Source organism: Eptesicus fuscus, chromosome 13 (genome assembly GCF_027574615.1).
Source record: "Eptesicus fuscus isolate TK198812 chromosome 13, DD_ASM_mEF_20220401, whole genome shotgun sequence".
Lineage (NCBI taxonomy): Eukaryota > Metazoa > Chordata > Mammalia > Chiroptera > Vespertilionidae > Eptesicus > Eptesicus fuscus.
In genome coordinates this window covers 43,577,207-43,648,971 of record NC_072485.1, presented here as the reverse complement: position 1 = coordinate 43,648,971, position 71,765 = coordinate 43,577,207, and the positions used below count along the sequence as shown (strand labels likewise).

General features: G+C 38.4%; 6 protein-coding genes and 1 pseudogene across 6 annotated transcripts; 6 read left to right on the top strand and 1 right to left on the bottom strand.

Moving 5' to 3' along the window:
• Window positions 1-6,747: 6,747 nt before the first annotated feature.
• On the bottom strand, window positions 6,748-7,452 carry LOC103303484 (nascent polypeptide-associated complex subunit alpha-like; annotated as a pseudogene).
• Window positions 7,453-19,775: 12,323 nt separating this feature from the next.
• Window positions 19,776-21,003, top strand: LOC103303459 (hemoglobin subunit epsilon). The gene is made up of 3 exons (XM_008160461.3): window positions 19,776-19,867; window positions 19,990-20,212; window positions 20,875-21,003. The coding sequence occupies exons 1-3, from the start codon at window positions 19,776-19,778 to the stop codon at window positions 21,001-21,003; spliced, it is 444 nt and encodes a 147-aa protein (XP_008158683.2).
• A 6,417-nt stretch (window positions 21,004-27,420) lies between these two features.
• Window positions 27,421-28,850, top strand: LOC103303460 (hemoglobin subunit epsilon-2). Its single transcript, XM_008160462.3, has 3 exons — window positions 27,421-27,512; window positions 27,625-27,847; window positions 28,722-28,850. Exons 1-3 carry the CDS (start codon window positions 27,421-27,423, stop codon window positions 28,848-28,850), a joined length of 444 nt encoding a protein of 147 aa, XP_008158684.1.
• A 5,423-nt stretch (window positions 28,851-34,273) lies between these two features.
• Window positions 34,274-35,727, top strand: LOC103303461 (hemoglobin subunit beta-2). The gene is made up of 3 exons (XM_008160463.3): window positions 34,274-34,399; window positions 34,499-34,721; window positions 35,473-35,727. Exons 1-3 carry the CDS (start codon window positions 34,308-34,310, stop codon window positions 35,599-35,601), a joined length of 444 nt encoding a protein of 147 aa, XP_008158685.2. The 5' UTR covers window positions 34,274-34,307; the 3' UTR covers window positions 35,602-35,727.
• Window positions 35,728-39,527: 3,800 nt separating this feature from the next.
• LOC103303462 (hemoglobin subunit beta-2) lies at window positions 39,528-40,957 on the top strand. Its single transcript, XM_008160464.3, has 3 exons — window positions 39,528-39,653; window positions 39,753-39,975; window positions 40,708-40,957. Exons 1-3 carry the CDS (start codon window positions 39,562-39,564, stop codon window positions 40,834-40,836), a joined length of 444 nt encoding a protein of 147 aa, XP_008158686.2. The 5' UTR covers window positions 39,528-39,561; the 3' UTR covers window positions 40,837-40,957.
• Window positions 40,958-46,342: 5,385 nt separating this feature from the next.
• LOC103303485 (olfactory receptor 51V1) lies at window positions 46,343-53,245 on the top strand. Its single transcript, XM_054725665.1, is given in 3 exon segments — window positions 46,343-46,444; window positions 52,284-52,311; window positions 52,314-53,245. Coding segments are annotated over 3 exon segments (1,062 nt in total).
• Window positions 53,246-64,951: 11,706 nt separating this feature from the next.
• On the top strand, window positions 64,952-65,926 carry LOC103303463 (olfactory receptor 52Z1P). The gene has a single exon (XM_008160465.3). It carries the CDS (start codon window positions 64,955-64,957, stop codon window positions 65,924-65,926), a length of 972 nt encoding a protein of 323 aa, XP_008158687.2. The 5' UTR covers window positions 64,952-64,954.
• Window positions 65,927-71,765: the final 5,839 nt, after the last annotated feature.

Here is a 71,765-nt window from a genome sequence, read left to right as displayed (position 1 = left end):
AAAGTCTATTTCTGCTTCTCCCAATAGATGGCATAGAATTATCAGTCAATGTTCATCAGATATTCACCTTGCAGGTTGTATCATATGCATAGAAGCAGAAAAACCTCTCTTGTCAGTACATGTGCATGGATCTTTAGTTCATAATCTAACGCTATCAAAATAACTTGAAACATAAGACCCTTGCCAGTGAGCTCCCTGACCCTTTCTCATATACCAGGGCAGAACCTAGTTCCTTCTTGTATATAAAGATGTGGCAGGACTGGGTGGCTAAATGTATTTCCCAGCTCTCACCTTTCTAATAGCGCACATACTGAACAGCCACTTTGTACAGAATTTCGTAGATGTGGACAGAGATATGAGTATAAAAGAGAAAGGCATGAAACAGAAAAAAAGGACATCATTATTTGCCATTTCAGTGTACTTCCAGACATCCAGGTGACAAAGACCCTGAGCTCTGAGAGGGCACAGGCTCACATGCTGGGTCAGCTCTGTCTGGGGAGGTCACTTAGAAGTCCTCAATTTTAAAAAGTCTCAGGATAGTCTTGGTGCTACCTATCTGATTGGGAAAATGCAGACAACTCAAATCCTATAGAAAAGAAACATTCCCTGGATGGAGCCAACAGTGTTCCCATGTGTCAGGAACTGCCTAGGACTACAAAGGGCTAAATACCATGACACAGTGCCAAGCGGGTGGGGGGAAACCAGGAGGTTGAGGGATCAGAGAAGGACTCCAGAAGAACTACATTGAAGTAGGCTTTGCTAGAAGTTAATGTTGGCAAAAGATGTTTCAGAAATGTGAAATGACTTAAGGAATTATACATTTAAGAAAAATAAATAAAAAGAGGTTGGGTGAAGGTGGTAGAGGGCAAAGGCGAGATGAATGGTGATGGAAGGAGACTTGAATTTGTTTGGTGAACATAAAATACTATAGACTGATGATGTATTATAGAATTGTACACCTGAAACCTATATAATTTTATTAACAAATATCAACCCAATATTTCAATACATTTTTAATTTAAAAAGAAAAGAGGGGAAGATAGACTAGTTCAACTGAACCACAAGGAATTTTGAAATGGATGTTCATTAGATTCATTTACTGAATTAAACTTCTTATGTTGGCATATACATATTATCCTATATAATAAAGAGCTAATATGCTAATCAGACTGAACAGCAGAACGACTATTCAGACGACCATCGGACGACCTTCCGGACAAAGCCAGGGCTGCGAGGGCCGAGCCCCTTGCATGAATTTTGTGCATCGGGACTCTAGTGTATATATAACATACATATATATGTATGTATATATGCAGATACAAGTATATGTATGTTATATATGCATACATCTATGTGTCTAAGTATATATATAGAGAGAGAGAGAGAGAGAGAAAGAGACATATATGTATATGTGAGTGTTTTCTTACAACTCTATGATATAGGTATTATTATTGTTCCACATTTTAGAGATTAGCACTTCTAGGATCACATCTTCTGCTCTCTCCATCACTTAATCTGCTTCTACATTGAGCTTATTGTGCTTCCTTGAAAATTCTAAGCATCCTCTTTAGGAGATAAAAAAGGAGACAACAAACTCAGACCCAAACACACATTTTGGTTTCACTCTCATTTTAGGATATTTATATTTGAAATTTCCCATGCCTTTTACACTTAACCTCAGTTCTGTGTGAATTGGTTCATCATCTATCAGTAGCTTCTCAAGTGTCCCATTATAGTGAGGAAATCCCTGCCACACTATTCAATGCAGCAATACCCTTTCACAGTTGTCTCGTCACACTCTGCCCTCAATCTAATGTCTTCCTTCATAGGCCTTAACATCATTTGGCATATACCATATACATACTTGCTTGTTTACTTTTTGTCTGATTCCTCCCACTATCAACTCCATGAAAACAGGGGCTTTGTTTTTTCACTTTTGTATTCTTAGTACTTTTGCAGTGTTGAATGAATGAATGAATAGCTAAACATAAACAGACACAACTGTAAATAAAAAAAAAACATATATACATACATTCAACTGTTAAATACATAGAAAGAAATCTGTGGAGTAATGTTGGAAGAGGTAAGGCCAACTAGAGCTAGTTAGATCTCAATTAGCAAGGCTTTTGATCAAATTATTGAGTTACAGGATGTGTTCCGTTTGTTTTGTAGGTGAATTGGCTCTTGAAGGCTTATTTTGGCCAAAAGAAAGGCACTCAAGACCAAAATGGAAACCAGAATACTTATTAATTTACATGGAGATTTATAACTGGACTATTCATGTCTATGTGAGCAATAAATTATTTCCTTACATCAATCAGGTAAAAGTAGAGGAAATAAACTGTGAAGGCAGGGAGCTGGATGCAAACATGCTAAGTAATCATCTTGCCAAGGGGGTCAGATATGGCCTATTCATTCATCTTCAAGGATAACCTTGGCCTGGATGTAAGTGCTATGTGAGGTTCAAAACATATCTAGACTCTAAGCCAACAGAGCAACTTTTTTTTTCTATACTCTCCTTGATTTTTCCCTTTATACAATACTTTTTTGTTGACTGACTCTCTAAAGATTATAACACTTCTCTTTATATATCAGAACATACCATAAGGTTATAATTAAGAGCTTCTGGCCTGGGATTCATTCTGTCTCTTTCAGGAAACTGAGTCTCTCTCATTTGTCACTTAATTTATTTTTAATTTCAACTAAATTTAAAGAATGCAGTTTATTCTACTGGCTTCCTGAGCCTTGCCTGTTAACTAGTCACTGTAGCCTTCATCTTTTGACAATACTCACATACTTATAAACACACACTGATATATTACACAGCATATTTACTAGGCATTTCTGATAGTTAATCATGCAGGACCCTCAAGTACTCCCATTATCTACTTGATAGGAACTATGGATGGAGTCTTTGAAAGTAGGAAGAGAAACTCTCTCACTGTCGCTGTCTTTAGCTAGTCCCCTCCCTTGCCACATCTCTGTGTATTCCTGAGCCCTTATCTGTGCCCACAGTTTCTGACCTCACCCACCTATCACCAGCCCAAGTCCCCAGAAGGAGAAAAACACTAAATCTGCCTGCCTCTGTTAAATAAAAACAAAACAAAATAAATGCCTCTGAAACTTCAGAAAACAAGTGAGTAAATAAACTAAAGAAGAAGAAACAAAACAAACAAAGAAAGAAAAACAAAAAATAACATGTACAGGAAAAAACTAGTGACATTGGAGCCTGAATGGGGCTCCTGTACAGAGAAGAGCTACAGTAGCTTGTTAGTCTAGAAAACTAAGAGGTATTCCTTTCCTTCCCATATGCCTCAAACTCAAGAAGGCAGGAATTGTGGGAATTTGATTTCAGGAACCCTTTTAGGGCTAGAATTAGCAAGGGCTGAAGGGGGTTTGTGGGTGGAGCAATCATTAACTGCCCCACTAGGTCATATAAACCAAGGGTTCTGGTTTCTCATAATTCCTCTTAGTGAATTATCTCGTTAATGGATGGGGTCTAACCATAGTCATTGCTGCTTCCATCTGTATCTGGCTTACTTACCACATCTCAAGTTTACCCTTTTCCAGGGAGATTACAGATTTTTTTGGGGGGGAAACATGTTATGCTATAGCTTCAATACTGAAAGCCCAAATAAAGTACTAAAATAGCATGCTGGGGTTAGAAAAATGTTAACATCTTTGAGAATTTTAAAGTCACCAAGTCAAAGACTTCTAAATCTCCAGAAGTGAGATGGGATCTTAGCATAGAATTAATCTTTTTCTTTCATTTCTGGATACAGAATTCTAAACCCTATTCCTACAAGAGTCCTCTTGAATCAACCCTAAATAGAAATTTAAATAGTGAATTTATGTACAATTCATAGGTACTACATTTGAACAAAGTTTATAAATTTCCACTTAACTTGGGTCTTGGATAAGAGCCGTAAGATATGGACTAATGACCTATGCTTGTGCAATAAACTTAGCAATAGAAAAATTAGAAAGCACTGGTTCTAATGCTGACTCTTCCAGAGACATTTTTTTCTATATTGTTCTTAATTCATAGAATACATTAGCAATACTATTTAAAATAAACAGAAATATCACTATTTCCCAGAATCTTAATCATGAAAATAAGTGAAGATAATTTTACTTAAGGTCAAAAAGCATCAAGGAAACCAAAAGAGTAAAGCTACATTTCAGGGGGAAATGAGAAATGTATAACTTTCTAAGTTGCTAGGTTCAAGATTTACACTTCAAGGTCCATCATAGAGAAAGTGTTAAATAACTGGTTTGTTCTGGACTTTATTTCCTCACCTCCCAGTGAAGATTCCTTCTATTTAATTAACATGTATATATGACTGGCTACAGCATGTCACAGTGTACACAGAGAGCAGTTAAACTGTCAATGTCCATGATGTAAGGCACCAACCAAAAGATGCCACTCAGAATGAGACCCAGTTCTGGTTCAAAGTCACCTACAACCTTTGTGAGAGAAGATGCAGACACAGTGTTTATTTATTTTTTTTTTCATTTTAAAATTATTTTTATTTTTCAATCACAGTTTACATACATTATTTTATTAATTTTAGGTGTGCATCTCAGTGATGGGACTGTGATTAGAAAGCAGTAGTGTTGCCTAACCACAGGTTGTTGTCTATATTCTCATTCTGTACAATCATACTAGAAAATGTTCCTTGGTTCCTGCATGGCAACTACAAGATTTTTTTTCTGATTTATTTTGGGCTAATGCAACACCTAATAGGACCTTTGATCCCACCTATTTCTATTGTAAGAACATAAATTCAGATGCATAATGGAAGCAGAGGAACCAATATTCGTTCTAATCAAGGCATCACAATACCAGATATCAAGCTATACTACAAAGCCACTGTTCTCAAAACTGCCTGGTTCTGGCACAAGAACAGACACATAGTCCAATGGAACAGAACAGAGAACCCAGAAATCAAACCAAGCCATTATGCTCAATTAATATTTGACAAAGGAGGCAAGAGCATATAATGGAGTCAAGATAGTCTCTTCAATAAATGGTGTTGGAAAAATTGGACAGATACATGAAAAGAAAATGAAACTAGACCACCAACTTACACCATACACAAAAACAAACTCAAAATGGCTAAAGGACTTAAATGTAAGACAGGAAACCATAAAAATATTTGAAGAAGCTACAGGCAGCAAAATAGCAGACATTTGTTGTAGCAATATCTTTACTGATACAGCTCCTAGGGCAATAGAAACTAAGGAGAAAATAAACAAATGGAACTACATCAAAATAAAAAGTTTCTGAACAATAAAAGAAACCATCAACAAAACAACAAGAAAGCCCACTGCATGGGAGAACATATTTGCCAATGTTATCTCTTATAAGGGTTTAATCTCTAAAATTTTTAGGGAACTCATACAATTTAACAAAAGGAAGATAAACAATCCAATAAAAAAAAATGGGCAGAGGACCTAAATAGACAGTTTTTAGAAGAGGGCATTCAAAAGTCCAAGAGACATATGAAAACATGCTCAAAGTCACTGATCATCTGAGAGAGGCAAATAAAATCAACAATGAGATACCATCTCACACCTGTCAGAATAGTTATCATCAACAAAAGACAAGTGCTGGAGAGGATGCGAAGAAAAAGGAACCCTCGTGCACTGCTGGTGGGAATGCAGACTGGTGCAGCCATTGTGGAGAACAGTATGGCATTTCCTCAAAAAAATTAAAAATGGAACTTCCATTTGACCCAGTAATCCCACTTCTAGGAATATATCCCAAGAAAACAGAAACACTAATTAGAAAGGATATATGCACCCTTATGTTCATAGCAGCACAATTTACAATAACTAAGATTTGGAAACAGCCTAATTGCCCATCAGCTGGTGAGTGGATTAAAAAACTGTGATACATCTACACAATGGAATAGTACGTTGCTTAAAAAAGAAGGAATTCTTATCATTTGCAACAACATGGATGGAACTGGAGAGCATTATGCTAAGTGAAATAAGCCAGTCAGAGAAAGATAAATATCACATGATCTCACTCATTTGTGGAATATAATGAACAACATAAACTGATGAACAAAAATAGAACCAGAGTCATAGAAGCATTGAACAGACTGTATAACCTATGAGGGAAGGTGAGGGGTGAGGGGTAAGAGATCAACCAAAGGACTTGTATGCATGCATATGAGCATAACCAATGAACACAGACAGTAGGGGGTGAGGGCATGTGCTGGTCGGGGAGGGGGGAGGAGATGGGGGCAGTCAACAATAAAGAATTTTTTAAAATCTAAGCAGCTCTTTTGTAGTTTCAGTGATTTATAAACCCTGTCTATAATTTTTTGATTTTAAAAATTAAAAATAAAAGAACTCTTTTGTGGTGAAGAATAACATTTGAAGTATTTTTCTTAGATAATAGTATGAAATGTGCAGTAGGATTAAAGACCTGTTTTACCTAACAACAATGTTATACAATTCTCAACATTAAGAGCACCTGAAGATAATACAATATTTGACTCCTAGGATTAGTACACATGTCATAAATTAGCTAGCAAGATTTAAGAAAATACTTGATTTATTCCTGCTAAAAACAGGTATCTTACATTTATTAAAATCCTGCACAGCACTTACAAACATATAAATGCTACTACTGGATACCCTAAGAGGTAGGAATTAATCTTTAATAAATTTCAGAGTTTGTTTTTTCATCCACAAGAAGCCATAACTTTACTAATGATAGAAACAGTACAAATTTCAAGCCAAGCTGCAGTTACTCTTTAGAAATACCAACAAAAGTTTCTCATTTTTAGACGATTGCGTCGTTAATTCCCTAACAGCACTTACAGTATCATTACTGTTTTTCTTCAGGGCTTTGACTGTCTTTGCTCTCCATACATTTGCCTGTGACATGACCAGTTCTATGTCCTTAACTTCTACACCTGTTTCATCAGCCTCTTCCTCCTCATTCTCCTCTTGTACAGTTCAAGTCTGTGTGTTTTCTTGAATGCTTGAGACAGCTTCACCTTGAACTTTGAATGTCTCAGCAGCTGCTACCTGTGCTTGCTGAGATCAATCCTTGATCTTGGTTGGCTTCCCCCAAACTACCTATATATCTGAAAGTGGGCTCTTGCAGACCTCTGGTTTTGTGATGACAAAGATAACATTCTCAGATGTCTGGATAGTGACCCTAGAGCCCTGGGAACCTGTCCAAGACCCAGTTTGGACATAGCCTTCTGTGCCTTCTCTTCACTCTGGCTCTATTTTGCTTTACTGACTGGTTCTTCATTGATTTCAGCCGCTGCCGCTGGGCTTGTTGTGGATTGCCTGTGTGGAATCTTGTTCCCTGAGCTCTGGTACTGATGCATCACTGTCAGATTCTCTTCCACACCATGTCCCAGCCTGGGGCTGTGGCACCTCCTGCTCTGTAGCAGGGACAATCTCTGTGGCTTCACTGAGCATTTTGTGTGGGGAACGTGGGACCAAAATGGAGGCAGAAAGAGAGCGAGTGTGAGCCTGACTTACCCAGAGTTTCTTTTCATTTTATTTTTTTTTAAGGCTGTAAACATTTTCCAGGTAATTTAATAGTCACCCATATAATTTTACATAGCTGAAGCATATTCAAATTCATGTTTATCATAATTTAACTAATATTCTATTGTTGAACAAAAAAGTTGTTTCCAATTTTACATCATAATAAGTAATGGTGTAAGTGAATATCCTGTTTATAAATAATACAATTTCCTCCTGATAATTTCCTCCTGATAACCTATAATTTTCTTCCGATAAAAATAATAAATAAAATTGCTATTCAAAATGTCTGAATACTTAAAAGTTTGTGTTACACACTTGTCAAATTTGTCTCCAGAAGGATCATGGACCAATTTATATTCTCACCAGTGAAGTCTGAGTTTCACTGAAGTAATATCAACAAAAGATGAAATTGATTTTATTATTTGTCATACATAATTGGCATTTGCTATTCTTTTGTTTCCTTTACTTGCTAATATGCAAAAAGTGTATTCTTATGTTCATTTGAAATTTTTAGATATTACCAGTATTTGTGACTTTTTGATTAAACTATTTCTAACTTTTGAAAATACTGTGATCATTTCTTACCATATTTATATTGTGCTACATAATGTGAATACTAAACCTTAGTACATATTGAGTATTTTAAAATTATTTTTATTAATATAATTTTATTTGTGTCACTTTCTGGTATTTGGAATTGCATAATTTATGAAGTCCAATTTCCTCATGTCCTCTTTTGTTTTATTTATCCCCTTGCTGCTATGGTTAGAAAGAATATATGGTTGACCTAAGTTTTCTAGTTATTGTATGAATTGCTATGTTATATCTTTGTCTTTAACTTATCTAAATTTAATTTTGGTTGTGAAATAATTATATTATTAAATTTATTTCATATAGAGAACACATTTTATTCAGAATTATTGTTCAATAATTCATCTTTATAAACTAAGGTTTTAATTTCTATTGTTATATTTATAATGTATATTTCTAGATTTCTGGTATTTGTTTTAAAGTCTTGAATTCTATTGATCCATATTTATACATGTAAAAACCATCCTATCTAATAAAAGAGTAATATGCAAATTGACCATCACTCCAACACACAAGATGGCCGCCTCCATGTGGTCAAAGATGGCTGCCCCCATGTGGACACAAGATGGCCACCACAAGATGGCCTTCACAGGAGGGCAGTTGTGGGAAATAAGGCCAGCAGAGGAGGGCAGTTGGGAGGGACCAGGCCTGCAGGTGAGGGCAGTTGGGGGTGACCAGGCCTGCAGGGGAGGACAATTAGGGGTGACCAGGCTGGCAGGGGACAGTAGTTAGGGGAAATCGGGCCGGCAGGGGAGGGCAGTTAGGGGTGACCAGGTTGGCAAGGGAGGGAAGTTAGGGGTGACTTGGCGAGCAGGGGAGGGCAGTTGGGGCAACCAGGCCTGCAGGGGAGGACAGTTAGGGGCAACCAGGCCTGCAGGGGAGGACAGTTAGGGGAAACCAGGCCTGTAGGGGAGGGCAGTTAAGGGCAATTGGGCTGGCAGGAGAGCAGTTAGGCAGCAATCAGGCTGGAAGGGGAGTGGTTAGGGGGTGATCAGGCTGACAGGCAGAAGCAGTTAGGGGCAATCAGGCAGGCGGGCAGGCAGGTGAGCAGTTTGAAGTCAGCAGTCCTGGATTTTGAGAGGGCAGTCAGACATCCCTCGAGGGTTCCCAGATTGGAGAGGGTGCAGGCTGGGCTAAGGGACACCCCTGTCCCCCATGCATGAATTTCGTGCACCTGGCCTCTAGTGAAATAATCAATATGTAAGAATTACTAATTAAATTAACAAAGAGGAATATAGAATATACAAAAACATACACATATAAACTTATTATAAAACTAGAGGCTTGGTGCACAAAATTTGTGCATGGGGGGGGGTGTCCCTCAGCCCAGCCTGCACCCTATTTAATCTGGGACCTCTCAAGTGATGTCAGACTGCCCCTTTAGGCCTGATCAGGCCTAAAGGGTCAGTCTGACATCCCTCTCAAAATCCAGGACTGCTGGCTTCAAACCGCTCACCTGCCTGTCTGCCTGCCTGCCTGATTGCCCCTAACTGCTACTGCCTGCCAGCCTGATAACCCCCTAACCACTCCCCTGCCAGCCTCTTTGCCCCTAACTGCCCTCCCCTGCAGGCCTGGTCATCCCAACTGCTCTCCCCTGCAGGCCTGAGTCCCCCTCAACTGCCCTTCCCTGCAGGCCTGGTTGCCCCCAACTTCCCTCCTCTGCTGGCCTGGTCACCCCTAACTGCCATCCTCTGCAGGCTTGATTGCCCCCAACTGCCCTCCCTTGCAGGCCATCTTGTGGTGGTCATCTTGTGTCCACATGGGGGCAATCATCTTTGACCACATGGGGGCAGCCATCTTGTGTGTTGGAATGGCAGTCAGTTTGCATACCATTCTTTTATTAGATAGGATTAGATAGGATAGAGGCTTAGTGCATGGGTGGGGGCCAGCTGGTTTGCCCTGAAGGGTGTCCCAGATCAGGGTGGGGGTTTCCTTGGGGCATGAGGTGGCCTGGGCAAGGAGCCTATGGTGGTTTGCAGGCTGGCCACACCCACCGACAACCCAAGAGGAGGCTCTGGTATCTGGGATTTATTTATCTTCTACAATTGAAACTTTGTAGCCTTGAGTGGAGCCAAGCCTCCTGCTTGCTCTGTGGCTGCAGCCATTTTTTCTAGGATTTATTTATCTTCTATAATTGAAACTTTGTAGCCTGGAGTGGAGGCCTGGGCCAGCCAGGGCAGGCAAAAAGCTTGGCTTCCTCCATCTCCAGGGGCAACTCAAGCCTCCTGCTCTCTCCAGCTCTGTGGCTGCCGTCATTTTTGTTGGGATTTATTTATCTTCTATCATTGAAACTTTGTAGCCTGGAGTGGAGGCCTGGGCCGGCCAGGGCAGGCGAAAAGCGTGGCTTCCTCCATTGCCGGGGAAACCCAAGCCTCCCTCCTGCTCTCTCCATGGCCACAGCCATTTTGGTTGGGTTTATTTACATATTTGCTCCTGATTGGCTGGTGGGTGTGACTTGTGGGTGTAGCAGAGGTACGGTCAATTTGCATATTGCTATTTTATTAGATAGGATTTACTTGGGTTAGCATTATTTAGTACTAGTAGGTCATTGCTTTTTTAAATATATTTTTATTGTTGATAGTATTACAGATTATCTCCTATCAGTTTCTTTTTAAAAGTCTTTTTGTTTAAGTACCTTGAGATTTTATGATACTATTTTATTAATTTTCCACTTTATAAGTAATAAATTACTATTTTTTCTGACATTTAATCTTTCTGATTTATCCTGGATAACAATGTCACTTATCTCTTTAAACTTTGGGTATTTCATTCAAGAAAGGAAGAAAATAATCATTATATTCCATAGGAGAAATACATAAAATACTTCAAAAAGAGCATCTGAGATAATTTAGTTTGAATCCACAAACCCCTAATGAAATTACACTCAGCTGACTTCAGAATCAGAATCCATAAGCTTCATACTGAGCTACAGATATGCTGTCATTCAACCTTATAACATTTTCTTAAAGTCTTTTCCTACAACCTTTAGTGATAAGAGAGCAAAGGATGAGCCAGATCCCTGGAGGCAAACCAACTCTGATCCCTAAAGCCTCTAGTAGAGGAGTTATGGGCTTTGCAATGGGTGTGAAGGTGGAGGAAGAGGATCAATACCATATGCGGAAGCCAAGAGAAGACTGGTGCCCACACTCTGAATTGGAAGGAGAATTGGACATACTCATAGGATCTGCTTCAGAGAGAGACTTGTTTCCCAAGCTCTTGGTTTTGAGAGACTTGGTTCTTGTTCACTGGGCTTTAGCAATGTCTGACCCTCATGCCCAAGGTCTAAGGAAAAGTCACTTTCCTCACACTGGATCTATAGGAAAGTTTCTTTTGAAACCTAGAGCTCTATCTCTATGGATTAAAAAACACACAAAACTTGTATTAAACTAAAGGTTATTATTTACCAAGTAGCCAACTGTTTTTTGTTTATTCATTGTTCTTCTACTTCAGTAGTCAAATATCTTCTTCTTCACCCAAGAATCCTGTCATGCTAGGCTATGTGGTCTAATCCAGGGAGTCTTCCCTAAATTTATTAAGGGAGAAAAAACTAAATAACACATGTGAAGGTGACAGCCCAGGAAAATTGGTCCATAAAGGACTGAAATTTAATTATACACATAGGATGCTTCTCCACCTTTCCTCACCACCATATCAACCAGACTTGAGTATAATAGCAGTGAATGGTAATTGAGAAAGTGACAGGTCCAGACAATGTTTCATGATGAATTCTTAGGGAAGCCCAAAGACAACAAGAGCATCAAAACAAACCAAAACAACAACAAGGACACTAGAAATTTAAAGTCTCTGGCATCTATGGCTACAGCAAACATTAAAGCATTCTCCAACTCCTAGCCTGATTAACATTGATTAATCTATTCCTTAGTTTGATCACAAATCCTGGTTTAAAATAAGTTATAAAAAGAGTATAAGTAGGACAGAAAATCAAGAAGAGCGCTCAGATTAACATCAGAGAGGAACATTGATCCCTTGCCTTCCATACATGCCCTGGCTGGGGATTGAACCCAAAACCCAGTTTTAGGCAATGAAACATCCTATTAAAAATGTAAGGACCAAGCTGTCCCTGTGGAGTAGATAAAGTATCTGTGGCCTCAAGGAATAAAGAGAGTTGAAATCCCTGTATTCAGATCCAGCCATAAACGTTGGATAATACAAGAAAGAAACCTCAAATAAGTGCAGTTTTTTTGGGTCACCACAAGTCACCCAAGCAGGGATGTAAAGAGGATTTAACTTTCTGCTGGTAGAGATTCCTGGTTTCTGAGCACTTTGTGGAGGTAGATGCAACAGGGGCCACTTCAGATGCTAGACCCCTGCAGGGGTGCACAACCAGTCTGTCCTAGGACCAAGCTTCCAAGGTGCTGTCGCTGATTGGGCAAAAGACTAAGCAGAGAAGTGGGAGCAGAGCTGCCTGAGACTCGGATCCTGGCTTCTGACACAAACCAGGACCCTGCAGCCACTGGGGACAGAGAACTGCTATCACAGCTTCAGACCAACAAACAACAAGAATCCAGACGTCCCGGCAGAATTCCGTGAGTCAAAGAGCCTACCCCCTCCCCGCAGGCGCGCAGACAGCGCCATTTTAACTGATAGATCCGCCTCTCGCCCAAGCCGCAGAGCTTTGCGCAGGGACTCACTCCCCCTCAGGGAATTTGGCGCACGCGTGCAAGCGCACAGGAGAGAATCAGCTCCCTGTTGGGGAAATCTGTCAGTGCGCACAGAGGGCACCCCTTCGGAGAATTTGGGGGAATTTGGCTTGCGGGTCACAGCTCTCCCTTCGGGGAATCTTAGTGCTTGCACGGAGGGGCTTTCCCTTTGGGGAATTTGGCGCGCAGGACAGACTCCGCCCCCCTTCCGGGACTCCGGTAGAGTGCACGGAGCCAGCTCACCTTCAGGAAATCAAGAGTGTGCGCCCTAGCCGGTTTGGCTCAGTAGAGAGAGCACACACAGGTCGCAGCTCCACTTCAGGGAATTTGGCACGCCGGACACAGCTGCCTGGGATCCCTGACTCACAGCGCATTCACACTAAGAGCCAGCGACCCCAATTGTTGGTGCATGCACACATAGGGACCCTGAGTCTCAACGAGAAACCGCACAAGGCAACAGAGACTCTGACACTCTAGTCTTGGTGCAGACACAGGGAAACTCTGACTCCTGGCACTTGCTAAGGATCTCATTTTCGGCACATACCAACAGTGTGGTGCAGACAGGGCCCCTGAATCTAAGTGTGCACACGAGACCACACGGAACACTGGGGACACTGACCCTGGGCAAGTCTGGTTTCCACCAACCAAAGGCAGCCACACGTCCTAGTGTCAGAGCACTTCAGTGAAACTCGGGTGGAGCGAAGTCCCCACAGCACACGGCCCAGGTCCACGCAAACGGAAGCTTGAGCTTTCTGGTGATAGCCAGAATGGGGAAACGAAATAACTCACAGAGGAAAGAAAATGTGGAGTCGCCAAGAAAGGAAATCAGTGAAGCTGAAGCTTGCAACATGACCGAAAAGGAGTTTAGAGTAATGGTCGTGGAATTTATACATCGGATGGATGAGAAAATCAACAACTTATGCAAGAATCAGGAAGAAATGAAAAGTGATATAGCTACAATCAAAAACACCATGGAAAGTTTCAACAGTAGACTACAAGAAGCAGAGGACCGAATTAGTGAGTTAGAAGATCAGGTACAGAAACAAGCTCAATCTCAACAGCAATTGGAGAAAAAAATTAAAAAGCAGGAGGAAAGCCTAAGGGAGCTTCGGGACAACATGAAACGAAGTAACATGCGTATAATAGGGCTGCCAGAAGGACAAGAAGAGCAGCAGGGATTAGAAAATCTATTTGAAGAAATAATGACAGAAAACTTCCCGGATATGGGAAAGATAAAAGTTACGCAAGTACAGAGAGTCCCAAGCAGGATCAACCCCAAAAGACACACACCAAGACATGTCATAATTTCAATGGCAAATATAAATGATAAAGAGAGAATCTTAAAGGCGGCAAGAGAGAGACAGAGAGTTACCTACAAAGGAACACCCATCAGATTGTCAAATGATTACTCAACAGAAACACAACAAGCTAGAAGGGAATGGACGGAGGTATACAAAGTGTTGCAAAGCAAAGGACTGAATCCAAGAATACTATATCCAGCAAGACTATCAATCAAAATTGAAGGGGAAATCAGGAGCTTTGCAGATAAAAAAAGGCTTAAGGAGTTTATTACCACCAAACCAGCAATGCAAGAATTGCTAAAGGGAATACTGTAAAAAGAAGAAATAAACAGGTAAGAAGGAATATAGACACAAAAATAGATATGACCACAAACAAATACCTTTCAGTAATATCTTTAAATGTAAATGGACTAAATGCTCCAATCAAAAGATATCGAGTAGCTGAATGGATAAAAAAACACGACCCATATATATGCTGTCTACAAGAGACCCACCTCAGAACAAGAGACTCACACAGATTGAAAGTGAAGGGATGGAAAAATATCTTTCAGGCAAATGGAAATGAAAAAAAAGCTGGGGTAGCAATACTTATATCTGACAAAATAGACCTCAAAGTAAATGCCATAACAAGAGATAAAGAAGGCCACTTCATAATACTAAAGGGAGAAATCCAACAAGAAGAAATAATTCTGGTAAACATATATGCTCCCAATATAGGAGCACCCAAATACATAAAAAAACTCCTGGAAGATTTCAAGGGAGAGATTAATAGTAATACAATCATAGTAGGAGACTTTAATACCCCACTATCACCACTGGACAAATCCTCTAAACAAAAAATCAGCAAAGAAACAGCAATCCTAAATGAATCACTAGACCAGATGGAATTAATTGACATCTTTAGAACATTTCACCCCAAAGCCACAGAATATACATTCTTCTCAAGTGCACATGGGTCATTTTCAAAGATAGACCATATGCTGGGTCACAGGCAAAGTCTCTTCAAATTCAAGAAGATAGAAATTATATCAAGCGTCTTCTCAGATCACAGTGGCATAAAACTGGAAATCAACTACAATAAATACAATCCAAAGAAATCAAACACTTGGAGACTAAACAGCATGCTATTAAACCATGACTGGGTCACCAGAGAGATCAAGGAAGAAATGAAAAACATCATGGCAACAAATGACAATGAAAACACAACAATCCAAAATCTTTGGGACACAACGAAAGCAGTCTTGAGAGGGAAGTTCATAGCTCTACAAGCCTATTGCAAAAAACAAGAATCAATGGTAATAAATTACTTAACCCTACAACTCAAAGAGCTAGAAAAAGAGCAGCAAGAAAAGCCCAGTGTAACCAGAAGGAAGGAAATAACAAAGATCAGAGCGGAGATAAATGACATAGAGACCAAAGAAACAATACGAAAGATCAACAAAACCAAGAGCTGGTTCTTTGAAAAGATAAACAAGATTGATGGACCTCTAGCCAGGCTCACCAAGAAGCAAAGAGAGAGGACCCAAATAAACAAAATCAGAAATGAAAGAGGTGAAATAACAACAGACCCCGCTGAGATACAAAGGATTGTTACAAAATACTACGAACAACTCTATTCCAACAAACTGGACAACCTGGAGGAAATGGACATATTCCTAGAAAAATATAACCTTCCTAAAATCAATCAAGAAGAATCTAAAGAGCTCAATAGGCCAATAACTATGGACGAAATTGAAGCAGTCATCAAGAAGCTTCCGGCAAACAAAAGCCCGGGGCCTGATGGCTTCACAGGAGAGTTTTACCAAACATTCAAGGAAGAACTAAAACCTATCCTCCTCAGACTATTTCAAAAAATTCAAGAGGAAGGAACACTTCCAAGCTCCTTCTATGAAGCCAGCATCACCCTAATACCAAAACCAGATAAAGACAACACAATGAAAGAGAATTACAGGCCAATATCCCTCATGAACATAGATGCCAAAATCCTCAACAAAATTCTAGCAAATCGGCTCCAGCAGTACATCAGAAAGATCATACACCATGACCAAGTAGGATTTATCCCAGGAATGCAAGGATGGTATAATATCCGCAAATCAATAAACGTGATACATCACATAAACAAATTGAGAGATAAAAATCACATAGTCATATCAATTGATGCAGAAAAAGCATTTGACAAAATCCAACACCCTTTCTTGATAAAAACTCTCAACAAGGTGGGAATAGAAGGCTCATACCTCAACATAATAAAAGCTATATATGATAAACCCACAGCAAACATCATACTCAATGGACAAAAACTAAAAACATTTCCCCTAAGAACAGGAACAAGACAGGGATGCCCACTCTCACCACTCCTGTTTGACATAGTACTGGAAGTATTAGCCATTGCAATTAGACAAGAAGAAGAAATAAAAGGCATCCAAATTGGAAAAGAACAAGTAAAGCTGTCTTTATTTGCAGACGACATGATATTGTACATAAAAAATCCGAAAGACTCCGTCAAAAAACTAATAGACTTAATAAATGAATTTGGCAATGTAGCAGGATACAAAATTAACGCCAAGAAATCTATGGCCTTTCTATACACCAATAGTGAACTTACAGACAGAGAGACTAAAAAGGCAATTCCATTTACCATCGCACCAAAAAAATTAAGATACCTAGGAATAAACTTAACTAAGGAGGTAAAAGACCTATACACGGAAAACTACAGGACACTGAAAAAAGAGATAGAGGAAGACGTAAACAGATGGAAGAACATACCATGTTCATGGATTGGTAGAATCAACATCATTAAAATGTCCATACTACCCAAAGCAATCTATAGATTCAATGCACTCCCCATTAAAATACCAATGGCATATTTCACCGACCTTGAAAGAACTCTCCAAAAATTCATCTGGAATAAAAAAAGACCCCGCATAGCCACAGCAATCCTGCGAAAGAAGAATAAAGTAGGAGGGATCTCAATACCAGATTTCAAGCTGTATTACAAAGCCACTGTTCTCAAAACAGCCTGGTACTGGCACAAGAACAGACATATAGATCAGTGGAACAGAATAGAGAATCCAGATATTGACCCAAACCACTATGCTCAATTAATATTTGACAAAGGAGGCATGAACATACAATGGAGTCAAGACAGTCTCTTCAATAAATGGTGTTGGGAAAATTGGACAGATACATGCAAAAAAATGAAGCTTGATCACCAACTTACGCCATACACAAAAATAAACTCAAAATGGATACAGGACTTAAACATAAGACGGGAAACCATAAAAATACTAGAGCAATCCACAGGTAGCAAAATCTCAGACATATGCCAAAAGAAATTCTTCACTGACACTGCCCCTAGGGCAATGGAAGCTAAAGAGAAAATTAACAAATGGGACTACATCAAAATAAAAAGCTTTTTCACAGCAAAAGAAACCATTAACAAAACAACAAGAAGGCCTACTGCATGGGAGAACATATTTGCAAATGGCATCACTGATAAAGGTTTGATCTCCAACATCTACATGCAACTTATACAACTTAATAAAAGGAAGATAAATGATCCAATAAAGAAATGGGCAACAGACCTAAATAGAAGCTTTTCAAAAGAAGACAGAAGGAAGGCCAAGAGACACATGAAAACATGCTCAACATCACTAATTATCCGAGAGATGCAAATCAAAACAACAATGCGGTACCATCTCACACCTGTCAGAATGGCTATCATCAACAAATCAACAAACGACAAGTGTTGGCGAGGATGCGGAGAAAAAGGAACCCTCGTGCACTGCTGGTGGGAATGCAGACTGGTGCAGCCACTGTGGAGAACAGTATGGAGCTTCCTCAAAAAACTGAAAATGGAACTCCCATTTGACCCAGTAATCCCACTCCTGGGAATATATCCGAAGAAACTAGAAACACCAATCAGAAAGGATATATGCACCCCTATGTTCATAGCAGCACAATTCACCATAGCTAAGATTTGGAAACAGCCTAGGTGCCCGTCAGCAGATGACTGGATCAGAAAACTGTGGTACATCTACACAATGGAATACTATGCTGCCATAAAAAAGAAGGAATTCTCATCTTTTGCAGCAACCTGGATGGAATTGGAGAACATTATGCTAAGTGAAATAAGCCAGTCAATGAAAGAAAAATACCACATGATCCCACTCATTTAGGGATAGTAAAGATCAGTATAAAGTGATGAACAAAAGATAGATACAGAGACAGTAAAGCATCAAACAGACTTTCAAATTACAGAGGGAAAGTTAGGGAGAGGTGGGGGAGTTATGAAATCAAACGAAGGACTTGTATGCATGCATATAAGCATAAACAATGGACGCAAAACTCTGGGGGGGAGGGCATGTGTGGGTGTGGGGTGGGGGGGTAATGGTAAGATATGTACACATATAATACCTCAATAAAAAATATTAAAAAAAAAAAAAAATTAAAAAAAAAAAAAAAAAAAAAAGAAGAGCGCTCAGAGCAATATCCCCAAAGTAGCCAGTTTCTTCTACAGTCACAGAGAAATAGACAGAGAGAAGGTTCCTGGGAAGCATGGAATATAAGTTTATATTGTCATTCTTCTCTGTGAAATCACCCTCAGGTATTGTACTTTGGTATTAAGGTCATAGTCCTATTGTGGATCCCTTACTACTCTCTTCAGGTTCTTGAAGTTACCATATATGTGTTTTGTCTCTCTTGGAAAACTAAGATGCAGAGAGTTTTAAATTACTTCTTAAGGGAGATAGAACTGGCTGAGATTCTATGTCAATTATATTTTTTAATCCTTACCTGAGAATATGTTTTTATTGATTTTTGAGACAGAGAGTGAGAAAAACTGATTGGTTGCTTCCTGCAAGTGCCCAATGCAGGAACAAACTAAAAACATGACCTGGAATCAAACCCACAACGTTTTGATGTGGGTTTGGTTCCTGAGACATCCTTCTTTTGTGAGGAGGAGGAGGCTATCACTAATGCGTGGAGCAAAGTAAATGTGGAAGAAGCTGAAGGTGAAGTGCTGGGAAGGTAGGAACTGGGATTCAATGCATGAGTGAGGATGATGAATATGAACCTTGACATTTGATCAGGAAAGTTGTTTAAGATTTTTGAGTCTTTGATTTCCCGTCTGCTAATAGTTCCATAACATGTTCCCTGACCTAGAATCAAACCCACAACCTTTTGATCTCTGGGACGATGCTCCAATGAACTGAGCTACCCAGTCACGGCTGTATTTTTTTTTTTTTTTTGAGACCCTGTATTTGTCCTTGTCACTATCCTTAACACAAATATTGAGCTGTTTTGGCTGGAACTCTCTCCCTATCTTGGGTTTAGTGCCTCTCTATGGATCTTACTTGGAGAAGGAGACGGGGAGAGATAAACGCCATCCTGGAAAATGACATGGGGAGACAAAAGGGGGAATGGATAAAAAATTGTGCTGAGAATGAAAAGGGAGACAACAAAAAAAGACTGTCCCAAGAACCACGTTATAAACCAGAGTGCACTCTGCATTGCTGACCCTTTTCTGGCCTGACTCCACCCCCAAGTAACAGCTCAGCCTTAACCAATGAGTTCCAAGTAGTAGGGGAAACAAGGGGCCAGAGGGTGAGCAGTAAAGAATAAAAGGCTACCCCTTCCAGCAGCAGACATATGTGCTTTTGACACCTCTGTGATCTCCATAAGCTCTCAGACCGGCATCATGGTGCATTTTACTGGTGAGGAGAAGACTGCAGTCACTAATGTGTGGAGCAAAGTAAATGTGGAAGAGATTGGAGGCGAAGTGCTGGGCAGGTAGGAACTGGGATTCAATGCATGGGTGAGGATGGTGAATATGAGCCTTGAAAATTGATCAGGAAAGTTGTTTAAGATTTTTGAGTCTTTGATTTCCCATATGCTATGGTTCCATTCTTTAGGCTCCTGGTTGTCTACCCCTGGACCCAGAGGTTCTTTGACAACTTTGGCAACCTGTCCTCTTCTTCTGCCATAATGGGCAACCCCAAGGTCAAAGCTCATGGCAAGAAGGTGTTGACTTCCTTTGGAGATGCTATTAAGAACATGGACAACCTCAAGAGTGCCTTTGCTAAGCTGAGTGAGCTGCATTGCGACAAACTGCATGTGGATCCTGAGAATTTCAGGGTGAGTTCAGAGAATGTTCATGTGCTTTATTTTCTTATTTAACTTTTGGGATTATAATGGAAATTGAGTCTTTGGGAAAACTAACAAAGATCTCATAAATTATGGGTCACAGGGTCAGGAGGGCAGGGCTCCAGTGGGCATAACCAGGGCCACCTTGATTCAGAACTAGTGACATTAAAGAGTGATGAATAGCCTGAGTTTGCTTTAATCTTTTCAGAAACTCTTGTCAGAACTGTGTTTATCTTAGGGAATAATATTAGAGAATAGCAAACTTGTTTAAGGAGGAAAGGAATTTGGCTTTTGGTAGGTAAAGTTCTACCTCAGGGAAGGAGAAATGCATTAATTTATGTGGTCCCTGATGATTGACATTTAGGAAGAGATTTTGGAGAAAGATTTTTAGACAGAACGTTTCAAAAATACAAGTTGTCTAAATATGTTCAGTTACTTGTTAGTATTGTGACCAAGTGGAGGCTTGTTTTGGCAGTTTCTGGAGACTTGAACTAAACTCACTTTGAGAACCCATGCACAAGCACAACCCATAAGGAGTTTAATGTTCAGTGTTGGAAGGGAGTTTTGGTTTTAAGCCATTCTTTTTTTCTACAATTTGTGTTGGAAATTTCTGCTCAACATGCTTCTTTGTCATTTTGTCTTTTACCTAACAGCTCCTGGGCAATGTGATGGTGATTATTCTGGCTTCTCATTTTGGCAAGGAATTTACCCCTGATGTGCAGGCTGCTTGGCAGAAACTGGTGGCTGGTGTTGCCAATGCCATGGCCCACAAGTACCACTGAGTCCTCTTTCCAGTTCACCAGTGCCCATTTGTGTCCCCATTACCTTTCTTCTGCAAATGGGAACTGAGGTTTTGTCTTGACAGCACAAATTCTGTTTAATAAAGTACATTCTATTCCATAATCAGAATTTATATTGTATCTTTTACTCTTGTGTTAAAGGAGCAAAGGTTCATTGGCTAAGGGGTGGGGAGAGACATAATAAGAAACAGCTCTTTTGAGAAGTGTGCATTGTGGGAGGATTCTAGAGTGTCTGTGAGGATGGCAAGATGGGTAAAAGTTTTCTGGGGTTGGGAAATGGTTAATTACGTGAGCATGCACTTACAGTGCAGTGTGACAAAATCTTACATATAGGGGAAAGAAGGAGGTTTAAGCAGTGCCTAAAAAAAAAACAAAGTAGACTTGTGATACATGTCAGAGTTCAGACTTTGGATGGTGGGCACACAGTACAATATGCAGATGATGTATTATAGAATTGTGTACTTGGAACATATATAATCTTATCAACTAATGTCATTCCAATACATTTAATAAAAATTAAAAAGACAAAAAAAGAAACAAAGAAAAAAATGTTGTAGGGATCCAGGTCTAGGCTTGGGTTACTATTTCAATTCACTCTAACATGAATTTTGAGTCACCTAACTTGTCATATGTCTGTTGAGATAGAATTGGAGATAAAAGGTGGGTTGAGGAAGGGCTGGGAACTTTCCAGAAAAAGTCTCTATTAATCAACAATAGCCTTCACTTTCTTGAAGGGTTTCACTTTCTCACTGGGGAGCCAACGCTAAGACACATGAAATCATTGTGCATTATCTTCTGGTTGAATGTAACATACACAAAAATAAAGTTAGAATTAGGATATTGTGTAAATTTTAAGGGGAAATAATGCCCAAAACTTCATGTAGGATATACAATAATAACAAAGACTCAGAGTCTAAACCAGTAAGCTAGGGCTTGGTGACTTGCATGAAAATGTCTATCTGGAACTAGAGGAGAGAGTACACATAGGTAGAGTATTAGGAAAGACTAAGTAATGGGAGGCCATAAATAAATAAATAAATAAATAAATAAATAAAGTTATTAGCTTTTCTTTTCTTTTTTTTACTATTGCTATAGCAAGAGTAAACAATAAATATTCTTAGAATTTTAAATGACTCAAGTAATAATATTGGGAGGGGAGATGCTTAATGCACACAAATATAAATTCACAATTGCAGGGACTAGACATGGATTATAATTCAGGGGACTTGACATAATGGGCTAAACCCAAGAAGAGCAGTGAGGTCTGCAAAAAGTAAAGAATGAGCAAAGATAGAGTAAGAAGACATGGTACCTGATTGACTCGGGTAGATGGGAAGGAAGGAGGTAATGGTAGATGACTGAAAGCTCTCAGCCCCGTAAATCTAACAAGAAGAGGCCATGCACTCACCTGTGGATCCTAGGGTAGGAGTGGCATTAATGAAATCACTTTTGGAGGAGTTACTGCTAGTTTGCTCAAGAAGACTTGACCTTCAGTCCTTGAGTCAAATTCTCACTTAAAGGCTTGAGAACCTTCACACTCTATAAGTTTGAGTGTCATTTCTTGGTAAATTTAACTCTTGTGGGCATTTCATTGCCTCCACACAGTGATCAGAACTTACCCTATGAATTACCTTCTAATTTCACCTTATGTCTCCACAATAAGGATGAGAGACCCTCAGGGATTTATAGTAGTTATAGGCTGTCAACAGCACTGGTCTTTCTAAGCCCTATGGCCTCTCATTATGCCCCTAAACAGAGTAAACAGAGGCTACTCATGGCACTAGACATTTTTACCCAGTCAACTAATGAAAGCTACGTACACTTTTAATCAACCAACCTCTTATCTTTCTTACCCCTCATCTATTATTCTGAATCTGAATAATAGGGGTCAAGGATGTTGATGATGGAGTGGTGGGTTGAAGATACATTCTTTATCCCTTAGGGTCCTGAATTTAGATCTAGATTTTGTCAGTTTAACATAATTGAAAACAGCTTTATAATTAACACATAGGGACACACACAGCTGCATACTGGCAGGGCTGGATGACTCAGCTCTTTAATAGATGAAAGGATAACTACTCATTGTTGGTAGGCAATAAATACACCTGAGCAAAATAAATTTGTGGTGAACAGAATAGTCTTGTAATAATAAACTAGCAAAGAATACAAAGGGTTTTCAGAATATGTCATTATCAGGATTAAAATTCCATAATGGCTTTTCACTCCTTACCACTGAAGACAAGTTCTACATTATTTGGTTTATGCTTTCTCTGTGACAATACTTCAGGCCATTCTCACCTTTACTATGCACATATCTACCACATTTGCCTATTATTTATATTTCTTGCATATCACATGTTTGCTTACCTTCCTCAGAGGTTTGGATTTACTATTACAACTTTCAGACTTTCTATCCCAATATTTTTCCATGGCAGATTCCTTTTTTTTTTTTTTTTTAATATTCTGGCCCCAGTTCAAATACTACCTCCTTAGAGAGACTATTCCTGATGTAATTATGCCCCTCTCTCATTAAATCCAATATCAATTTTCTTCAGACAAATAATCTTTGAAATTATTTTGTTGATGGCTTATTTATCCATTTTCTATATCTTCCATCTATAAATTATTAATCTTAAAGAAAAAGTTATTTTCTCTTCCTCATTTATCTTAAGTCCCCTGTATTTGGAACAATTATGATGTGCACTTATTCAACAAATATTGAATAAATGCTTGAGAACACATGAGAATGAATGTTTTAAAAAACATGGATGTCTCTTGTAAAGAAATAACTTATAAGGTGAGGATTTATGCAATGTCAGAAGCAATGACATGGAGGAAATGGAAAGATCAGACAGCTATAGACAAGAAAACATTTTGGAAGGTATTGCCTCAAAAGTATAAGATAAAAGCAAGAGTTATAGATGATTTTTGATTCATTGGGTTTCTGGAAAAATGGGAAGATTGTTTGCAGACATGAGGGTTCTTAAAAATTCATTAGTCTGAGGAGGAGTAAGATTCACACTACCTGACAAGTTAGAGGATTTGAAGATAGAGGTACCCTGCAATAAAAATTCACAGGTAACTGTTTAATCTGCTCTTTCATATTATTATGAGGTCTGGCCGCAGGGGCAAATAATCAAGCCAGATTTCCAAAGCTTCAGGCACCATGCTTTAGCAAGGGATGGATGGATTTCCTCACTGTGCTCCAGATTGTCTCTTTTTTTCCTCCACTTCACTGATCTCTGATCTTAAAGAGAAGCCTCTCGGTTTTGCCTTAAATTCTTATCTGTCTTTCACATGAAGTCTTCCCCATTTCCCTAAGAACAGATAACAACCTCACAACTATGTCAAGTAGACTGACAGGATTACTTCTCTAATAGCAGAAATTCAGTTCTAATGTATTGGGTTGAGCACTTAAAATTTTAGAGCACTCTGTAAATACACATGGAAGTAGATTTTTAAGGGTTATTTTGTAAAGGATTTATTTCAGAGAAAAACAAACAAAGCAGGGCCATAAAATAAATATACATTTGGGTCATACATTTAGAAGGAACATACACTTGGGAATTCTTCAAGTTAAAGATATAGGAGAGTTCTGATGGGAGAAATGGGTATGATGGGACAAGAACTCCTCAGAACCAAACAATTATGTTGGCCCATGTAAAGACTTCAGGGTAGGCAAGGGATCTGGATATAGGCAGATTACCAATGTGGGGATCTGGCAGAGAAAAATTAACTGAGGTGTTAATATGGTAAGGTCCAGGATACATTTCTAATTCCCTTTTGCTTTTAGAAACACATTTTCTAAAAGCCACTGGTTTGTTACGAGCCCTTATGAGGATAAATTAGAATGGGAGAGGTTGGAGGTCAGAGGAAGGGATGACTCTTTTCAAAGTCAACTCCAAAGAACTGCTCCTGGGCTTTATTAAAAACTTTATGGTGTAAGTGGTGAGATCTGCCTTGATAAACTGATTGCATTGCCACCAGGAGAGAGACAGTGCCCGTGTGTAGATTGATTATAGCATTACGAGGAAGAGAGGTCCTTATAAACTGTTCATAGAGATGGGGATTTATGTGGGGAAATGAAACAGAAGGAGCTCAGAATCCAGCTCAGAGGAACAGATAAGCACTGTGAGAGCAAAAAGAAAAGGAAATAAATTGCACACAATAGTTGGAAAGGACAAATCTCAGGGGTATTTGTATGACTAGATGTTAATACCTGTTTTAGGCAATAGTGCAAAGTGGTGGACAGGAAAGTTAGAAAGATGAGTCTGGCTGTGCTGAGTAGATTAGAGACCATAATAATATCAGGTTTACAAATCTCTACTGATTTCTCATGCCTTAGAGTGTAATATCCACTCTAACCTGTGCCCATCTCTCCATCTTTGCTTCCTCCAACTCTTCCCGTAATGTATTTTACTTCGACCTTGTAATGCCTTTCTCTAAATGAAATTCCAAGTTTTTTTTCTGGTTTTGTTTTTTCTTCCTTCTTTCTTTCATTTTTTTTTTCTCTCCAGCCTCAGAGATTTTCACTTGCTCTTCCTGATGCCAGGAACTTGTTTCTTAAAACTGTTTACACCTGGCTTCATCTTGTCATTAAGGACTCACTTCGGATGTAAGTTTAGGACATCTTTCCTTATATTATGTTTCTGTAGTCACTTGCTACCATGCCATCAGATGCCTTTTTTGCCTGTCATAAAACACCATCTGAAATTTTTTATTCATTTACTTGTTTAATTATTGTGTCAGTCTTCTCTGCCTACTAGAATGTGAGTATCTTGGGACTTGATCAACTGTCTTGTTCTCCCAAGATTTCCAGTGTTGAAAACAATACCTGGCATGATTAAACCTCAATAAATATTTGATTTTTTAAAATAAATGATGAGTGATTGGAAAATATTAGGTGTTTGTGATGATGATATAGCATTGATGTGATAAACATTTAGATGACAGATGGAGCGGGGAGATGGGAATATATTGGAAATGTGGAACAGCAATGAGCAAGAAAGAATAAAAAAATCTGTGCAAGTGATTGTCTAAAGAGGGTGAAAGAAAAGCAGGAGTTAGAAGTAACTGCCAGAATCACTGTCTGGTTTTCTGGAAAGACAGGAGTAGGCTATTCACCAGCATTCAAAGTTGAAGATGCCCCTGAGTCTTAGGGATTTCAGTGCACATACACTGTTGGAGGTGAGCATTGGCCCAAGCCCACAACTAAGTAAAAGTAAGATTTCTTGCAGTGGTCAAAATTTTCATTTCTTTCTTTTATGTCATTGGCCTCTTCTCTTGAAGAAAATCCTTTTGGGATTGATTCAAACTCTTTTCTTTATATCTCTGTTCCAAAGTACTCACATCAATAGAGCTTGGCACTGAGAGATCACATATAATCAAGGTTGTCATGGTAAACTAGCTTTTGTCCCTTAGTAATTCTTTTCCACATTGAAGTCTTTTCCAAGTTGAAGAGATGAAAGTCTATTACTATATCAAGTGGACAGAAAGGATTTCTCTTGTAAAAACAAAACCTCAGCTCTAATATATTGGGTTGAACTCTTTAGATTTTAAAATAACTCTGTAAAAACACATGTATTGATTTTTACATGTGTTTCCAGCATGTGCTAGGGGCAAATCCCTTAAACCATAGCCACTTCCATGGAGTCCTCTAATGCTCTAGTCATTGAACACAGGAGTCCCCATATCCCCCAACACTTGATTGTGTATGTTCTGACACAAATGAGTAGATACATGGTATAGGCCAGATACACTTGTCCATAGAATCAGAGTGAAATAAATTTGCACAGACAATTGCATATATTATTAATAGAACTAAACAACAATAGGGAAATGTTCAATTCTTCTCTAAATTATCCAGTTCTGACCTGTCCTGTTTCTAAGCTGATGCTGGATTAGGGCTGTTCTGTTTATAAGAACTATAAAAGTATGAACCTTATCTAAGCTTTAGAAAAATTGGTAACCTAGTTGAACTGTGGCTTATTCCATACCCTAGGTGGACAACAGAATGATGGCTTGCAAACACCTGACACAATGTCCAACAGATTTCTAATTCTTACCCTTCCTGATTTTAGTCATGCCTCATGGTCAGCCTAGAGGTCACCAGGGATAGTGGTGGTGGGGAGCTTGAGATATGAGTTGCATAGTAGAAGCAGGGGAAAGAACAGCAGAATCCCTCTGATAGAGCCACCTAACACTATCAGTGACACAAATGTCCACCTTTCCTTGTCCCCACCCCTGGTGGTGACAATGCACCCTTGACCAATAGTCTCATTTCATTGGAAGAAACAAGGGGCTGGGAGCCAAAGATGAGGAATAAAAGGCCAGACAGAGAAGCAGCAGTACAGACTTGCTTCTGGCTCATCTGTGATCAACAGAAAGCTCCAAGACACCATGGTGCATTTTACTGCTGAGGAGAAGGCTGCTGTTGCTAGTCTTTGGGCCAAGGTGAATGTAGAGGTGGCTGGAGGTGAGGTCCTGGGAAGGTAAGTACTGGAAATGAGGAAAGAGGCAGAAAGCATTTCTGAAAGAGAAATTGATCAGGTCTCTTAAATATTCTGACTTCCCATCTGGTCTATGACTGTGTTCATCCCATAGGCTTCTAGTTGTCTACCCCTGGACTCAGAGGTTCTTTGACACTTTTGGCAACTTATCCTCTGAAACTGCAATAATGGGCAACCCCAAGGTCAGGGCCCATGGCAAGAAGGTGCTGACCTCCTTTGGAAATGCTGTTAAGCATATGGATGACCTCAAGAGCACCTATTCTCAGCTGAGTGAGCTGCACTGTGACAGACTGCATGTGGATCCTGAGAACTTCAAGGTGAGTTCTGAGCATGCTTGTATTTTGTTCTTTTGTCCTTGTTTTTTGTGTCATGCATACATTAGGAAACATAGGCATTTAAGTCTTATCCTATAGGTAATTGTAGAAATAAATATTTCAGGGAAGAGCAAGATTTTGGTAGTTAAGTAGTTTCAAAAGTAAGACCAAGTAGAGTAATGAGTATGACTAGGAGAGAAACTGGTCTAATATTAAAAAAAAAAAAAAAAAACACCTATATATTGTTGTGAAGAGCATTGGCCAAAACTGAACTAAATGTTTTTGGCTTAGAGAATACAAATTGAGCCAGGTAGAAAGCATCTTGCCTTGGTTAATTTAAATTTTCTATAAAAATGGATGATTATATCATTGCATGGTTCTTGATGATAGAACCAGAACTATGCAGGGCAAAGTAAGAGCAATCTTTTCAATGAATGGCTGTGTCCCTTACCACTCCCTATTAGCAATGATGAAATGCTGTTGTATACACAGCACAGCATTCTTTGTCATATGAGTATGTAAATAATTTACACATATGTAATATCTAGGGACTTAGATTGCTCATATTGCAGCACTATAATCATACTTTAATAAAAAAGAAAGATTCTCTAAAGAAAAGAAGCATTTCATAGCAATATCACAGCAATGCTCTAGGGTGATGAATTGGCAGAACAAATAAGAGAAGCATTGAACTCAATAGCAGTACACCACTGGGAATCATATTGAAGCCAACATCAAGCCCATAATGATGCACTTGTGTGGGATCACAACCCTGAAAGTTGCTCAAACTCTTATCAGAAAGGAAATGGGTATTGTCCATATTGAAGTCTTCTGTTTACTATATGCTAATTTCCTTTTACCTCCAATCTCTCCCCAGCTCCTAGGCAATATGATATTGGTTGTCTTGGCAACACAATTCGGCAGGGAGTTTACCCCCCAGATGCAGGCTGCCTGGCAGAAGCTGACAACTGCTGTGGCTAATGCTCTGGCCTACAAGTACCACTGAGTCACCTGTCCAACTCTGCGAGTGCCTACGGGAGGGTCCTATATTCCAAGAGTTCACCTCCTGAAAAATGGGAGCAATGCTTTTGCCTCTACATTTAACTCCTATATGTTAAAAATAAAATAAAAATTATGCTCTATAAGGAATATCCTTGTTTATTCTTTCTGTTTGTCTTTTATGTTGATTCAGCTAAAATAAAGCACTCTTATGAGAATGAGAGTATTAGATAGGTAGTTGGGGGATGATAGAGAAGAAACTCTTGGAGGCTCTATAAGATAAGAGTGGCTCCAATGGAGCAGTTACTTCTAGGAAGAGAAAGTAGGTTCTTGAATTGGACAATGTCTTTAGAAAAAGGGATAGAATAGAGGTACTCTTAAGCATAGAATGCAATGATTGATTGTGAGTAGGGCATGCTAGGACTTAGTATGTGTCCCATGTATGTTATTATTTGTATAAATTCATAATAGACCTCTTTTTAAAGCTATAGTTCACTTCCATTTAACATAAGAAACATTTTTATCAGCTGTAATGCAGTGAAGTTGGAGCATCCCACAGACCCAGTCAAGGGCCATGCTATAAAATTTCCCTGAGTGTCTTCAATAGTAATAATGGAAGAACCATCCCTAAGGCATAGAGACTGACTTCCTTGGTTTTAATCTGTTTCACATCACTATTTAATGGAATATATTTCTAATTCCATTAAGCCTTTGATGGAGATAAAAGTTCATTTATGTGGAAAAATGATAAATCCAAGAGCCATCATGCCAGGCATAAGTAACAGATGTGAAATTTGCCCTTTAAATACAGTGGGATGGCATAAAATTAGAGAAGTTATGAGAGACACTGGTAAAATCAGGACTAGATGCTATTGGTAGAAACAAACAAACAAACAAACAAATAAATAAAAAAACAAGTTCAGTTTTTTTTTTTTTTTTTTTTTTTTTTTTTTTTTTGCACAGGAGAGGGACATAAAAATAGGGAATTTGTGGGAAACTGATCCACATGTGGTTATATAATTTAAAACATAGCATCTAACTTGAGTATAGCCATAGGGGTTTGCTGTGATTATAGTAAACTTATAGGTAAAGGACTGAACTTGCAGACACAATGAAACTAAGAAAAAAAATAAGTAAGGGACCATTGTAGCAAATATTCTGTAGGACTTAAAACATAGTAAAATAGAGAATGGAGAAATCACAACAGAAAGCCAGGTTTCCTGTCTAGTGAATGAAAAGAAGAAAATCTTCTGACAAAACAGAAAATGCCTAGAAGTCTCTTGTTTGGATCTGGCTCTGAGAACAACCACTTTTGTAGAAATCACTTCAAATTCCTGTACCCTAAAGGAGTTCATCTCCATCAAACAAAAAGTATATGAAATGTTAAAGGGTTTTATTGAGGAGAAGAAGAAGAAGGAGAAGGAGAAGGAGAAGGAGAAGGAGAAGAAGAAGAAGAAGAAGAAGGAGAAGGAGAAGGAGAAAGAAGAAGAAGAAGAAGAAGAAGAAGAAGAAGAAGAAGAAGAAGAAGAAGAAGAAGAAGAAGAAGAAGAAGGAGAAATAAAAAACATGAACAATAAAATGGCAATAAATACGTATATATCAACAATTGAATCTACAAACAAAATGAACAAGCAAAATAGATACAGAGAAATTTTTGTTGGCTGCCAAATGGGAGGGAAGTTGGGGGCCTAAAAAGGTGAAGGAATTAAGAAGTACAAATTGGTTGTTACAGAATAGTTATGGGGATGTAAAGTACAGCATAAGAAATATAGTCAATAATATTCAATAACTAGGCATGGTATTGGATGGATGTGGGATTTATTGGGATGATCACATATTAAGTTATATAATGTCTGGTCACTGGGGAGTACAAACATTTTTTTTTAATTTAAAAATTCCTGTACCCAGGTCCTTGGCATAGAAGTGAAGAGCCAGGGCTTTTGGATGTAATGAACAAAGATCAAATTACATTCCCATTGACTTGCAAAGTATTATTTAAAATTTCTTGGTTTGTAAAATTGTATAATGATTCTAATTTTACAAATACATTTCAAGTTCTCAAGGAGGTATTTATAGGCTGCATTGTCTGTCATTTTTGAAAGGTAGTGGTGATAGTTTATACTAGGGGTGGGGAACAACCAGTCTGCAGGCCATATAAGGCCCCAGAAATCATTTGGTCGGGGCCCTGCCAAGCATTAGGGGTGAGTGAAATAAATGTTTGGCCAAATATAGCAGGATAATTTTTAAGTTAATAATTTTGTATGGCCCACAAATGGTATTATAACTACCCAAATGGCCCTTGGCAGAAAAAAAAGTCCCCCACTCCTGGTTTATAGCAGGTGTTACGATGTGTGCCTATATGCCTTGTTTCACTGTGTATTCTTAACCTGGTTACATTTTATCTGAGCTCAAGACCCATAAATCTAACTATGTGCTTCATATCCAATTTTGAATTGTTCCGGAGAGCATCAAATACAATATGTCCAAGACTGAACCCTTGATCTTTCGCTAACTTAGCCTTCTTCTTGTGTACCTCACCTCAGCAACTAATACATCATTCATTGCTTAAGCCTGAAAATGCAGATGGCATTTTTTACTTCCCTCCCCTACTACAATATCATCCTATATGTCTCTTACTTATTCTACCCCTAAAATCCATTTATACACTGAAGCCAGAATAATTGTTTTTTTGTTTGTAATCCTCACCTGAGGATATGTTTTGCATTGATTCTAGAGAGAGAGAGAGGAAGGGAAAGAGAGAAAGAGGGAGAGAGGGAGAGAGAAATGTGAGAGAGAAACATAATCGGTTGCCTCCCATACTTGCTCTGACCAGGAACAGAACCCATAACCTGGGCATGTGCCCTGACTGGAATCAAACACCTGATCCCTCAGCTGATCCACACCAACCAGGGCCAGAATAATTCTTGAAAAATACAAATCAAATTATGCCACACCTTTCCTTGAATTTTTCAAACTGTTTTCCTTTTTAAAGAAAAATATTCTGTAACTGAATTTAAAGATCATTTATGGCTCCTCTATACCCTTCTATCATATAATCCCCTCCCCTTATGACTTGAATTATAGTCACGCTGTTCACCTTTTTATATAAAAATCATGTAGTTTGAATTATTGTGTAGTTACTTTTATACATTTTTTAAAATATATTTTTTTATTGATTTCAGAGAAGAAAGGAAAGAGAGCGAGAGATAGAAATATCAATGATGAGAGAGAATCATTGATCAGCTGCCTCCTACACACCCCCTATTGGGGATCAAGCCCACAACCCAGGCATGTGCCCTGACTTGGAATTGAACTGTAGACACTCAACCACTGAGCCACACTGGTTGGGTTTGTCTGGTTACTTTTAATCAACATTATGTTATATACTTTATCTGTATTGCTGCATATAAAGCAGCAATTTAAATTGCTGTGTAACATTTCATTATCCTATATAATAAAAGGCTAATATGCAAATTGTCCCCTCTACTACCAGTTCCACTGGGAGTTCAACCTGGAGTTCAACTAGGGGGCGGGGCCAACCTGCCAGCCACCTGCAGCCCCTCCCACCAGCTGGCCCCACCCCCCTGATCACCTCTCCCATCCTGATCAGGGACAGGGCCAGCACACCAACCACTAGTGGCCCCTCCCCCCAGCCAGCCCGCCTGATCAGCCCTGATCAGGATGAGCTGGCAGGACCCCACCTGTGCATGAATTCATGCACCTGGCCTCTAGTTTTACTATATCATATTTTATTTATTCCTCTATGTGAATGGAACATTTAAGGTTGAGATTCTTATGCATATCAATGTTACAAGCATTCCTAGACATGGTTTTGACTACATACAAGCTTGCATTTCTGTATCTCTGAAAGTATAATTGCTAGGTCATAAGTTTTGCATATTTTTTGATTTTGTAGATGCTATCAAATATTTTCTAAAGCCATTAGACTATTTTATACTCTCACTAGCAGGGTATGAAAGTTTTGTTAATCTATATCCTTGGCAAATCTTATAATTCTCTCCTCTCATCTTTTTTATATTCTTTTTTAAAATATATATTTTTATTGATTTCAGAGAGGAAGGGAGAGAGAGAGAGAAAAGAGAGAGAGAGAGAGAGAGAGAGAGAGAGAGAGAGGGAAACATCATTGATGAGAGAGAATCATTGATTGGATACCTCCTGCATGCCCCACACTGGGGATTGAGCCCACAACCCAGGCATGTGCCCTGAACAGGAATTGAACTGTGACCTTTTGGTTCATAGGTCGACATTTAATCACTGAGATACTCCATCCAGGCTTTATATTATTTCTCTTCTTTTTTTCCTTTCATTTCATTCTCTTTTTTTGAATTGGTTTCCTCCTTCTTTCCTTTCTACATTATTTCCATTTTATTTTTCCTTGAGAGCATAGCTGGAGAAATTTTGCACTGGAATATTTTTTCCCTGACCCCTATCAGGCTTCAGGCTTAATCTGGCTGAACAAGGTAAATCTTTCCTTTCCTTTCCTTTCTTTTCCTTTCCTTTCTTTTCCTTTCCTTTTCAATTTCTCTGCATTCTTACTTTAGTCAGATCATAATTTAAAAATATATTTTTATTGATTTCAGAGAGGAAGAGAGAGGGAGATAGAAACATCAATGATGAGAGAGAATCATTGATTGGATGCCTCCTACATGCCCTGCACTGGGGATAGAGCCTGCAACCCAGGCAGGTGCCCTGACCTAGCATCAAACTGTGACCTCCTGGTTCATAGGTTGATGCTCAACCACTGAGCCAAGCCAACCGGCAGATCATAGTTTTAAACAACTATGTTCTAAGTATCAGATATTTTTCTTTATCTTTATTATATTTCCCCCATTATCATTCATGCTCCCAAATCTATTTCAGTAGTTGGTAGAGAAACGATGTTTGTTATTTTCCATTATTTTAATAGGCATTCATTTTAAGGAAGAAATGGAAAGAAGAGAGTGTTTTAACTGTATTTACCCACGTAGTAGAAAAAAGGCAAATTAAAATTATGGCAAAATATTTATCCATTTCACCCACTTAGAAATATCTCTAGAGACAAAGAAAAGCTCCATTCTAAAGAGTCTACTTGATTAAATGTTTGCTTTCTAGGACTTAGTTTTCTTATCTACAAAATGAAAGAACTGGGTGAATTAAACACTAAGATACACCCCACCGTATCAGACTAAAACATTTATGTATGAATGAGACAAGGAGTATATTTGTAGAAGCAACTGCCGAAGAGTCAAGATACACATAGAAGGCCAGGTGAAAGGAATTGAGAATGAGGGTGCATCCACATTCTCACAAACCAGTGAAATTCTGAGTATCCTGGGCCAATCTGCTCACAGGAGCTGGGAGGGCAGGGGCCAGGGCTGGGCATAAAAGGAAGAGCAGGGTTAGCTGGTGCTTACACTTGCTTCTGACACAACCGTGTTCACTAGCAACTACACAAACAGCCACCATGGTGCATCTGACTAATGATGAGAAGAGTGCCGTCTCTGGCCTGTGGAGCAAGGTGAACGTGGATGAAGTTGGTGGTGAGGCCCTGGGCAGGTAGGTATCCAGGCATAAGGAGGGTGAGTGGAAGCTGGGTGTGTGAGTTTCTGACAGGCACTGACTCCCTCTGTCCTCTGTGCTGCAATCACCCCTCAGGCTGCTGGTGGTCTACCCCTGGACTCAGAGGTTCTTTGACTCCTTTGGGGACCTGTCCAATGCCGGGGCTGTGATGAGCAATGCTAAGGTGAAGGCCCATGGCAAGAAAGTGCTGAACTCCTTCGGTGAGGGTCTGAAGAATCTCGACAACCTCAAGGGCGCCTTTTCTAAGCTGAGTGAACTGCATTGTGACAAGCTGCATGTGGATCCTGAGAACTTCAGGGTGAGTCTAGATGTTCTACTTTTTGCTTTTCACCTTTCAGCTTTCACTCTGGTTCTTTACCTAACCATTCTTCCAGGTTTCTTTTAATTTTACCATATTTCATTATTTAATGCTTTGCAAAATGTATATAGTTTTATATTTTTTCTTTCAATATCATATTGTTTTCTGTCTCACAAACTTTTTTTTTTTATCATGCTGCTTCTCTAATGTCTTATTTTTTCACCTCTTTCTCTTTTCCCACCCCAATTTCCTTTTCCCTAGCCAGTACTCAAATTATGCAAACTAACTTTCATCTGCTGCCTCTACACTTATAAAATTCCTCCATAAGGGGTATGAAAAGACTCATCTTTCCTCAAAGTGGAGTGATGACTTTTATTATTATTCTAAAGGCTATAAATACATAATTTTAAGATTGAAAAGTAGTCTGAACTTTATAGCATCCATACTCAATGGAAAGGAAAAGAAAGTCAATATTTGAAGGTGAAAAGACCAGAATTAGGAAGTAGGGCAGCATAGCTGCTGAAGACAATACATCATCTTACTAATTAATAAATTACTAATGTATATAATATTTATCATAAATAAATAATATGCATTTATTTATTAATATAAGCATGCAAATATTTACTCATTTATGCTGGTGAGGATAACCTGAGTATCAACTTGGGCTAAGTATAGGCAGGAATAAATTATTATTGGCCTTCTTTCCCCAAAGCCAAGCTATTAATCATTGTATATGTCTTCCCCACAGCTCCTGGGCAACGTGCTGGTGGTTGTGCTGGCTCGCCACTTTGGCAAAGAATTTACCCCGCAGGTGCAGGGTGCCTTCCAGAAGCTGGCACTTGGTGTGGCCACTGCCCTGGCTCACAAGTACCATTGATTCCTGGCCTGTGTCCTGGTGACCTTTGGAAAACTCTGTTTCTTCAGATTCTTATTTCTTAACTTGGGGAAATAATGCCCATTCTCAAGGGTATGGCTTCTGCCTAATAAAGAACTTTCAGCTCAACTTCTTGATTCATTTCACTTATTTTATTATTATTATTTTCTCCTCTGGGGGAATAGGGACATCCATGAGGATCTATTTATAGGGAGCTCTTGTGTCTTACACAAGGAGGTCAAGGGAAATGAGAAAAGGAAGGGGATCATACACAGTCATTAAAAGCTGACACTTCTACCTTCAAAGCGTAGGACTTTCCAAAGAGTTCTGAAATATGGAGAAGATTCTGGCATTACAGGGGCTCTATGGGGAACCTCAATCCTAAGACATGGCCTTCAGGCTAATGCTCTGATCCATTTCCTACAACTAGTCAAAATATAATGTGCTCCATTTAAGACATAATACTTGCTCAAGACACTGTTTAGTTTTCTTTTTTTTCTATGTCTCTTGCCTTCACATTGTAACCCCTAACATTAGACTCCATCAGGTGTCCTTGCTCTAAGAAATAACCTACTTCTTTCACTTGTCCCAGAACACCTCCAAAACTAATCCCCACACCTCCTTTAGACAAAGTTTAATGCTTGAATATCACTTGTGACCATTTTTGACACTGGCTTCAATGAACTTTATAAAATTGCCTAAGGGAATCTTTTCAACCCCCTCCACATTTTTCACATTTCTTATCTATCACACTCATTCTCTATGCTGTATAAACATTTCTGCCTATTTAGTACTATCCCACATGAGTACTGTGCTTAAAGTTCCTCTACAGGCAGTGAGGAAATATTTATTAAATGAAATAAATCAATGAGTAGGTAATTATTCCTTGTGTTAGAACTCCTGGGACCAGAAGATAATCTGAACAATAGACCAATGCACAGAGTTCCTTGGGTGTTAATGATACAATATATAATGCGGAAGCACTTAGGAAAGTAAAGCACTGATCAGACATTTGTTTTCTGATCATAGCTAGTAAAATATCTCTGAAGGATTTCTGGAACCTTCTAACTTGTACACATTTCCTTAATTCTATATAACTTCTTGTTAATTAGTTTTAGACTTGACTACCTAAAATAGAGCCTGTTGCTTCCTTTTGTATGAAAGTGTTTTCATAATTACTCTGTGTATGTTATCAGGATATAGATAACACATTATAGTTTATGGTTTTACCACTGTATTTTGAATTGCCTGAGGGCAGAAATATTTATATTTTTTATTTTTCTTCTCAGGTCATTGTACATAGTAGACACTTGGAACTGTTTATATCTGCATAGGGTATTTAACAACCATGGACTCAGAGACACCCCAGGAGGTGCTAGGGAGATTATTTCCACATCCTTCATCACAGAAAAGTTCTTGTAAGAATCAAATATTCAGAGAGGAAGAGACTTTCAGAAAAATTGAAAAAGAGTAAAAGAAATTGTGGGTGTCATAGTCTCAAAAGGAGTAAAAAAGGTATCCTTCTTTCCTCCAAATGATTATGAAAAGAACAAAAATACAAAAAGGCTTACTATACCCTCTTTTGTTCCTTCACCTCTGGAACTAATCAATGAATCTAGACAAGAAATTGGGCCTAAAAATTCCAATACTGAAATTAAAAATATGTCTTAAAAATGAGTTAAACTATCATATTTCTAAACTACCCTGTGTTTATGTTCTTTGTTTCTATGAATTATGCTCTTTCTGGAGTATTTTCACTTCATTTCATTTTTGAAATGATGTCAAACGGAAGTAACCAAGAGATTGTGCATGTGGGAGAAAAAAGCAAAAAATAACTGTGCTTGACTGAGGAAAATAGAGATTAGATTGCCAAGATGGTCTTCTTGGGGGAATTTAGAATTTAACACTAGAGCATGTACAAAAGTGTTCTAGCTGAGTGCAATTTTTTAAACAAATGAATAAAACACCTATGTACTTCTGGATGAGTGTCATGATTCTCTTGAAGGAAGTTAATACTTACCTTCTTAATCATACTCAGACTAGGCCCATTCTGGTACAAAGCATTAGGAATTAGGTTAACTTGACAGAAGGATTAAAGGAAAAAAGCTTCTGTTTTGGAGGGAGGTGTGTGTGTGTGTGTGTGTGTGTGTGTGTGTGTGTGTGTGTGTGTTTAGTGCTCAGTTGGTATGGAGTCAAAGTAAAGCAGACATCCTGTGGTACCTCTTCCAGGATAGACGGAAGCTCACAACAGTAACGATGTCAGTGGGGCTAGGAAGGTTCCCAGAACCTTTCAATGCTGGTCTGGATTTGAGTCCGAGGCTCTGACCATAACCATATTTATTATTATTTATAAATTCTCAGTGTTGTCTGGTATGTCCCTGAACTTTTGATGTCTTACTATAACTTGCAGCCTTGTCCTTGCAGGGTTATGGGTAATAAAAGGAAAAGTCTATTTCACTCTTCAGTCATATGAAGTAGAAATAGTGAGAGAAAGCAGCAAGCAACTTCTGTCCTGAAACCGGGAAGAGAGTAGCTGCAGCCACTGCTGGTACCAGAGTGACCCTTAGATCATTTATGGACAAAGAAGATTTAAGAAAGAAGACTTCTGTTACATATTTGTTGCCAGTGATGGCAAAAGAGAGAGAAAGGTGATTCTAGACCTCAGGGCACCTGAATCAGAAGAGTCTAAGGTAGGAGATACATGCACATTGGAAGTAGTGATGATGAAAATTAGGGAAAATAACTATCAGGCCCTCAGGGAACCCAAAGATCCTGTGCCCAGCTCAGAATTACTTGCTAATTTATACCTTTTTATTGTATCTTTTAATAACAACAAGAATAACTTTACACTTTTTTTCCTAGCCTCAGAAGTTAACATAATTTATTACATGAGAAAAAGGAGCTCCAAGGGTTATATGGGTGGGGCAGGGCATGGGTATTAGAAAAGCTGTAGAGATAAAAGAGTAAAATTTAGCAAAAGAAGGCTTAAACAAATAAAACGTATAGAGAAAATGGGATTATGGGTGATGAACAGAATTCTTAGTGGCCTAAGGAAAAAATAACAGGCGCTAAGGCAGGAATGCCTTCCACTTTCCCACCCCTTCTTTTAAGTCACAGAGCACTTCTCTGTCCTCTCAGCTATTTCACCAGATCAGTTCAGGAAGAAAAAAATCTATGTGTCCCTGGTTAGTATTTTAACACATTGTTCCCATCAGTGTTACTAACAATTTGGGGTTGTAATTGATTTTTGACTTATTTGTATGTCTTACAACATTGAGATACCTCTAAGTTTCCATCTGTAGATCCCCAAATCTAATAGGGCAACTATTTCACAGAACATTCCTGGTTTATAATTATTCTACTTTTAAATCATCATTTATTTGGTTATATGATTTTTTTTTAAATGAATGAAGTAGATATTTTCTTACCAGGCTGATTTAATTCAAACCAAGAAAGAAAAGATATACTTAGAACTGGAGCAAAGTGTTATCCATGCTGTCCTTATAAATATGTGTACTCTGAAGATAGGCATGAACCATCCATATACTCTTAAGTTGAACTTCCTGGACCTCAGATTCTTCATTTGTTGAATAAGAAATTTGAGGAGGCGATCTCCAAGACGTTACCAGGCTATGATTCTAAAAATTAGATAAGCAAACTTTTTAAGGAGGATGATTTTAAGTGGCAATTTGTACTCCTGGATGGGACCTTGAGATGCCTAGAGAGAGGGCTGAGGGTCTAAAGTCAGACTCCCAAGCCAGTGCCAGAACTGGCAAGGACAGGCATAGCTGTCATCGTTCAGTCCTCACCCTGCAGAACCACACCCTGGCTTTGGCCAATCTGCTCACAGGAGCTGGGAGGGCAGGGGCCAGGGCTGGGCATAAAAGGAAGAGCAGGGTTAGCTGGTGCTTACACTTGCTTCTGACACAACCGTGTTCACTAGCAACTACACAAACAGCCACCATGGTGCATCTGACTAATGATGAGAAGAGTGCCGTCTCTGGCCTGTGGAGCAAGGTGAACGTGGATGAAGTTGGTGGTGAGGCCCTGGGCAGGTAGGTATCCAGGCATAAGGAGGGTGAGTGGAAGCTGGGTGTGTGAGTTTCTGACAGGCACTGACTCCCTCTGTCCTCTGTGCTGCAATCACCCCTCAGGCTGCTGGTGGTCTACCCCTGGACTCAGAGGTTCTTTGACTCCTTTGGGGACCTGTCCAATGCCGGGGCTGTGATGAGCAATGCTAAGGTGAAGGCCCATGGCAAGAAAGTGCTGAACTCCTTCGGTGAGGGTCTGAAGAATCTCGACAACCTCAAGGGCGCCTTTTCTAAGCTGAGTGAACTGCATTGTGACAAGCTGCACGTGGATCCCGAGAACTTCAGGGTGAGTCTCTGAGACACTCAATGTTCTCTTTGATTTTCATGGTCAAGTTCATGTCAAGGGGGGGAGGACATAAATGTCAGGATGCACTTCAGAATGGGAAAGAGGTATTCTGGTTGCATCGCTAAGGATTACACAGAACCATTTAATTTCTTATGCCTTCTTTGCTCACAACCATTGCTTCCTCTTATTTATTCTTGTTCCTTTTTTTTTTCTTTTCTTTTTCTGCAATGTCTTCTCTTTATTTTTGAAATAAACTGTTTATTGTGAGTGTTTAATTTTTACAAAAGTATTTTTCAGTTCACTTAAAATGACCTATACTTTCTCTCCTTTATGTCTTCTTCTTTTCAAATGTGTTATTACTTCTTTGCATGGTTCTAAAGAATAAAAGTGCCCTGGCAAGTTTGGCTCAGTGATAGATCATTGGCCTGCAGACTGAAAGGTCCTGGGTTCGATTCTGGTCAAGGGCACATGCCTGGGTTGTGGGCTGGACCCCCTGTGGGAAGCATGCAGGAGGCAGCCAACTTAAGTTCTGGGGTAAGACAGAAAGGGAAGAATGTTATCAAGTAAAAATTCAGACTGATGTGGGTAGATTTGCATCAATAGTAACATCAGAGATCCTACTATCTTTCTGCTTATATTTGAAAAACACAGCTTGGAAAGAGGCTGAAATATTCTGAGTCCAAGCTGGTCCATCTGCTGCTTCTGATCATGCCTCTTGTGTCTTCCTCACAGCTCCTGGGCAACGTGCTGGTGGTTGTGCTGGCTCGCCACTTTGGCAAGGATTTCACCCCGCAGGTGCAGGGTGCCTTCCAGAAGCTGGCACTTGGTGTGGCCACTGCCCTGGCTCACAAATACCACTGAGCTCCTTTTCCTGTTTTCCCGGAAAGGTGCCTTTCGCCCCAGAGCCTAACAACTGCACATGGGAATTCTATGAAGGGCTTTGAGCATCTGGTTTCTGCCTAATAAAAAGCATTTATTCTCATTGGACTGGTGTTTTTTAATTATGTCTTCCTCTCTCACTCAGATGGGCACATGGGAGGGCAAGGCATTTAAAACATAAAGAAATGAGGGGCTAGGTCAGACTTCAGAAAAGTATGTCTATATCCTGGACTCAGTGAAAAGAGAGGTTGTAAACAGTTAATATGTGTCCTCAGAGGAAAGGCAGGGGAGGATGGGTGGGAAGAGATTAACCAATGAACTTGTATACATGTATGCATAACCCATGGACACAGACAATGGGGTGGTGAGGGCCTAGAGGGGGCGGGCAATGGGAGAGGGCTGGAAGAGGTTAATGGGGAAAAAAGGAGGACCTATGTAATACTTGCACCAATAAAGATTAAAAAATAATATAATAGTTAATATGTGGGAAGCAGACCCTGCTGTTTATTTTTTTGTTTCAGAAAAGCATTCAAGTTGAAGATTAATTTGGGGGTTAGAATTTTGCTGTTTTATTTATATTTATTTATATTAATTATTTTTTAACCTTGCTTATAAATGTCTTCAGTTGTCCAGAATTTCACAGCCCAAATCCACTAAATTCTTCTGCCTAAAGATACTCCTGTTCCTCTATTTATTTTTTTTTTAAAAAAACAGTGTCTTGCTGTTCCCATTGCTCTTCCTCCCCATCACTGTTATGCTAGTTCCCTCATCACCTTATACAGATCTGCCTGCAGGACAGGAAGCTGGGGAAGAGCATTTCACTGCCTCTGCCCTGGAGCCTTTCACAGTCTGTATTTGGAAGAGGGGCCTGCTAATATGTGAAAAAGATAGGACTGAGGGACTTTTTGTGGCTTGATATTTCCTAAATCCTGTCACAGGCTTACACCAAAAGAATCCAAGTTTCTTCAGGATGCTTTTGCATTCATATCCAAGAATTGACTGGAAGTCTCTTCTCTTCCTTATCTTACCTCTGATGGCTGCTCTACCTGGTTAGTCATTAGCATAGTGTTATCATAGGCAGTACACCCTAATGTTATTTCCTCATTCAATAGCCCCTTAGATGGGTGCTGGCTTCTTGAAATAAAGTAAGAATTTGAAATGGTTCATGTCTCCTCTGTACCCCAAATAGTAATCTAATTTGGAAGGTATTGAAAGTAAGGCATCTAACAAGTGTCTATAAATCAGTGTGTACAGGATTTAATGAGGTCAGAGGGTGAAATGAGTGATAAGGATGAGTAGATACTGGTCAGAAATAGGGGGAAAAAATGGAAAGGGTGAATGGCATGTACCAAACCATTGACAAATACAGTAGAAATGTAATAGGACAATCAATGGGGCCCTGCTGCCTGTCACTACTTGAACCAATTAAGCAGAGATAGGGTTGAATCATATATGCACGTTTATTCCAATATTGCCAGCAATATGGGAAAACAGCAGGTCATCCACAAAAATCTGCTCTGCACCCCATCATAAGCCAGCTGCTTATATTGGGTAAAAGGACAAAGATTACATGAGGAGCCATCCAAAGGGTATGCCCAATAGGCAGTGAACACAGGTAAGCAGAGGGCTGGGGCTCTTCAAAGGGTTTAGTGATATGCAAAAAGGGCAAAGGTCTTCAAAGGACTGGCAATTCTGGTTTCTGCAGCAAAGATGTTAATCTTTCCATGATAATAGATGAGGAGTATGGGCTGAATTTCCAGGTGAGCTCCCAGGTCCAGAGTGAAGCTGCCAGCCAGGTTAAAATGTGCCTTCTTTAATCAGAATAAAACAACCACGGTTAACAGAGCATATTTAGTAGTTCTTACAATTCTAGCTGGTTCCCCAACATTCCATTTCTGCCCCTATCAGTAGCATGTTTGGTATTCTCATAAGTTCAAGTAAGAAGGAAAGATAAGTGAAACAAAACAGCCTCCTGGTAGATAGGTTAAGGAAGGACAGGACAGGGCAGGATAAGATAGGACAGGATAAAATAAAATATGAATAAAAACTTTGGTGAACACTGTAGAGGACACATTTAAAATTAGAAATTTATAAACAAAAGAATGCAATCTAACCACTCTGCATATGAGATGCTTGTACAGCAAATTGACAAGTGAGATAAAATGGTATAGCAGTTTAGAACATAAGCTTTGAAATCAAACAGCCTGGATTAAATACAACATTAGCATTTCACAAATGCTGCCTGAACCTCATTTTTCTTTCCTATAAAATATATAAAAGGATATATGTCTTATGGTGTGACTGTAAGGATTAAATGAGATAAGGCATACAAAAAAGTTTATTGCAACATCTGACACTTCACAGTGCCTGATACATGTCTTAGCAAATGTAATCTAATAGTGTTTTGTTAAAATTATTTTGAAGAATAAGAGTAGAAGAGGTGTCATTAATTAATATTCATTATGATGCCTAAAAGAGCCATCTCATGAAACAGAAAAACCAGAGCAAGAAATATTATTGCTTACCTAGCACCATTCATATCCCCCAACCTCTTATATTCAGGAATCTGTGTGATTTGTTCCTTATTGAACAGCCCAGTGTATCAGCTTCAATTAGGAGACTAAAACCACACTGAAATTTAAAAAGAGACATTTAATGATAAGGAATTGTTAACTATAACCAGAAATTGAAAATTAGTCAATAAGGAGTAAAGAGGATTCTAAAAATATAAGTAGAGAAGACATAGGAATCTATGTTAACCATGTTAGACAGCACAGTCACTGCTCCTAGTTCTTATGTAGAGCAATCAATTAAGAAACAATCTGGGGAGGCTTTTTTCCTGGGACTGATAAGCAAAGCTCTTGAGAGAGAGCATGCCTGAGGCTCAACAGAAGGTTAAACAATTTTTGAGGCTGCAAAGTTGCCTAAAGGAAGATGCATAAGAAGTCACTTATTGAGAATTTGCTCCCTGGGGTGTCAGTGGAAGCCACCCACATAAATTAACTGAACCCCAGATCTTTCTATAAAACTGAAGATTGAAGAAATGAGTCATGGGAAAATTCCAGAAGAATAACACTCCACTGCAAAGCCATCCATGGGGTATAAAAAGGGGAGCAACTCACAGGAGGTGCTAGCCTGAAATATTCTGCTGCAAAGCCATGTGTACTGCTAGAGGCTGGCACCAAAGGGGCTGAATGTCTTGCCATAGTCTGGTGCTGCAGAGACAGAGATTTTTGCAGGATCCTGACTAAAGGATCACAACAGAACTAGGAAGAGAATCCCCTTCTTCTAGGGCCTCGCCAGCACAACTTATCATCATGTCAACTGGAATTTTTAAGAGTCTACCTCCATTATCACAGAAGCGTCCACTAAGAGTAGATTTGTAATTGAGAGGCAATCCATTGATAACTGACACCCTTGCATGCGGTAGGTGCTTGACACTAAAGTGCATAGGTTAAAAAAAAAAAAGTAAAAAATAAAGCAGTATATAGAGGCTTATGAAGTCAAGAACAGCAGTAGGGCAGACTTACACCTGTTTGGATTAATTGTTTTTCCTCTGTAAACATATGATAGACTTTATTCAACTTGTTCAGATGCTGGGCAAAGAAGAAAAATCTTGTTTGCATTCCCATATAGCAATAGAAAGAGTATTTGGATTACTACCCCCTTTTCTGGTTTGTTTCAATAATGAACATGGTGATGATAATTCTGAATTTCAGGCACACAGTTGGGTTAATTATACTTTCCTCTGCATAGCAAATTTTCAACACCACTCCAGAAAAGTTTCCTTTTCTTTCATTTTCCCATTTTATCTTGCATCCTTACAATACTATCCCTTTTTATGTACTTAAGAACAATTCAGTGGCCAAATAATTTAACAGATGACACCTCACTAAAAATGATGTACAGTTCCAGTCAAGATGGCAGTGTAGGTAAATGCAGTATTGGGAACTTCCTACAACCACATCAAAATTACAACTAAACCACAGAATAACCATCATTCTGAACCACCTGAAATCTAGCTGAACAGAAGTCCTATAACTAAGAATATGTGGGAGAAGCCACACGAAGACTGGTAAGAGGGGCAGAGATACAAAATTGGCTGGGTCTACTCCCATATGGATTGGTTAAAAATTGGGGGTGGAGGTCCCCTTTAGGAGTGAGAAGCTTCAGCCCCACACCAGAACCCCCAGCCCAGTGTTCCAGTGTTGGGAAGAGAAGTCCTGATAACTTCTGGATGTAGACACTAATGGGGATTGTAGTTGAATGAGAAGGAGGGCTTCTGGAGCCCCTGGCATTCCTCTTAAAGGGTCAATGCACTAATTTGCTCCGATTCACTCACTCTTAGCTCCAGCACTAGGGCAGCAGCTTTAAAGGCACCAGGGACACATGGGGAGGAAATAAATTTTCTGGCATCAGGGTTGGGGATGGAGGGGCACCTTTTTCCAGGTAGAGTGCTGGCAGAAGCCATTGTTTCTTTGCTGAGCTCTCCCACCACAGAGCTGGGAGGCAGATGACATGGCTGAGTCTAAATCAACATGGCTAACACTGTCTACACTGCCCTGGTGATTCCTTGAAACCCCACCCCACACAACTTGTGGGCCCAAAGGCCTTTCTGGGCTCATGCAGCCAACTTTCCTAAAAATATCTCAAACAAGCAGAATCTGTCCTCTGTGTGCCCCATACCTCTCCCTAAGTAGTCCCATTCTCTGCACTAGCAACAGCCAGCCTTGGTTCAGAGCTTGGCCTTTCCCAAATCTAGCACAAGTAGCAGCCATCTGCAGATCACTTTGGAGCTCATGCAAGGTGGCCCCAAGAGGGGCACAGGCAGTTGCTGATCTTGGCCTGCACTTCCTGAGAGGCTCCAGAGCCAGCACACCTGGTGAATAGCTTCAGATAATGTGGAAGCACCACATAATTACCTCCCTGAGCAACACACTCAAGAGGTGGAAAGGGTGGGTACATAAGCTCCACTGAATTATATTCAGTTCCATGGGGTCAGCCCCTGCCCAGCACATCCTCCATGGTAGTAGCCTATCAGCCTGGTAGTAAATCCCTGCCATTGATGTGGCAAATGCAATCAAGTTTCAACTACAGCAAGAGGGTGCACAAAGCTCACATGTGGGGTGGACCTGAAGTGCCCAGCTCAGGTGACTGGGAAGGCTGAACCACTGTGCCCTACAGGACTTCTACTACATAAAGCCACTCTACCAAGCCCAGGAAGACTTAGCAGTTTTACCTAACACATAGAAACAAACACAGGGAAGATGACAAACTAAAGAGACAAAATACTAACAAACAAAAACAAAATGTCCCAAATGAAAGAACAGAACAGAATTCCAGAAAAAGAACTAAACAAAATAAAGACAAGCATTCTACCAGATGCAGAGTTGAAAATACTAGTTATAAAGATGCTCAATGAATTTAAGATGAATTAAGTAACTACTCCAACAAATACATAAGAGACATAACAAAAAAACAGTCAGAAATGAAGAAAACACTAATTGAAATGAAGAATACTAGTACATTACAGAGATTCAACAGTAGAGTAGCTGAAACAGATAGTGAAATCATCCTATCCAATAAAAGGGTAATATGCAAATTGACCATCACTCCACCACACCCACCAGCCAATCAGGAGCGAGTATGCAAATTAACCCAACCAAGATGGCTGTGGCCTCGGAGAGAGCAGGTGGGAGGCTTGGGTTTCCCCAGTGATGGAGAAAGCCAAGTTTTCCGCACCCCCACGGCCAACCCAGGCCTCCACTGCAGGCTACAAAATTTCAATTATAGAAGATAAATAAATCCCAACAAAAATGGTGACAGCCACGAAGCTGGAGAGAGCAGAAGGCTAGGGTTGCCCCCGGTGATGGAGGAAGCCAAGTTTCTGCAGCCCTGACCTGCCTTGGCCTCCGCTTAAGGCTACAAAGTTTTAATTATAGAAGATAAATAAATCCCAACAGAAATGGCTGCTGCCTCAAAGTGAGCAGAAGGATTGGCTCCACTCTAGGCTACAAAGTTTCAATTGTAGAAGATAAATAAATACCAGATACCAGGGCCTCTGCTTGGATTGCCGGGGGGTGTGGCCGGCCTGCAAACCACCACAGGCCCCTCATCCAGGCTGGCCCATGCCCCAAGGGAACCCCCACCCTGATCCAGGACACCCTTCAGGGCAAACCAGCTGGCCCGCACCCATGTGCCAGGTCTCTATCCTATCTAATAAAAGAGTAATATGCAGATTGACCATCACTCCAATACACAAGATGGCTGCCCCCATGTGGTCAAAGATCCTGCCCCCATGTGGACACAAGATGGCCACCACAAGATGGCCAGCAAGAGAGGGCAGTTGGGAGGTACCAGGCCGGCAGAGGAGGGAAGTTGGGGGTGACTGGGCCTGCAGGGAAAGGCAGTTGGGGGTGACCCAGGCCTGCAGGGGAGAGCAGTTGGGGGGGGACCAGGCCTGTGGAGGAGGGCAGTTAGGGGTGACCATGCCTTCAGGGGAGGACAGTTAGGGGCAAACAGGCTGGCAGGAGAGCAGTTAGGCATGAATCAGACTGGCAGGGGAGTGGTTATGGGGTGATCAGGTTGGCAGGTAGAAGTGGTTAGGGGCAATAGGAAGGTAGATAGGCAGGCAGTTGGGAGCCAGCAGTCCTGGATTATGATAGGGATGTCCGACTGCCTGTTTAGGCCCGATCCCACCAAAGATTGGGCCTAAATAGGCAGTCAGACATCCCTCGAGGGGTCCCAGATTGGAGAGGGTGCAGGCTGGGCTGAGGGACACCCCCACCATAGACGAATTTCATGCACCGGGCCTCTAGTTGAAACATAAAGAAGCAGGAAAAAAAAGAAAAAAAAGAAGAAGCAGAAAACACCCAATCAGCATAACAACAAAAAAGAGGAAAAATGATAATAGTGTAAGGAGTTTCTGGGACAACTTTAACCATACCAACCTTTGTACAATGGGAGAGCCGGAAGAAGAGAGAGAGCAAGAAATGGAAAACCTATTTGAACAAATAATGACAAAAAACTTCCCCTGCCTGGGTTTTGGTACTTAATTTCTTAGAAAATATTTACAAATTTATTTATCTTGAAAATGAGTTAAATTTTATTGGATAACATTTTATTAGCCTATTCTGTAATTACATTTTATTGGCCTGAATTAGATTTTATTGACCTATTCTGCAATTCTTTGAGGACAGTTTTAAATATGTATAATACTTTATATATTTATACTAAAAAAAATTAAATGTGCATTTTAGTATATTTAAAGAGAGATTAAGTTGCCACCTCCTTTGAACTTTTTGCTTGGTTTTCATCTTTCATTTAGTGTTTTTCATTTTATTATATCTGTTTTTTTATTTAAATTGTCTCACATTTTCTTAGAAATAGGAAAATATTAAAATAAAATAGGTAAACTCCCTGTGTTTATGTCATACTTTAATCAAATCATACAAATCCTAAGGAAAATGTATTAAATACCCAGATGGCAACAGTTAAACATATGCACCATGTACTAGTAATATAATATTTGTTATGCTTCTAAATTATGGATAATAATGTTTTAATATTTTAATCATGATAATAATACATTTATTATCAATATAAATAGAAAAGTATAAATATATCATAAAGATTATATAAACAAAGAAATAAAAATAATATATAATAAAGAACTCATTCACAAAATTAATAATCATAACACTTAAACTGAAATTTCAAGTCTACTCTGGATTTGTGGTGAATAAATTATCTCCAGTGTTAGCGTATCAGAATCTCTGAACACACATTCTTTGGATTAGACTTACAGAAGGTCCTTAGTTCTTTAGCCATGCTAAGGGCTAAGATGCTTGGCCTCACTTATGCTTAAGCAGGTCTAAAGCAAACCTGCTTTATGCTTCTTTGAAGAAAGCTGGTGTTGGGGGTAGGAGAGTCAATGGATTACTTCTGCCCCCTGCTGGTGGACAGATGGGACCATTAGAGAAATTATCTCTCAAATAGTGGCAATATAATTAATTGTTCAAAGCAGTTCCTGTGTGGGTGTCATTAAATAATTATACTGAAGAATAAGCAAAAACATACACTGCCTTAAAAGCAACAACAATGTTTTCAATTCAATACAATTATAAAGACGTTGATTTTTAGACCCAAATTCTTTCTCTATGCCTTTTCAGTGGTCAGCAAACTCATTAGTCAACAGAGCCAAATATCAACAGTACAACGATTGAAATTTCTTTTGAGAGCCAAATTTTTTAAACTTAAACTATATAGGTAGATACATTGTTATTAACTTAATTAGGGTACTCCTAAGCTTGCCTTTGCTAAAAACTCAAGGGTCCAAAGTACCGCATGTGGCTCGCGAGCCGCAGTTTGCCAACCACTGCTTTAGGGTAAGCAAAAACTATTGGTCATTAACCGTTCTAATTTGAAAAGTAATAATATGGGGAATTATTTCAAAGAATAGAAATAAAAATACAGGTGCCTGAACAGTTGGGTCAGTTTGAATTAAAAAAAAAAAAAAAAAAAAGAAAAGAAAAAAGTCCCCTGAAAGTATGATGTGTTTAATTTGATCACATATGTGCTTTCTAAATGAACATTCCAGAATTTTAGACAAAGTACATAGAGGGAGTACCAGAATCCTATCACTTCCCCAGACTCAAATACACTGCTTCTTATTTTGTTTAATTATTTTTTTTATGGCAGGCATTGTTCTAGTTGCTACAAATTAAAAAAAAAAAAAAGTTATTATGCACCATGACTTTGAGGTGGCATAACACAGCATAATGTTTGGGGAAATGTTGGCCTTTTTGTTCTCTCTTTTTTAGCGCAGGTGAAGCATGTGGTGCATCTGACATATCTGAACACTTTCCTCTTGAAATCTTCATTGATTGGTCTCATCAACACTATCCTCTCCTGACTCCCATCCTAAATCTTAAAATAGAACTTTAAAAAAATTCCAACATTTATTGATCTTCAATTGCTAAAAGGCTGATACTCTCTGTGGAGGCACCATAAAAATTTGTAGTTAGTTTGAAGAAGCCTAAATGAGAGTTATGTGCCTAGATCTTTTGATTCTTTTGTCCTCAATTCCAGTGATTTGTCTATATGTCTTGGTCAGAATTATAGGAATCTTATTTGAATTCTGAGTGTTGTACCCAAGGTCAGCAAGGATTCCTATGGCAGTGCAGTGTCTATTTTATATGTCATCTAATCCTTATATTCAATGACCCAAGACTGAAAACATGTGGCAATAAGGATGCATGTGGCATTTTTACAATGTATTTGTATTTATCTTATTTTTGTACCTCTATAATTGTGCAACATTTATAAATATAAATATGTTATCAAAATATATGGGAACATGCTTTAGTTAAGGGGTTTCCTGAAAAGTGATTGTTGAGATGCAGAGGGAAAAATTTAAGACTGTTTTTTTTTTAGCTTACTATTATGAATTTATTATAAAGGATAAAACCCAGAAACAGCCAACTAGAGGAGATGCACAGGGTGAGGTAAGACTGTTTTACAAGAGGAAGCAGTGATTGAGGAACTTTTCCTCAACCCCTGTCTCCTTCTTGTGAAAAGCCATCTTAGGCAGAGAGAACATCAGGAGAAAAGTCTAATAAAAGAAGGGAAATGGTAATTTTAAAAAATAAATGTTTAAAAGCTGACCAATTTTTCTTTAAAGGGCAAAGAAATTTCATTTGCTCTAGGAAATGTATTAAAATAGTGAGCTAAGTTATCTAATGTTGACAGGGACAAAAGGTACTGTCTTAGTAATAGTGATCATGATAGGAAATAAGTAGAAAGTGTTACAATGTTATAGCAATAGAAAATAATTAAAGAGTGTTATAGGAAATGTAGAAAAACTATTTTTTGTGAAACACTTGTTATACTCTACTTGGCCAGGTACATTCAGAAGAAGATTAACCTCAGGAGCTGCCTGGTGGGATCATCATAATAAAAGGCTAATATGCCATGACACCTTAACGACTGATCAGCAGGGACCTGAGGCTGCGGCCCCTGCTTGGCGGGGCTTGATGGGGGTGGGGCCAGCCAGATCTGAGTCTTGGCCAATGGGGGTGAGGCCAGCTGGGTCTCGGTCTGGCACAATTTCGAGGTGCGCGAGGGTGGGTGGGTGGGGACTTGACTCTGGGTCCTGTGGAGCACCCCAGACTCTGACAAGAGGGAGATTTTCATATACATTTTACTAATTTTCTTTCAACTCCGACACTTTTATTATAGAGAAAGGGCAAATAGCAATATTAAAATATTTCCTATAATTAATTCCCTTTTCATGTGCATGAATTTCGTGCACCCGGCCACTAGTATAATAATAAAGATGAGGAATAGGTCACAAAAGCAAGCCAGAATCTGAAGTTACTTTAACACATTGAAATAATTAAATCAAACAGGAAAGCCAGTATGGACTTTTAAACACCTGTCTACTTTACAGGAGCCTTTAAATCTTTTGCAAAGACTTTCAGGGCCAGAACTTTATTAAGGCAGGAAAATATGTGAAGAAGCCAATCAATTCTACTGCAATAAGGCTTTTAAAATTCTAAACATAGATAGCTATTTGACATTAACCTTCTGGTCTTTAAAATGGCAAATTCTAAGGGAGAAAAAAAAACAACTGCTCAATCTCTTCCATAAAAGCTTATTAGATGAAAACTCAATACCCATTGAATGAATGAATAAGTACACAGAATACAATGGGCTGATGCCAGAGGGTGTGGGTTTACAACCTAAGTCTCTGAGCCCCACAGACACAGATGAGTCTAACATCTCAGAGGGACAGCGCTCCTGTGGGAAATCATTCACCAAAGGTCATGTATATAAATATTCTTCCCTGTCTATCACCAAGGAAGAAAAAGTAATTGTTGGCTACGTCATTTGGAGTGAAATAAAACAGAAATACCTTCATTAAATACTATTTGGAGGAAAAATACATTTGGAGGCAGCACAATGTAAGAAATAAGGGGTATGAAACGACTATTTAAATGCACTTATAATATTAAAGCTTCAAGATTATTCTTAAATGCTTAATGAACTGGAGGGTAGAGGAGAAGAATTATTTTGAGAACCTCAGCTCCCAATTTTACAGTTATAGCATCTCACCAGCATCCTTGGGAAAATGTCCCATATCTTTTCTGAAAATTAGTTTTCTCCTGTAAACGATTTGTTCTTACATGTGGCTTCTAAGTACAGCTCTGAGCCTGCCAGTGGATGAATAATGACTCTTAAATGACATCAGGAAAAGACCCTTCTCTTCCACACAGCAGGTAATATGCCTCTAATAGCAATAGAGTTGCTTGGCTATGTTTTTTCAAGTCAGTTGACTTTTAGCATAATGCTGATGACTTCAAAATTCCATCTAACTCACCTGAAACTGAGTCATTTCCTTTGAAATAAACACTCTTGCTGCCTGGAAGACGTATTTCAGTTCCAGAGTGATTGCTTCACTAGCCCTAGTATGAATTTCTCCTCCTTCCATCTCACGGGATTTTCTGGCCTGGAGCAGCAATATCCATGGATCTCCATCCCCTTCTCTGCCATCTATGCCATGGTACTTCTGGGCAATTGCATGGTGCTGCATGTGATCCGGACTGAGCCCAGCCTGCACCAGCCCATGTTCTACTTCCTGGCCATGCTGGCCCTCACTGACCTGTGCATGGGGCTGTCCACAGTGCACATAGTGCTGGGGATCCTGTGGGGGCTCAGCCAGGAAGTCAGTCTGGATGCCTGTATTGCCCAGTCCTATTTCATCCATGGTCTGTCCTTTATGGAGTCCTCAGTCCTCCTCGCTATGGCTTTTGACCGCTACATCGCCATTTGCCACCCACTACACTATTCTTCCATCCTAACTAATGACAAAATCATAAAAATTGAGGTGGCAATCTTATGTAGGAGTACATTACTCATACCCCCGGTTATCATTCGCCTAAAGTTCTTAAATTACTGCCATCCCCACATCCTTTCTCACTCTTTCTGCCTGCACCAGGACCTTCTCCGTCTAGCTTGCTCAGACATCCGATTCAATAGCTACTATGCCCTGATGTTGGTCATTTGCACGCTACTGTTGGATGCTGTTCTTATCCTTTTCTCCTATGTCATGATTCTTAAATCAGTCCTGGCAATTGCCTCTCAGGAGGAGCGGCGTAAGTCCTTTCAGACCTGCATCTCCCACATCTGTGCTGTCCTGGTGTTCTACATCCCTATCATTGGCCTAACAATGGTGCACCGTTTTGGTAAGCATCTCTCCCCCATGGTCCATGTCCTCATGGGCAACATCTATATCCTTTTCCCACCTTTGATGAACCCCATCATCTACAGTGTCAAGACCCAACAGATTCGTAGCAGAATGCTCAGACTTTTTTCTCTGAAAATACATTGAGATACTCAGGTCTTTTAAGAAATAAAAAGAGACAACAATAGTAAGTACACAAAAATAAATTTTATTAGAGTTGGAGCTTTAGTCCTGAGTCCATGATTCTTGATTTGAAAACATACTTTAAATGTAATCAGAAGATGACCCATAAACAGATTCCATTTTTATCTATGACCTGGAAATGAGTTGTTCTTGAAGTTGGAGGTGGGAGACTCCATATGAAACATTTCATAAACCCTATCAACTGTTGCTTTGTGAAAAACAAAACATATGTAAGTTATTCTACAAGTACAATAGCATTCAAGAAAGTACAAAAGTAGTTAAGTGCCCAAAAATATTTTTTCAAGTATTTTCTTTGCAATAAATTCAAATCCTAGGTCTTATAGTTTCAAAAGTATATAACTTGCAGCTTCTTTAATTCTCTGAGATATAGTTAAGTAATCTTCAAAATGAGAAAAATACCAAACTCACAGGAATATTGTGGTTACTATCTGGACCAGAATTGTCCAACCAGAATTTTTCTAAAATGATGAAAATGTTCTATCATATAGAATAAGTAGATCAATAGAAACATATGACTACTGAGCACTTGGAATGTACATAGCACAACTTGGCCAATCCTTTTCAAATTCTGATTAACTGTAGTTAATTTATATTCAAATATTAAAAGACCATTTATTAGGCATTACAGGTATAGAACATAAAAAGAACACATAATCAAATATGACTTGCAATTCAACTTTTACCACATATACTCTAAATTGAGAGCTTTACATTTTATTATATGTTGTATGTAGCTGGAAGTGGATTTTTCTCTGAATCCTTTGCTTTTAAATCCCAAACAATGTCCCAAATAGATGAAACTGTGTGCTTATGACTGACTCTGAGTTCATGAAAAAAAGAAATCAGTTAATTGTCTATAGGGATAAAGAGAAGTAATCGGTTTAATCTTCCTATAATCTCTTAGATACATAAGGTGGAAAGTATTAACACTCAACAGATTAATGCATTAATTTTACACCAAGAAAGCAAGTATATCTTAATATTTTTTATATATAAATCTAACATATGTTTTTGAAACTTTTATTTAATCTGTTTATGTCTCTCCTTTCTGCATTTCATTCAATTAATTCATTTCTGTTTATTGACTCTGTCTCAAAAAGAAAAAATATTGGCTTAATTTCCAGTACAGACTAAATTTCCTGAATAGACTAAAGTATCTTTGCCAGAAATAAAAATGGAAAATTATCCACAGGATAATAAATTAGGACTCCGGGCTTAGAACAGGGGGTTAATTAGAAGGAGAAGAGAGTAAATTTTCTGAAATCAATGATGAGTTAGCCAAAGATACCAGAACTAAAATAGTGTCTAGCATGGGGATGAAAAATAACTGTAGTCTAATTGCTAATTGGATGGGATTTATCCTTTTGCTACAGAACCAAAATAACTGTAATTAATTAGGTTAATGTGAATGTCAGATATTGTACTAAGTTCCCTAATGATGATGGATACCTGCATGGTCCAGATCAGCAGACTGAAACATGGCCAGTTTAATAAGATTTGTATGGATCAATTTTAGAACGAAAGTAGCAGTTAGCTATGGAAGCTGTAAAGTCATGTAGGTATCTCACAGATAATCTTTGGGCACATGTTGCTCAATAACCTGAAAAGTTCCCTTCAATGCCTTCATACTATATAATGACCTCTCCTCAAAGCTGACTCAATCTTGGGGAGGCAGGGACAGCTGCAAAGCAGGATATATTTTCCACCTGGCAGGCATGATGGAAGTACCAACATGAACTTATGCTGCGTTAAAGAAATAGAGTTATATATCCAACACACCTGAGTGGTTGGTCTGAGAGTCATGTTTAATATGGTGAGTATGAGGGTTCATCTGAGAATTTTACACTATGAGTATCTGTACCTTAGATTATGGCAATTTATAAAACCAACATAGTTGGAAATAATGGCTGTGAAAAATAGGCATGAAGATATCTGGTGTATTCTCAGAAATCATAATTTAATTTAGAACTATGTAGTTTTACTATGATGATGAGATTTATGAAGTACTTCAGAATGTTTAAAATTCATGACAAAATGGAAAGAGGTCAACCAAAGGAAGGAAGATGAGGAAAGAAAGCTGATGAAAGTAAATTTCCTATGATTACTAGGTTTTACACAGAAGGGAAGAGGTTTATAAAGCTTTTATTTTTAATTGTTTTCTAAAGGCTTCTATCATGGGAAGCTAACTGGTAAAATAACTATACTTCTTCCTAGAGAGGAAAGACCATTTCAGAGTCATCCACTCAGGTCCTGACAGTGAGAACAGGTAGACGTATCACAGGTGTCAAAAGCACCTTCTGGCACTTTGCAGCCTTTTGAGAAACTAGGCAGAGACATTCTTCCATAGATTCCAGAAAGCCAATTTTATGAAATAAGAAACCTGTCACTCATGAATTAAGTCCTGACACTGTTGTCAAAGTAGTGGCCTGAAGAGCCGGTGAGAAACAGTAACCTTGTAGGAGTTGACCAGACTTCATTATGAGACTTGTAAGGCTACAATCCAGCTTGAGTGGGAAACACTACTAAAGTAACACACTGAGTTTAGGGAAATACACATTCTCACCTTTTTGGTTCTGTTATAAGCAAACTGTCATGCACTGCTCCCTTAAACTAATAAGGAGAAAGCCAAAGTGTTGCAGAATTTACCAGATGACCAGAAAATACACAACGAGTACTCAGAGATTCAGGAAAAAAAGAAACCTTTATTCAAAGCAGCGCTGCTGGCTCAGGGGACTCAAAGATCCAAAGCCTGAACTCCCTTATACAATGAGATTACTCTTTATATATATTCCTATAATGCTTTGTTTCCTAACTTCCAGGCTTTAGTGACAGGCCTTTGCAGTCCTACCTAAGTTACTTAGAAAAGGAAGGTAAGATTACAGCTAAAGGCCTGGCCTGGGTGATGCCAGTGACCTCTCCTCTGGGTAAGCTGTTAAATTCTTAGTTTGTGGCTCTTATAAACTGGGGGTATTTAGGAAAACAGGTTATTGCCTAAGGAAGGGTCAGTGACTTAATGATAGATTAACAATAATGTGCATTAGCATACTGGTTACTGGCACAGATTCAGATTGCTACCAGCCCCACCCCCAGGTTGTCCCCTATATTCTCCTTCAAAAGAATATAGGCTGGGATAAGGTGACAGTAGGATGCAGGAAATCAGCAAGTCTAGCCTCAGTTGGATTTACCCCCACACCAAAAAGCTAAGGGCCAGGATGGGAAAGATCAGTGATTCTTGGAAGTGAGGAAACAAGCTTATAGTAAAAATAATCTGCTCATAATAAATCCACCAGGAGATGCTCATGGTACACTATACTGACTAATTTTCCTAGGTCTATCAAAACTTTAGTGTTAAATAGACTCCGAATATTTTATACCTGAGGCCATGTGTTTGTTCCTTATGATATTTGTGACCACTATTTGAAAAGGGGAGAATCTGCTAGAGTAATGAATAGAGACCAAAATACATCCATTTTCTAGAATGACTCCATTGGAAACTGAAAACAAACAAATAAACAAACAAACAAACAAAACAAAACAATCCAGTGAAGAACTCCTTTGCATTGGTAAGTGGTGTCCTAAAGTTCTTCTACGAAAAGTGTGGTTTCTGGTCCTGTACCCTCAGCACATCAGTAGCTTAAATAAATGCAGAATCTCAAGCTCCAGTCCAGCCCTACTGAATCAGAATCTATGCTAGTTTTGAGATGCTGGTGGTGGTCTCTTTCTTGTTCAGAGTGTTGCTCATAAGCTTTTGTTGATTGTGTGCAAATTCATCAATCTGTATCATTATTCATGCACATTTCTGTGCTTAATTTAATAATACAATACAAATTTAAGTAATATTAAAGTGTCAATTTACATGTAAACTTGGCAGATTGAAAAGTTTTATTTCTGCTACTTTCTATAATCCAATAAACTTGTAGTTGTTAACACAGATACACTGTGAGAGGAGATGGTAGTGGTGTGTATTAAACAAATTTTATAAAGATAGAAATCTCACATAGTATTCTCAAAAGACAAAACAAGATAGGTAAATATGAATTCCAGGTATTTGCAGGGGGGAATACTAATGAGAAGAAAAATGATCTGCACAGAACAGCCCTGGAAAAACTCAGTGTGGGACTGAGCATGGTAGAAAAGGTGAACATCAGTGTGAGATTTCCTAATGTAAGTATCCAGATACTCCCTTTTCAGTCTTGCAAAAAAAAAAAATAAATAATAATAAATGAGATAAATAGGATTCATATTTATGGAGTTAGGTACAAAGCATACAAGGACTATTATATATATATATTTAAATAATTCCATATATATATATATATATATATATGCATAGTTTATTTAAAATAATTATTTAAAATTATTTAAAAGAATTATTTAAAAGAATATATATTGAATGCTGAAGCTCATGGAAAACACTTTCCTATTTATCTCCTAAAATACTAATCAGACTGATATTCCACAATTAAAGAGTTTTGGGATTATTTTCAGTAAAAACTGTCTCAAAAGAAAAGATAAACAGATACTCACCTAATTGGGGAGGCTCCTTTCTCAGCAACCTACAAAGTGACTGACCAGATAACAAATCCCATCAAGTTCATAGAAATCCCTACTAAATTCTTGGTCCTTCACCACAAAATAGGAAGGGACAGCAAAGGATTACCAGGGCTCTGATTAAATAAACCAATACAAAAATAACATATCCAAATAAATTTTAAAAATTAACTGAGTGCAGAAGATTTTATTTAGAGCAAAAATAAAACTTAAAAATGAAGACAAATCCATAAATGATACTCCTAATGAAATAATCATATTACATCCCTGATACAAGAACAGAATATTATTAATAAGAAGCAATTAGATAACACAAAGATTATTTGAAATTAAGCAATATGAGAGAAGAAATAAAAATTAATAGAAGTCTCAGGAGATAGATTTAAGAATGCAGAACACAATAATTAAATATTAAATATAGGAACTTGGAAATAAAGTATATAATGTCAATCCAAGAACACCAAAAACTCATTAATAGAAGTTCCAGAAAGATAGGAAAGATAAAAATATAAGAAAAATTGGTTAAAATTAGGAATTTGAAAATTATACAAGTTTCCCCAAAACAATAGACACAGTAAAAGTTGATAGTATCCACCAAGTATCCAGAAAAAAAAATATAATTTCATAGTAAGTTAAGAGAATAAAAAGACAAGAATTTATGCACATTTCTGTGCTTAATTTAATAATACAATTCAAATTTGGCAGAAAAACATTTGCAAAATACTTATCTGATAAAGAACTTTTATCCAAAATATACAAAGAGCTCTTAAAACTCAACTATAAGAAAATAAACAACTAAGTTTAAACATGATCAAAAGATCTGGACACATCACCAAAGAGAATATACAAATGGGAATAATCATATGAAAATATGTTCAATATCATTTGTTAGTAGGAAACTAAAACAGTCATGAAATATTACTACATACCCATTAGAATGGATAAAATTCAAAACACTGACAACGTCAAATGCTGGGGAGGATGTAGAACAATAAGGACACTCATTCATTGTTAGTGGAAATGCAAAATAGTACGGACACTTTGGAGAAGAGTTTTATAGTTTATTACAAAACTAAACTTAGCCTCTTCATGTGATCCAGCTGTTTCCCTCCTAGATATTTTACCCAAATGAGTTGAAAACATATGTCTACACAAAGATATGCACATAAATGTTTATAGCAGCATTGTGTATAATTGCAAAAATTTGAAGCAACTAAAATGAATGGATAAACAAATTGTGGTGTATTTATACAATATAATATTCTTTTATTATAGACTGAGCTATCAAGCTGTTAAAAGACATGGAAGAACCTTAAATGCATATTGCTAAGTGAAAGGAGGCATCCTGAGGCAGCTACATATATTTACAAGATTTTAACTATGTAACATTTTAGAAAAGGCAAAATCATAAAAATAGTGTAAAGGTCAATTGTTGTCAGGGGTTCGGGGAGAGGGAGGGAGGGAGGGATGAGTAGGTGGAGCACAGAGGATCCCTTTCTAGTCTTTTCTTATTTAGGTCCTATGGTGAGATGAAGGCTTTCAGTAGACTTGCTATCACTTTTGGCTGATGTACTAGCATTCAGGAATCTCTCTTGCTTATAAAACAGCTATGGAAGGTCAGCTTAGAGAAACTTAAATATTAACACATGTTTAAAGGAAAAATCGCAACCAGTTCATCATCCTCAATTTATAGAAAAGAAAGCCAAGGCCCATGAAATTCCTACCATTATTTTAGATACAGAATTATAATCCCTTATTCATTCTTTTGAAATCTGTAGAACTTTGAAATCTGAAGCTTTTGGCTGTACAATCTGTCCTAAAGCAATGACAAAACCTTACATAAACTGTTGTGAGTGTATTTGAATAATTAAGTATTTTATGTTAGTTGAAATGATATCAATATATTTGATTATGAGGGACTCATCAATACCCAATAATATTGTTACCTAATATCAAGAATATGACCATGGCCCTAGCTGGTTTGGCTCAGTGGATAGAGCATCGGCCTGCGGACTGAAAGGTCCCAGGTTCGATTCCAGTCAAGGGCATGTACCTTGGTTGTGGGCACAGCTCCAACAGGGGTGTGCAGGAAGCAGCTGATCAATGTTTCTCTCTCATCGATGTTTCTAACTCTCTATCCCTCTCCCTTCTTCTCTGTAAAAAATAAATAAAATATATTACAAAAAAGAGAATATGATATGTAACTTTTCTAAAATCTAGAAAATTACTTTCTTAAAAATGTGACCCAAGTATTTCAGATAATGGGCTAGAGACATCTCTATAAGAGAGACTGAATGTATTGAAGATCTTAAGTAATAATTAATCTATCTGTATAGGATTTTACTGGAAATGGGCTTTAAACTAGTAATAATTTATAGCCCTCCAGTATTTAAAATATTATCTACCAAAACTTATTTATCAAAGGAGGAAAACATAACTATTTCTAGAAGAAAATATGTATCTGAAATCATTATCTACCAAACCCTTTTGATAAAAAAAGCAAACAAACAAACAAAAATCTTCAGATATTAGATAACCAAGACTGCAGAGTCCCCAGATTGGAAAGTATCAGAATAAGTAGAGCCTACAGCCTCAACCTGTGCCTCCCATTCTTTGTTCTGGTCACCATCAGAAAAATCAGATGTAGATACCAATTTCTATTGTCACCTAATTTCTCACTCTTCTTCCTCAATCACTTTTCCTCTACTATACTTTGATTCCCTTAATTTGTTTTCCAAGGATAGGTGGGAAAATAAGTATTTTTCCTTTTTTATATCCAAAACCACTGGGAGAAGCTATTCAATAAAACATCTTTTTTTAGTTTCAATATCTTTGGATACACAGCATTTGAAATGTAGGGGACATTTCGTGGCTCTCTTTCCAGACAATATTCACACTTGTGTAATAGCATACAGCTTCTCTCAGCCAGTAATTACAAACATGTCTAGGTAACGGACTTGCCGATTTGGCCATTTGTCTGATATTGATCATCCAATCGAGGTCAGCTGATGGTCAGTCATTATATTTATAGGGAATCTATGCTAATATAGGTGAAAGTAGCTTTCAGGAAGTCTTTATTAAATACTAGCACATCAGGGTTATTTGGGAGGCTCCATTTGAAAGAAGTTAATGAGAAAGCATTCCTTTCTCCACAAATCTCATTTGCATGGAGTCAGTTTTATTTTATTTTTTTACTAATCATTGCTCCTTTTAATTCACTCTACAGAAAACAGAAGAGTACAACAACATTAATCATTGAAGAGACAAAAATGTTATACCAGATGATATATATAGTGTATATATATTACTTTATCTTTTTAAATCCCATTAGTATAGTGGAATTTGTATCTATCTCCTTTTTCCTCCAACTGTAAGCCACATTAAAGCCTTTAATATGTGTTTCAAAGGATGAAAGGGATCTTTACAGTAGCTGATAGCATTTCTGGACCCCTCTGATGCTAACTATGTGACCAAGCTCAGGAGCCTAAACATTTCAAAGTAAATATGATGACAGAATGCAGTTTTAGGAGCCTTCTAAGAAGCATACAATTCTTCCACATGTGGCACTGAAAGCTTATATTTACAAATGTCTCCATGTAGTGCAGTAGCACGAGTCTCTGACATGTAAAGGAAACTTGGTATTTAGTTGCATTTGATTATTTGAGTGTCTGAGAATGTTATCCAGAGGAGCAACTGAATAAATTATAGAGGATGAGAAAGCAAGGATGCTTCTCCCTGAGGACTATGTACCAGAACCAGCTTGAGGCCATGTCTTTTCTAGGAGAAGAATAAAATGCAATCTCCAGGGGCTGAAGATGCTGCTCCTGAGAGATGCCTAAAAGAAGATATAAATAGAGAGTTCCAGATTCCTATTTGTGTTTTGAAAATCTTGCATTTAATTTTTTCTCCACTCAACTTTCAGGATCCTAGAAAATAAAGGTAAGTAAACTGAGTTATGCTTAGTGAAGACATATAGAAAAAGACACCAGGGGGAAAAAAATCAGGAAACTGTAGAAGCTGCTCATTCTTTCTGGATCTGAATCATCTTGCAATTTCTTTAACCCTGACCTATGATGCATTGGACGTGATTTTAACTCTGAACTTGACGTGCAATTGTAGTATCTCTTTGTGCTCTTTTATTAAATGGACCCTCTGCAAAAAGCACAAATACATGTATTTTTCATTAAGAATATGTTAATGTAATGGTCATTTTCTTTGACATGCAGATATGAATGTAGTGCTTGTATACATTGAACTTTATTCCAGTAGTTAAAAACAAGACTCAGTTATTTAACAAATTTTGTAGTTAAAGATAAAGTATATATACAAGGTATCCCAAAAAGTGTATACACTCCATAAATATAATTACAAAGGTAGTGTTTATTAAAAGTACATTTCATTTTCACTTAACAGCTGTTAGCTGTTAAAGTGTATATACATTTTTGGGACATATATATACATATACATAAATATATGCATGAGTTTTTTTCCCATAGAATTTACTGAATATTCATTATACATCAGGTGCTGGGCTAGAAAAAGCTGAAACTCAGATATTTAACTCCCTTTTCTATATAACAAAGATGTTACATTGGTGATAGGTCAATAATACTCTATTTTTAAGCCCAAGTGTCTATTATCAGTGTGTTAAACTTCCTGTACCTTATAAAAGTAAAATTATACTTTTGGGGTGAAAATTACCAATTGGTGTCATGTGCTCAGTATGGGAAAACAAGCCATGGCTTTTATGGATATCCTAAACCAGTTTAGTATCTGTATAGTGGCTCATAAGCCTAAAGTCCAGAAAATGAAAATTTTAGTCTTAAATATGGTAATTTTGTTAGTGCCCTAATTGCATATGTTGTTGGCAATATAACCATATTTGGTTTACGTAGTGAACATCCTAAAATACTAACTTCAGAGTTGATGCACATTTGTAATTGGTGCTTGTTTTTAGGTATTTTACAAATAAAAACTGAACCACAAATTAAGTAACTTTTAAATGGCCATACAGCCAGAATATGACTTAGCCAGTATTTAAATTAAATTCTATGTGGCCCTATAAGCACACTATTTGTATTACCACACAGTACCCCATGCATTTATTAAAGATTCAGTCAGAATATTCCATTAGTAATATTATAAAATAATGCTACAAGAATCCCCAGACCTATAAGTTAGGTAACCACTTGTGATAATGCTAAAACCTAACAAAACAAAACAGATCACTGGTATCCCAGATCACCAGTAGAGTTGGAAGAACACTTGCAAAATTTATTTTCCTCCCTCCCATCTACATTTATGTATTTCTTTCTATTACTTAGACTCTTATATCGCCCATCTTTTTTAACTCTTTATTGTTGAAAGTATTACATATATCCCTTCTTCCCCCATTGACCCCTTCTAGCCCATCACTATAAGCCCCACCTTCAAAACTGCACTACACTCACATATATGGCTCTGTCATAGGTCTGTATAGGTGTACTCAAATTATCTTCTCTCTCACTCCCTGAGGCATCAAAAGCCCATTAAAATTTTCAAACAATTAATCATAGCTGTATGTTAAATGGTTATACAATTAATTTATACAATTAAAGTAGATCCATATAGTTATGCATATCAACATATTATTTTAAAAGAATTACACTGAAACTTATATAAAAGAATAATGGGATGACCATTTGAGTATTATATATTCTGACTTATAACAAAAAAAAAATACAGAGGCCAAACTTTTCAACCATATAAAAAAAGGGATTATGATATTGAAGACCTAATAAAAGTAAAGGTAGTAAAACTATACTGTACAATGGTTAATGCTCTGGACTGCAGTAAAATCAAGAGAGAAAGAGGCAGTCATTCTGAAGCCTATGTACAACCTGAGAAAATAAGACATTTAGCTAGCTTTTACTTGAGAATTGAGACTGGGGAAGGATGGGAGCCATTTGTCATCCATTTATTTTGTACCTATGTCTACACCTTGGTTTACATCTATGTCTATATATACAAAAACACACATAGTAGCATAGAGCTTATCCTAATGTTATATCTCCTAGCCTGAATTTTCATCCAACATCTCTCTTACTTTTGTCTACATTCTTTGGGAATGTATACAAATAGTAATCAATAAATTACCTTCCCTTCCTTTTATTGAAGAACTATAGACTCCTGCTTTATAACGTGAAAGCATTACGTTATTTGCTGCTGTGGTAATAAGATAAAAATAAAAAATATATTGGAAGTAAAAAATATATTGTCTGATTTTCAATCAGTGACCCAAGTGGATTAGAATGATTTTCCTTCACCACATGCTAAGCATATTCATTTAAGAACCCAACTCAATTTGGCATTAAACATAGTTTTTAAGGTTGGTCCTACAATTTTAAGGGATGTATTGATTGGCAGACATGGATCAATTAATTCACCTGTGCATCCTCAATGCCTAGCACAGGGCTTAGCATCAAATTAGTTTTTAATCAATGTTGAAAAGGGCGTATGTGCCATATTTCTTGAAATCTATTTTGTCAACACCTATTCCTTTCCTCTTCCATAAGCAGTATAATTCAGTTTCACATCTGTCTGTTTACTCAGGGATGTGATCAATGAAAAATCTGATGACATGTTTATATGTAGTTTCATTTTTATAGCCAGCATTGAGTGGTCATTAAAATCAGAGCTTTCAAATTTACCCTGCCTGACTTTGAATCCAGTGGGACCAGCAAAAGGCTGAAGGTCTAATGGATGTTTTCTTTTTTCATTGATAGAAATAATAATGAAATAATAACAGTATTCATGCCATGGATTACTGTAAAAGTATTTTTAATAAGCTATCATGAAAATTTAATAAGTTAATATAAAGTACTATGACATATTAAGAACTTATGAAATGTTAACTTTTTTTTTCCCCAGGATATATTTAACTCTTCCATGGAAGGAGTCAGAGTACACTTTTAGACTAGTTAATCCATCTCCTTATTCTTTCACAGAGAAGAATATATTGGGGGGAAAGACCATTTGATCAGATATCATTCGGCCTAAGGTGGTGCTCCTGAATCCTCAGTCAGCCCAGTGGTCTTTCAATAAAGGTACTAGGTCTGGAGTATGCAGCCACAGATGGCGCCTTCCTTTTACAACCATACCGATCCCCAGGATATGTGGTATGTCCTGATTGGAATCCCAGGACTGAAAGATTCGCACACCTGGATCTCCATCCCTATCTGTTCTATGTACATTGTGGCTGTTGTAGGCAATATCTTTCTAATCTTCTTAATCATGACTGAGTGCAATCTCCATGAGCCCATGTATCTCTTCCTTTCCATGCTGGCCTTAGCAGATGTCCTGCTCTCCACAGCAACAGCACCCAAGATGCTGGCAATCTTCTGGTTCCATTCCATGGATATATCCTTTGGTAGCTGTGTATCTCAGATGTTCTTCATACATTTCATCTTTGTGGCAGAATCTGCTATTCTCCTGGCCATGGCATTTGACCGCTATGTGGCCATCTGTTACCCGCTGAGATATACCACAATCCTAACCTCCTCAGTCATTAGGAAGATTGGCATAGCAGCTGTGATCAGGAGCTTTATCATATGCTTTCCATTTATTTTCCTGGTATACCGACTTACATATTGTGGGAGAAACACCATTCCCCATTCCTACTGTGAGCACATGGGTATTGCTCGATTGGCATGTGACAACATCAATGTCAACATAATTTATGGTCTGACTGTGGCTCTACTCTCTACAGGACTGGATGTAGTTTTTATCCTTGTGTCCTACATAATGATCCTTCTCACAGTGTTTCAGATACCTTCTTGGGCTGCCAGATGTAAGGCTCTTAGTACATGTGGTTCCCACATTTGTGTCATACTTATGTTCTATGCTCCAGCATTCTTTTCATTTTTCGCCCATCGCTTTGGGGGTAAAATCATCCCTGACCACATCCACATTCTAATAGCCAATCTCTATGTAGTGGTGCCCCCTATGCTCAACCCCATTATTTATGGGGTGAAGACCAAACAGATTCAAGAGCAAGTAATTTTGCGTTTCTCCCCCATCAGCACATGTTGTTAAAATAAAGAATACATTAAAAAGTTAAGGATAGAATTATCATATGACCTGGCAATCCCTCTCCTGTGCATCTACCCTCAAAGTTTGAAAACTTTAATTCCCAAAAATATATGCACCACAATGTTCATTGCAGCATTATTCATGGTAGCCAAGACATGAAAAAAACAAAGTGTTCTATGGCAAGATGATTGGATAAAGAAGATCTGGCACATATATGCAATGGAGTACTACTCGCCATAAAAAGAGAAAATACTGCCATTTTCTACCATATGGATGGATCTTAAGGATATAATGCTAAGTGAAATAAGTCATACAGAACAAATTAAAAACCATATGGTTTCACTCATATGTGGGATATAAAACTGAAAGCTAAAAATAAACAAACAAGAAAAACAAACAAAACTCATAGACACAGACAATAGTATGGTGGTTACCAGAGAAAAGGGGTGTTTGAGGAGTAGTAAAGGATAAAGGAGGTCAAATATATGGTGATGGGAAAAGATTTGACTTTGGGTGATGGGTAAACAATGCACCATACAGATGATGTATAACAGAATTATACACTTGAAACCTATACGAGGACATCAATAATAATGTCAACAACAAAAAATAAAGTAAAAAGCAAAAGCAATCAAGAGCTCTGATGGTAAATTAATTTAGGTCACTAAAAAATAATGAAATAAAGAAACACATATAATCTTATTAACCCATATTGCCCCACTAAATTTAGTAAAAAAATGTATTTTAATGAACACTGTCTTTATAATTATTCAAAGTGTGTATATACATTTTTGGGAACATTGTATTTTGGTTTTCAACTGGTAAAATGGCTTTATTTTAGTACCCTCCTCATTGGTTTGATAATTAAATTAAATGTGTCATATGATGTATTCAATATTTACTTAATATTTTTTTGTTTTGATAATGATGATAATTTTCCTGAATAAAATACATTAAAGAACCTAGTCTACCAAACAACCTAGGCATGCTTCCAATAATCCTCAGAAAAATGTTTGGAATGGGTCACAATCCTAGATACTGAAGTCACATAAAATGTTGATAGAAGTTGCAGCAGATAAGAAGTTTCTGGCCCAGCAGGCATGGCTCAGTGGTTCATCATTGACCTAGGAACCAGCAGGTCACTGTTCAAGTCCAAGTCAGGGCACATGCCCAGGTTTCAGGCTGGATTCCCAGTTGGGAGTGTGCAGGAGGCCACCAATCAATAATTCTCTCTCATCATTGATATTTCTGTTTCTCTCTCCCTTTCCCTTCCTCTCTGAAATCAATAAAAATGTATTTTTTTTAAAAAGAAGTTTCTGATTCAAGGGCAAATTATTCAAGGAATGAATCAATAGATTAGAGCATGATAATGGAACTCACGATTAAGTGGCCTTGAGACATTTTTGTGCTCCCATTTGGCAATGGGAAACTAAGAAATGCCAATTTCATATACAGAATGTATGATATAGGAACAAAATATGATTGAATTTACAGCCTTAATTTTAAATAAATCTTCAGGTCACTATCTATGCTTCACTGCCAAATGCAGTATCACTGAGCTCTGGCCCAGAAATTTTTGAAGGAGACTTTTTTGTCCTACTATTTCTTGACTACTAAAGCTTCAGCTTGTTAGCAATGACCAAGGGAGACAGAATGCCACACAAAATGGAAATGGAGAGTTCTGAAGGGGCTTAAGGACAACTGACATACTCTTTCAGATAGGATATATATTTTTAAAATAAGGGTGCTGAGAGTTGTCTAAATAAAGCAAGAAGAGCCCCGACCGGGTAGCTCAGTTAGGCAGAGCATAGTCCCCATACTCCAAAGTTGCTGGATTGATCCCCAATCAGGGCACACATACAAGAATCAACCAATGAATGCAATAAATATTTCTCTCTCTCTCTCTTTGGCTCTTAAAATAAAAAATAAAAATTTTAAATGAAGCGAGAAGAGTCCTTCATACGAGGGAGAGGCTGATAATTTGTCATCAGACTTTGAAACTCAAAGATCCAATGGATATTTCATCTTCGTACTTGAACTGTAGCTTTTCCCCAGAGACAGATTTAGAGGCACTACATAGTCAGAAGACTAAATCTGCCTCCTCATTGTTGTTCCTCTGCCTTAAGTGGCCTTGTACATGATGAAGCTCTATGACATAAAGCAGAGAATGTTAAGAAAAGGTATCTAAAAGAGAGTAAACAAGACCAGGACAACCAGTGTCAAAACTACTGCAGAATTCTGTATTATAATTAAGTTTTTTTTATCCTATCTAATAAAAGAGAAACATGCAAATTGACCATACCTTCACTACACCCATAGCCAATCAGAACGAACATGCAAATTAACCCAACAAAGATGGCGGTTAATTTGCATATGCAGGCACTGAGCGGCCTGGGTCCCAGAAACATCCTCCAGACCCAGGCCACTCCTCGCCTGTAGGCCTGCGCTTAGGTCCTGAGCAGCAAGGGTCCCAGAACGCCCCCTGGCCACGCGGAGTCTATGGGTGCAGGCGCCAAGTGGCCTGGCGGGGCAGGAACATCCCTGCATTGCCATAGGGACACGGGGATGTTCCCGCCCCACCCCCAGCTGCTTGCAAATGCTCAGGCACCAAGCGGCAGTTTGGGTCCACACCCCCAGCCCAGCGCCCAAGATGGGGGGCTGGCTGCTGGCCTCTGGGGTGTGCGGAGACCCTGGCGGCCACCGCTGTGTGCAGCCCAGGGGTCCCTGCATGCCCCCCAGCCTGGCACCCATGGTGGGGCTGGCTGCTGGCCTCAGGGGCTTTCAGCAACGGGGATGTTCCTGCCCTGCCCCCAGCAGCTTTCACAAGCTCCAGCACCAAGTTGTGGTTCGCGTCCACACCTCAAGCCCAGCGCCCTGGACAGGGGGATGGCTGCCGGCCTTTGGGGTGTGTGGAAACCCTGGCAGCCACCACTGGGTGGCAGGGACATGCCCCAAGCCCAGTGGATACAATGCAGGGGCTGCATGAGCTTCAGAGGAAACACCTTTTTAAAAATATATATATTTTATTGACTTTTTTTTAAAGAGAAGAAGGGAGAAGGATAGACAGTCGGAAATATCAATGAGAGAGAAGCATCGATTGGCTGCCTCCTGCACACTCCCCACTGAGGATGTGCCTCCAACCAAGGTACATGCCCTTAACAGGAATCAAACCTGGGACCCTTCAGTCTGCAGGCCCACAATCTATCCACTGAGCCAAACCAATTTGAGAGTAAATACCTCTTCTGACAGCTCATTGGCTAAGCTCCCTGTATGCCACCACTTGCAGTGTTCTTGGTAATTTGGGTTATAAGAATCCAAGAAGGTGATCTAAGGTTTTTCCACCACACTCTTGGAGGAAAAAAATAAAGGTCCGCTGCTGGAGGGGCTAAGAAATGTCATATCCTGCCCTAGCTGGTTTGGCTCAGTGGATAGAGCCATGGCCTGCCAACCGCAGGGTCCAGGTTCAATTCTGATCAAGGGCATGTACCTAGGTAACAGGCTCCTCCCTGGCCGGGGCCCAGGTCAGGGCTCATGCAGGAGACAACCAATCAAAGTGTCCCTCTCACACTGATGTTTCCCTCTCTCTCCCTCTCTCTTCCACACTCTCTAAAAATCAATGGAAACATATCCTCAGATGAGGATAAAAAAAAATAAAAGAAAGAAATGTCATATCCTATGAAAGATACATCTTGAAAATGCCTAGAGAAAGTTGTCATTTTTTCACAGTGAAGGGACTAGAGTCCATGTTGATGAAAACACCTTGGCGGCTGCAGTGGCTGGCAGTGGCTGCAGCAGTGGGGTAATGGGGCTGGTGCCTTCCCTTGATCAGCCCAGTCGCCTGACATCCCTTGAGGGGTCTCAGATTGGAGAGGCTGCAGGCTGGGCTGAGGGACAAACACAAATTTCGTGCACTGGGCCTCTATTCTAATATATAACAGAGAACTACAGGAAATGGAAAAAGAGACAAATCTGAATTTTTCAGATGGTGTGATTTTTTAATCTATAAAGCATAGGAAGTCAACAGAGTTCTACAAGAACAACTTAAAAGTCCATAATATTTATACTCTATTATATACATGAAATTAGCCAAGAGGGCAAATCTTGGGTATTTTTGCTACAATAAAGAAGAAGAGAAAAAGGAAACTTGTACAGCAATGAAATGATGGATTTGTTGATTAGCATGGTTTAGGTGAATATTTCAAAATACCTAAATGGGGCCATCAGGTTTTACATATTAAATATATATAATTTTTGATTATCTGTTATACCTGAATAAAGCTTGGGGAAAAGTTAATAATGTTTTATAGCAGTAATTATTAATTAAAAAATAAAATAGAAAATGACCTCAATCAGAATGGTAAAAAACATATATATGTATTGAAAATAAATGTAGGAAATGTACATTACATATTGCTTATTATAGGGTCCCTAGGCCTGGCCAGCAATCAGGGCCTAAATGTGGGGCGACCAGCAGGGCAACTGGGGCCCTGCTTGCACCTGCCTTGGCCTTGTGCTGCCCATTCACCTGTTACACCATCCCGCCACAGCCCTGCTCTCATCAGGGCCCATCAGGGCCAGCACTGCCTCCAAAGCTGCCCACTGCCAGCACCGCATTGCCAACGCCCATCATGTTCCATCGTGCCGCCCCCTGGTGGTCAGCATACATCTAACTCCCAGTTGGTCTTTTATTATATAGAATTCTCTTCAAATTCAATGTTATCCCATTCAAAATACTAATATGATTGCATTATGTTTTACTGGCAATTTTTGTTCAAACATTTTTTCAAATGTTTATTGTGGTAATATAGCAAATTAACCTTTAAAAATGTTTACTTTGAAAATAGCACTTTTTAATTTTTTAATTAAAGTATAGTTGGAATACAGTATTATAATGTTCATTTCACATTACAATGTGCTTTGATTTTACAAACATTAAATTAAATATTTTTAAATGTACAATGCAGTAGCATTAATAATATTCAAAATGTTGTATAACTATAACCACTATCTAATTGCAAAACATTTTGTCACTAAAATCAGAAATCATTTATCTATTAAATAGTAGTTTTCATTCCCCTGGTAATCTCCAATATACGTTATATTTCTATAAATTTACTTATTCTAGACATTTCATATAAGTGGAATCAGATAATATTTATCATTTTGTGTCTGGCTTATTTCACTCAACAGCATAATGTTTTCAAAGTACATTCATATTGTAGTATACATCCATACTTTATTCCTTTTCCTGGATGTATAATATTCGATTTGTATGTATATACCATATTTTTATTTATTATTTTTTGATGTATACTTTTGTTGTTTTCATCATTTAGCTATTATGAATAATACTATAATGAACATTTATGTACAAGTACAAGTTTGAGCCCCTGATTTCAATTTTTTGGGCATATACCCAGCAGTGAAATTATTGGGTTATATAGTAATTCTATGTTTAACTTTTTTAGGAACTGTCAAAATATTTCAACAGAATTTGTAGTTTTTACATTCTTACCAGCTATATACAATGGTTCTATTTTTTCCATATCATGCCAAATTTGCTAATTGTTTTTTTAATTATAGAGATTTCAGTAGGTATGAAGTGATATCTCACTGTGGTTTTGATTTGTTTTTCATTTGCCATTAGTCATTTGAATATTTTATTTAGAGAAATATTATCCACATCATGTGCCCATTTAATAAATTGTATTGTCTTTTTGGTTTTGAATTCTTTATGTATTCTAGATATTAAACTCTTATCAGATATATGATTTGCAAATATTTTTCTCCTTTTATAGGTTGTCTTTTCAGTTTCTTGATTATATCATTTGATGTACAAATT

Excerpts from the sequence above, each read along its gene's own strand:
- LOC103303463 (XM_008160465.3), top strand. The coding sequence starts at position 64,955 with ATGCAGCCACAGATGGCGCCTTCCTTTTACAACCATACCGATCCCCAG.
- LOC103303461 (XM_008160463.3), top strand. The coding sequence starts at position 34,308 with ATGGTGCATCTGACTAATGATGAGAAGAGTGCCGTCTCTGGCCTGTGG. Across the intron at positions 34,400-34,498 it reads GGTGGTGAGGCCCTGGGCAG|GCTGCTGGTGGTCTACCCCT; the intron begins GTAGGTATCCAG and ends ATCACCCCTCAG. Across the intron at positions 34,722-35,472 it reads TGGATCCTGAGAACTTCAGG|CTCCTGGGCAACGTGCTGGT; the intron begins GTGAGTCTAGAT and ends TCTTCCCCACAG.
- LOC103303460 (XM_008160462.3), top strand. The coding sequence starts at position 27,421 with ATGGTGCATTTTACTGCTGAGGAGAAGGCTGCTGTTGCTAGTCTTTGG. Across the intron at positions 27,513-27,624 it reads GGAGGTGAGGTCCTGGGAAG|GCTTCTAGTTGTCTACCCCT; the intron begins GTAAGTACTGGA and ends TTCATCCCATAG. Across the intron at positions 27,848-28,721 it reads TGGATCCTGAGAACTTCAAG|CTCCTAGGCAATATGATATT; the intron begins GTGAGTTCTGAG and ends ATCTCTCCCCAG.
- LOC103303459 (XM_008160461.3), top strand. The coding sequence starts at position 19,776 with ATGGTGCATTTTACTGGTGAGGAGAAGACTGCAGTCACTAATGTGTGG. Across the intron at positions 19,868-19,989 it reads GGAGGCGAAGTGCTGGGCAG|GCTCCTGGTTGTCTACCCCT; the intron begins GTAGGAACTGGG and ends TCCATTCTTTAG. Across the intron at positions 20,213-20,874 it reads TGGATCCTGAGAATTTCAGG|CTCCTGGGCAATGTGATGGT; the intron begins GTGAGTTCAGAG and ends TTTACCTAACAG.
- LOC103303462 (XM_008160464.3), top strand. The coding sequence starts at position 39,562 with ATGGTGCATCTGACTAATGATGAGAAGAGTGCCGTCTCTGGCCTGTGG. Across the intron at positions 39,654-39,752 it reads GGTGGTGAGGCCCTGGGCAG|GCTGCTGGTGGTCTACCCCT; the intron begins GTAGGTATCCAG and ends ATCACCCCTCAG. Across the intron at positions 39,976-40,707 it reads TGGATCCCGAGAACTTCAGG|CTCCTGGGCAACGTGCTGGT; the intron begins GTGAGTCTCTGA and ends TCTTCCTCACAG.